Below are 70,753 nucleotides of genomic sequence, written 5' to 3'. Positions count from 1 at the left end.
TTATTGAATAGTTAAACTAAAATTTTAACATAAGTAGTCTAAAGTGGCTATATTCCTAGTTCTCCTTTTATTTTTGCGCAAATAGTTTTTGAGTTTTTTTTTTATTAAATTATTTATCATAGTAAACTTATAATTAAATTATTGATTTGTAATATGTTATCTTTAGAAGAAAATATATATATATATATATATATATATATATAATTCAACACTTGATGAAATAATTTAAAACATATAATAACTTAAAAAAATATATCTTTACAAAAATCACTATAATCAATTAGCCTAAAAATTTGACATTGCTTATCTTTTGTTCAATAGTTTTGGATAACAAATTTTAATTTAATTAGTTTCTTTTTCAAAACAATATCAAACTGCTACAAAATCAATAGTATGAGAACTATTTTACTCCCGTACAAAATAACTAATGACCAAAACGTCACACTCAAGATGAATATTCATGGACTAGCTATACATTGGCGCCAAAAAAAAAAAACAATCAATTATTACTATACATATTCACGTGAACTAATAATAATAATAATGTGGTTTACTATCAGGGGGACTATTAACCCGCAGATCCCAAACATGGCGTTTGTGGGGTACATAGAGAGCGTTTCGAACCTCCACACGGCGGAGCTCCGGTGCAAATGGCTGTCAAGGCTCGCGGACGGAAAGTTCAAGCTTCCCAGCCTCGCAAACATGGCGGCCCAAATAACTGAGGAGCTGAGAGTGATGAAGAGAGCCACTCGTTTCTACCACAGGCATTGCATTTCCACTTTCAGCATAGACCACAGCGACCAGATTTGCCGCGAAATGGGTGTGATTCCTTGGCGGAAAAGCAACTGGCTCTGTGAAGCTTTTAGCCCTTACACTAGCCAAGACTACTACCATATTGAAAATTAATATATAGTTAATTAAACATGTGCTTTATTGATTATGTGGTTCTTATATGCACAATGTGTTTCAAGCTCCACCCGTGATTTGCGAGGTTATAAAATAATATATCCGTTATTTATGTCATGGAATTCAGCTCAAGAGTGATATAGTATATTATATATTTCTGTCAAGCTTTGCTCGGTGTTTTGTGATTATTAGATTATATATGTCTCAACTCTCAAGCTTTCTTTATAGCTTTGTTCCCTTGAGTTCTCTACGTGATGACAAATACTCAGCTAGCTCGATCGATCCGGGTCAAATCACAATCTACAAACTGAGGTGTTTGTCTCCTATTTTTGTAGTTTGTAAATGCGTTTGATACTTTTGTACACCTCAATTTTCACTACGGAGTTGCAAATTCATATATAACAAAAAGAAAGAAAAACACAACTTGGTATACAAACTATATTTTATTATATTTCTACGTTGGATGCCAATGAAACTGTGGGTGGACCAAAACCGCCAACAAAGTGCTATTTTCTTCTTGTTGTTTTATTTTATATATTATTTGGCTTTCAAGCTAAGGTAAAAAAATAAAAATAAAACAAGTATATATGCAACGACACTTGTGCAATTATGAGGGAGAAAAAACAAGGATAAAAGATGGTTGAAATGAAATACCGGAATTTTATATTTTCCTACAACTGTATTCAGATTTTTTTTTCTGTTTGTTCTCCCCTTTGGATTTCTCTACCAGACGTGAATCCAGCTAGAAATTTATAATTTTATTAATTAGAAAATAGCTCAAGGACTCTAGAGGTGATGAAAACGGTTAAAAAAAATATTCATATTATAATATTCATTCTATCTTATTTTTTTCTTTAGCTTAGTTTGGTTAACTTAAATTTACCATTTAGAATGACAATACAATTAATATCTTGTTTTCTTAGAAAATTTCGAGCTTGGAGTTTACTGAATCAATAAAGTTTCAGTTGCGATTATTTGAAAATAAAAAATTAGTTAAATTGACCAAGGTTAACCTAATAATAAGACTATTATAGCAATAAGCAATGAAAATGAGCTTATATTGCAGAGAAACAATGAGTTTATTATATATAATATATATATATATATATATATATATATATATATATATATCTCTTAAAGATAACTATAACATATATGAACTGATCAGAAAGGAGGGAATAAAAACGATATACTCCTTTCATTCGGTACATTATTGCCCTCTTCTACGGCTTTGCCTTGTTTGACACTATCTTATGCAAAGCCTATTATTATAATCTCAAAGATGAAAAAGACAAAAAAGCTTTTCCAAAACTTGCCAATTTTTGTAAATATTAAAAAATATATATAGTAAGAGAGTCCTCTACTAAGAGAGCCAACGATATTGATTCAACAAAACAAAGGAAAAGAAAAAGAAAAAAAACCAAAAAAAGAATCATCAATTCTTGGCGGGGCTTAGGCTAACCAGTCTCCATCCATGCCGTCAATTTCTCCAATGTCCATGCTGTGAGTCACAAAAAGAAAAAAAGGAATATAAACTGAATTAGATCATTTATTTACGCACGTTAAAAAAAAACTATATATAAAAATAAAATAAAAAAAGTTTTTGGACCATATATATCTTAGTTAATGTGGAGAATTGAATTCTTCGGTTTTAGTCAAAATCAAATTGATCCAAAGTGAAAGTACCGTGTGAATCTGACACAGTGACGAAGTCACCGAAGACGCCAACAAATTCAGTTTTGCCGAATCAAGCTTTCAAAACTTTGACATTAATGATGAAACTACTCAAATTAATCTTTGATAAAAAAAAATAAAAAAAAAAAAAAACTACTCAAATTAATCTCACACAAATAATGAAAACTAATAAATTAACATCATTGATTACCTGGACAAGGAAGGAGAGTTGTTGAAGTAATCGTCAGAGGAATAGGAGTCATCGAGATGGTGAGTCAACTCGCCGGCGCTGAGCCAGGAAGGAAACTGATCGTGGTAATGGTGGTCGAAGGGAAATTGATCCCGACGGTGATGATCTTCCTCCGGAGAGAGGAGGTTCGACCAGTAAGCAGAGGTGACCAGATTCATGGTGTCGCTCCACTCAATCTGGTGCTGCTCTCCCATGGATTTGATCTCCGCGATCGCCTCCTCGTCCATCGCCGCATGCAGCCCGGCGCCGCCGCCGGAGGACGACGAAGTCCCGGCGGAGATTGAGGAAGGCGACGCCGCGGAAATGACGATCGTCGGAGCAGCGGCGGCGATTGTGGCGGAAGAGAACTCGATGTTGTGGAAGTCCTGAAAATTGAGGTTCAATCCCAGGGCTTGGTTTGGGAGCGGGAAATTGGCGAGGGTTTGGTGATCCATAGCCAGGGGTAGATTCGTAATTGCGGTGTTTTGGTTGGGCCATAGGAATGGGCTCTGGTTATTATAATTATATTGAGCTTGGTAAGGACTGAAACTAGCTATGTTTGACGATGATGATGATGACGACGACGACGATGAGGAGGACGCAGGGTAGTTTCTGTGGTTTCGTCTACACTTGATCTTTACCGAGTCTTCCTGTTGTTGTTGATGGTCAAAGAGAATCGGAGGGTTTTGTGTTTGGCTTTGGTTTTGATTCTCTGTGGCTTGCTTCATGGAAGCTCTGTGGAACTTGAGAGCAGTGACGATCTCTCTTCTGGCCTCGGCCATGTTGAGAAGCCTCTCTTGGTAAGGCCGGCTTGTGTGGAGTCTCCTTCGGACTTGCTTCTTGTGTGGCTGCTGCTGAGCTGGCGGGGCTTGCTGCGGGGGCTTTGTGGTAATTTCGCTCATTCTTTCGGGGTGGTTATTGTTGGAAGAGGTGAGCTGTTTCACCAGGCTTCGGATATAGGCACCCGAGAGATGAGCCTCTTCTTTGAGCTTGCTATTGCTATTGCTATTGCTACTATTCAGTTTTTCGATTTCCATTTCTTTTATCTCCTCCTTTATTATACTGGATCGGCTTTGCCTCATTTCACTCTCTAAGGTGTTTTTTGTTGTTGACTATGGGTCGAAGAGGAAAGTGAAGGAAGACCAAGGAGAATAATTATTCATGGGTTTGGTTTGGAGGTCCTAAAATTGTCAAGGACAAAGTACAGAAATGCAGAGGAAGAGGCAGAGCTGATCCTTTTCAAAGTCCCTCATGGGCGTTATAAATAGGACAACCTAGGGTTTTTGTTTTTATTTTTATTTTTGTGTATATATATTTTGGAGTTATCCCTGATTTGGCAAACAACATTAGTTACTGTTTCATTATCTCTTTCCTAAACCGGGAGTTATGAACGTTGGCTTTTCTCACTAACTGCAATTTATTTCTCCCCCACTCTCATTTCATGTATACCACCTTTTTCGGTTTTGTCAAGTCAAGAATAGCAAATTCTTGAGTATCACAAGCGATATTTTTTCTAAAGAGAAATTCCTTAAACTAGACTTCATTGTTATTAGAGAAATATCACTAGACGTTTTATTTAAGAAATATTTAAAAATAAACTTTTACTTCCATTTCAAACAAAAAAATATCATTTAAACCATTTAAACTATAGTAATTAATTGGAATTTATTTAAATTAATTTGAATTAAAACCAACAACGACTCTTTTTTGTAGTTGATGTTGCAAAAAGAGTCGATGTTTCTTTAATTTTCTTAATTCCGATAATTTTCAATATTTTCTCCAATGATAGAGTTTAAAATTAAAAAATTAATTTCACGCATGTTTGTCAGAGATTATCGAAGATCGTCAGAGTTCGTTGGAATCTGTCAGAGTTTGTCCGAATCCGTCAATGTAGAGAGAGAGAGAGAGAGAGAGAGAGAGAGAGAGAGAGAGAAAATGAGGAAAAACAAGAAAAATTAAATTTAAATATTATGAGGGGTATTTTTGTCCAAAGTGAGAGCAAAAGTCCATTTTTTTAATATTTCTCAAATAAGAAGTCCATTAGTGATATTTCTCCAACTATTAAGTTTAGTTTAAGAAATTTACCTTTCTAAATATGATGCTAAGCATATAACATGCTAGTTTGGTACCGAAATACTTTTAAACAATGAAGTATCATTTACTGTGCCACACCTCTAATTTTTTATTAGTAATATATGTATCGCCTAGCATAATATTATTATCGCATGAGTAAACCGCAAAAAACAAAAAAAAAATCCACGATATTACAAATAAACATATTAGAATTACGATGAGAAAGGATTCATGAGTAAAATAATAACAATAAATAATATCGATTTTTTATTTACAGTAAATTTACAATTTTAAGATATATTTTTGTGGTAAATTTGAGATTTTGCGGTACTTGTGCAATTTTTTAATCATAGCGCGGGAGATGTTCAAACCGCTCTCACAGCTGAACATCGGGCATTATTTCAAATATCACTTTTTAGAATATCTAGAATTGCACAAATACCTCTTTAGAATATTGCAATCGTAGAAAAAATTCATATTCACTACTAGAAAAAACAGTCTTTCACGACGTTCATATAAAAACGATGTTAAAAAGCTTTTCCTATTTAAAAAAAAATAGTCCGCTCATAGAAAAACAATGTTAAAAGGTTTTCCCTATTTAAAATTAATTTTAGCTAATGATAGTTGACCACGTAAGCATTAAAATATAACACTCACTACTACAAATGTTGGATTCTACAACGCTTACGGCTAAGTGTTGTAGAAACTGGATATTTCTACAACGCTGGCTAATGTCGAGTCGCCTAGTGTCGAACGCGTGGAAGATAATCTGAACAAGAAGGTTGTTGATGATGAAGAGATGGCTAATGTTGAAGACCACGTCAATGAAACAGTCTCTTTAGTATCTTCATTCTTTTTTTTATCTACTTTATTAATAAAGCTAAATGTTTTGGTATTAAGTTATTGATATTGTTCGTGATTTGCGTGGAACACGACAGTGTTGGCGTGAATGTTGGTGATCGTCTGAAAATCGAACATATTATTGTTTGAAAATTCAATAGTGTTCGTGCTAGTTGATCATTGAATCCAACCACGCCGGTGACACCGAGTTCGGATGAAGCGCCGAGTGTCTTCTTCTCATTGATGATATTGTGAAAGAAGGCACGATTCATGTTGCGAATGGGAGAGCGTACATGAATGAGAGCGTAGTTCACTTCTCACCTTTGGAGGAAGAAAATGTACGTGTGATCGTTTTGGAGGTTTTGATTGAAAAAGTCAAATTGTCAATTCCCACCGAAGAAGCTCAAACCATTGAAGATGCCATTGGAGGGTTTGTCCCGTGGCCAAAGAGATTGATAGAAATGGACACGAGAAAAGAGAGTCGCGATCCGGTTGTCAAACAACTCTCAAAGCTCGATTTTGAGAGTGAGCTTAGTATCGACGATGGTAGGAAGATTCCATACAAGGTGATTAATCTCAAGTTTCGATTGCTCGCTCAATATGCCAACAAAGTAATATTACCACAAGGGGATGTGATTACAGTCAAGGTTAGTGCAAGTCTCGCCGCTATCCTGATTCCGGTGTCATTTGAAGATGTTTCCGATTTTTGCAATACGCGAAAATTGGCGCGGGGTGCATAACGGTTTATGTAGAGTAAGTGTTTTCTTTATATGCTCTTTGTAATATCAATATTCAATATTTAGTGTTTTGATCAATTTAATACTTGTTTGTCGTAGTTATCTACGCTCAAGGCTAGAAAATGGGAAGAAGAGTTAAGACTATTGTTTTATAGATCCGAGCTTAAGTTCTCACATCATAAACAACGACGAGGATGCTTATTTGTCAAAACGAGTCAAGGACGTTGAAAACGTGTACGAAAATGCGAAGTTGGTAAACTAACTTTGATGTTGTACAATAAAAATGAGCATTGGATGCTCGTTATCCTCGATCTTTGGAGAAATAACACTATGTTCTTCGACCCGTTGAGAAATAAATTGCCAAATATTTAACTCGATTGATAAAAAGGTAATATTTTGTTTTCTTGAACTATCTCTATTATAAATCATTCTAGTGTTCTTTTTCTCTTATGGCTTCCGTGTTATAGGGTTTTTTTGGATTTCAAGCTCGAGCATCAAGACGCCCACAGTAACAGCCAATCAACCTACATCAAGGCTTGCAATGTTCCGAGACAATCCGGAAACACGGAATGTGCGTATTTTATGATATCTTATATGCGCGATATAGTTGTAGGAAGTGTAGCAATATTAGAAGCCAATAAATCTTATACACAGGAGGATTTAGATAGAATAAGAGAAGAATAGGTAACTTACTTGCATACGAACATTTATTGAATGCGATGATTAGTTAGTTTTTTGTGAATTTTGGATGTAAATATTTGTTTTTCAATGTTTGTAGATGTAGAAAATTGCTTTTAGATTTGAAGTTTATTTTCAGGTACTAGTTTTTACAACGGGTTTCAGTACTGTGTAAAAAAACTGAATTTAGATTAAAAAAATGCTGATTCTCGCCGCGACATGTTACACGTGTCGCGGCGAAAAATAGGCTTCACCGCGGCGAGAAAACTACTGAGACCAAAATTTTTTGAAAACTTACATTCGCCGCGGCGACGTTTTTTTTCTGGCCGCGACATGTTAATACAACCGCGGAGAAATTTAGACGTCGCTGCGGCGAGATTTAAAAAAAAAAATCCTAAAACTTCATACAACAGATCTAGATCCGTTGTAGAACCTTCTCGCCGCGGCACCTAATATACGTCTCTGCGGCGAGGTTCAACCAAAGTCCTAACTGCAGCTATGCATAGTTTTCGCTGCGGTGCGAAACTTCTATATCGGTTTCAATATCCGTTGTAGAATAACTCGCCGCTGCGAGAATTTATTCATAAAATATAAAATCTCGCCGCGGCGATGTATATTTGTCACCGTGACGAGAAACTTCTACAACGGTTATAACATCTCTTGTAGAATATCTCGCCGCCGCTAAAATTATACATCGCCGCGGCGATGATTTTTATAATAATTGCAAATTGTACAATGGAATCATACCGTTGTAGAAGCTTCTACAACGCTGGATTCTACAACTGCTTTTAAGCGTTGTGAGATCTCAATTTTGTAGTAGTGATCGCCTATGATTTTTGTTACTCTCTCGCTAATTACCATAGGTGGTTGACATGCTTTTAGAGTTGTGCGTGTTTCGCCCATAAGGTACCTCTAGAATCTTAGGAACTCAAAATACAAACTGAAATTTTTGGGGTTCATCGGCCTCAATTTTTTTTTAGCTCCCAACAACAACTTCTGCTTAATCAACCTATGTTAAACCTTGGAAGTTATGCGCTAGGTTTCTTGGCCTCAATTTATCAGTTAAAAAACGGTGGACTTTATTCAATGCATAGTACCCAAAAAAACTTTCCAAATTAAATTGTAAAACAAAAGAAAAACAAAAATTACCTCATTATTTTTATGATCCCAATTTATAACTAATATTAAATAAATAAATAAATAAACCTTTATATCGGTAGAAAATTTAAAAGTTAACCACCATAAAATAAGAAGAATTTATTGTAACTAGTCAATCCGCTAGTTTCTTTTAAGATTCTAGCTAAAACTTTATTTTAAAAAATAGATCACCATATCGAAGTAAATTAAATTAATTAAAACAGAGTTAATTGAATTTACTTCGGAATGTTAGGTTATTTTTTTAATAAAATGAAACTTAATTATTTTGTAAAAAAAAAGTGTGTTATCGAGTTACTGGCATAATTGTCCCATAAAATAAATCACAAAAATCTGAAATTATAAAGTACTACTTAAAATTTAAGTTGGAACAATAATCAATGCTAAGAACTATGATTAGTTCCAGAATTACGTTGTAAATTAAGATTATAACGTAATGTTTGTACTTTGTACCACAAAAGATATTTAGGCAAACAATAATTGATGGCTATTCTGGTTATCTTGTCTGCAAGTACAATGGGACCAGGCTCAAAATTAGACGTCAGCAAAAGCCTTGGAGGACTGACAGAAGAATCTACATTACTCTTGTAAAATAAAATAAAATAAATTTGTTTAGATTTTTATTATATTAAATAAATTTTATACAGATATTATTAAACTCATGTCATTATATTAAAATCAACTAAAATTAGCAATTTTGACAATTCGATTATTAAAATCAAGGGAGATAATTATTTTTTACAAAATTACTTGATATTTTTAAATTTTGTGACTGATATGTCGCAAAATTATGAAGGATATTACAGTCTTTACACTGTTCATTTAGTAATAAAAACTCTCAAATTTTAAGTTTGGGTTGATTTTAGTAAAGTTATATGATTTTATTAATATTTGGGTAAAAACGTACCAAAAATTATGGTTGTACAAAAATAAATCGAAAATCGGATAAAACCGATAATCTAACCGATTCATATAAAGAAATCGGTACCACACCATATAATTGAATTTGGATTCAAATAACCAATCTATTTTCAAAAACAGGACCAGATATCGATTTTTCAAAATAAAAAAAATAAGATATCAGATATTTAACCGATTATTTTTTAAGAAACTGGATAACCGATTTATTTAAACCGATTTTAAAATTGGATTCGGATTTGAAATAATCGGATAAGCCAATTTTGAAAAGCGGATACTAAAAGTGGATATTAGATTTAAGAAATTGGGTGATCGAGAATTCAGATAATTAACCAAATATAGTTTTTAGACTAAACTAGATCGATCATTTAACCAAAATTTTTAGAATTGAAAATTCATATTCGAATATGAGATTTGACTAAAATTGAATCGAACCGAACTAGTTTCAGTCATGCCAAAAACGAAAAACTAATAAAAGTAAGAGAGAGAGAGAGAGAGAGAGAGAGAGAGAGAGAGAGAGAGAGAGAGAGAGAGAGAGAGAGTATCCGATTTTTCTGTTATAAACAACTTGTTCAACATGATATGAGTCTGTTCGTCAAAACACAGAACTTGGACCTTTTTGCTTAGACATTTTCACAGTGTATGTTTATTTGTATATCCCATATAAATATAAAATATATAAAAGACAGAAACCCTCCATACTATCGTATTATTATCTATTTCTTTATTTTCTCTCTATATGTCATTGTCGTTCTCTATCCACATTATTTTTCACCTTCGCTCTCGATTCTAATTGGAGAAAGACAGAGGCATGGCTATTATGAATTACAGCAGAGATATTTCAGCCACTATATACAGTGTGAACAAACCAAAAGAAAAAAAAAACATGGCCAAAGTCATTACCTACGTATAAAATGTCAGGTCAAATTCACAAATTTCGAATTAGTCTATGACATAAAGAAAATTTGAACATGGATATCAGCTTGGGTAAGAAATTTGAAAGTAAACGAAAAGTGTGAACAACATTTGACCGTCGTTCAATGAAATATAGATATTGTATATCAGCCTGGTTAATAGTTATAACTTTTAACGCACTATCAATTATTGATTGACGGAGAAAGACGATTTTGCCCTTTAACCAAATCAATTTAAAAATACAAAATATTAACCAAATAAGCCACCGAAAAATCTAAAAATTACTAAATAGTCAACCTTTTGTAAATAGCCACATCAACTTATTTACGACACTAAAAAAAATAAAAAATACCCAAAAACATTCCCTTCTATTTTGAGTTTTTTTTGTCTTTTTAATTGCCGTAAATAAGTTGAAGTGATTATTTACAGAAAATTTACAAAAGGTTGACTATTATACAAAACGCTATAAGTCAAATGGCTATATAGCTAAAAGACCATAAAAAATAATATAAAAATATCAATTAGATGAAAGTTTAATTTAAAAATAAAATTTAATTTAATTTCTTTATTTTCTCCCGTTTTATCTCTCAAGAAGTTAATTAAAGATAAAAATATTTTATTTATTTTACATGATTTTTCTCCGTTTCTCTCTTTCACACTCTATTTTCTTTCATTTAATCATAGCACACATATTAATTTATAATTGTTAATAATGGTTGATTTCTTTTCCAAAATAAAAAATAATCGTTTATTTCATAAGAGTTTATATTAGAAATAAATTCAATTAATATTATTTATTTCATCTCTTTATTTTTCTTTCATTCTCTCTCTCTCCAGTTAACCAAGGGTGATACATTGACTTTATTTTATTATTTTGTATGAGTTATGCTATTTGTCCCGATACACGAGTGAGAACGATCCACTCGTGAGTTGACACGTGGCAGTTAGTGGTCACGTGTCAACTCACGAGTGGATCGTTCCCCACTCGTGAATCGGGACAAAAATCATTTCCCATTTTGTATACATCTCTCTGTCTCACTCTATTTGGTTTCCTCAATTTGTAGCTCACATATTGGTTCATAATTGTTTACAATAGTTAATATTAATCTCATTATTATTAGATATATGTTCTTAATTGTTTATTGTAGTTAATATAACTGTTATTCTCATGTCTATAACTGTTTATCTTTATTGATCAATTAACACAAACCCAGAAGAACGAAAACAAACATATTCAAATAAATCCAATAAAATTTGCAGACATAATTAAAAAGAAATACCTAATGCAATTGTTTAAGTACTCGTCTACAAAATATTTTTTTAAAAAAAAGTTGAACATTCAACCCTCAATATCAACTAGCTCTTCAAACTCAGCCACTACCTCATGAGCCGAAAACTCGGCAACAATCCATAAGGGATGAGAAAAAAAAAATGAGAAACTAACATTAAAATGTTTTGAACAAGCTTAGGTCTTGTAAGGTGACCTCTGCGAGAGGGCGAGAGTTCAATCCAAAGGAAACGCAATATTGACATTTGAAGATTATATCTCGTAATTTGTGTTTAAATGTTCAATGTAATTGATGATATGAAATATGATGTAAAAATTGAATTATTTAATTTTTTTTAACAATCGTTAATCGTTAATAAATCTATATATATTAGTTTTTTTTTTGGGAAATATATATTAGTTACTTCTATAAAATCGTGAATATGGGAGAGTCTGCAAATTCAAAATGTTTTAATAAAATTAATGTTTTAGAAAAAAGTGAACAATAGTTTAAAGGACTGGTTAGGTATCTAGCCCAAATTGGCTACCTCTTTTAAAATTCTAGCCAAACTATTACTTAAATTAGGTAACTAGCTCAATCCACTACCAAACAATATTATATTCCTATCTTACCCCTCATAAAATACACACCATAATTTTCGCATCCGACTCCAAATCCTTCAATCCTCCGATATTGCCTCCGAACTCTCCGTCGATATCGAATCCTTCAATCCTTTGATATTGCGTCCGACCTTATTTTCCGTCACCAATTTTCTGATTTCGCCACTTCCAAAGCCGACGAAGCGTCTCCGTTCTCAAACTTGGAAAAAATGGTAAGTAAATATGATTTCCAATTCGATTAACTCATAGAACACCATAATCGAAACCCTACCCCGCATCTCCGATCAATTCTCTGTTAGATTAACTATAAAATATGGTAAATATTATTTCCAATTCGATTAACCCATAGAACACCATAACCAAAACTCTAGAACTTTAATGGTAAATAATATTTACAGTCGGACCATTCGATAGTAAATATTATTTACCATTCGAAAAAGAAAAATACTTGTCTCCGATTTGGCGAACGATTCCATGATTCAAATCTGATGATGAATAACTGGAAAAAATTTGGAATTGACAAACGAATAAGAACGAAGTTTTAAGAAACCAAAGAACCTAAACACCTACACTAGACAAACATAAACTAAGAAGGATTAAATGACTAACCTAGACGAACAAATAATACAAGAACAATAGAAGAACATCTACGAAATCGACGATCCTAAGCATCTATTCCAAATGAGTCGTCGAATATCCTGGTTGCAAATCTAGTAAATATTATTTACCATTCGATAAAACAAAATACATGTCTCCGATTTGGCGAACGATTCCATGATTCAAATCCGATGATGAATAACTGGAAAAAATCTGGAATTAACAAACACATAAGAACGAAATTTTATGAAACCAATGGCAATTTTGGAAGTATGAGAAATATGGGCTATTTCTCTAAATAAATAGATAGTTAAGCTATAATTTAAAAGTCTCCTCTATAAGTAGGCTAGTTGTTTATAAATATCTAGTTTATATGATATTACGAAAAATAATGACATAAACATATCGACCTTTACCTAATTCAAAAGAATGAAGATGAAGAATTCAAGTCTTTGAATTAAGAAAAAAAAAAGTTTATAATCATGAATATGAAAACAAAGATAACTAAGAAATTTGGAAAAATTGATCAAACCTCAATTTTTTTTCAAAAGATGCCGAATCAATGAATACTGCTCAAAATAAATCAAAATTAGATAAGAAATTATGTTAACAATGTTGTTTATTATTTATGCTTTCTTTCCAATCAACCGATCTCTGCTGCCGAAGCAATTGTAACCTAGGCATTTTTTCAGTTGTTTGCGTCCATAATTGTGAGAGAGAGAGAGAGAGAGAGAGAGAGAGAGAGAGAGAGAGAGAGAGAGAGAGAGATGTTGAAAGTTAAAATTAAATGTGAAAACAATCAAACAAAAAATAATCTTAGATGCATATTATTTAACGTTTTTTTTATTAATTCAAATCAGATTAACTAATAAGGATAGGTAAGATTCATTACCATGCCACTTGACTATTTGATTATAAAAAAAATCTTCAAACGTTAGCTAGAATTAGATTTCAATGTTTCATACAACTTACTTGGTTATATGTTTTATTTTATTTATTTATTATTATCATGATCTGAACTTCCATGTTTTGTCAAGCGATTTTGACCGGGTTTTAATAAATTAATCTTTTTGGGTTAAATTTAATCAGTTTATTTGCGGTGAACTGGCGGTAAAATTTTTGTTTAACTTCTTAATTATTATTGTTTAAAACTCGCTGATTATTTATAGGCTATTTTCCTCTGATGATTAGCCACGACCTGTGGTCATTGGTTAACGATTAGTTTCATCTTCATTAAGAAGCTAGAGAAAGGTTTTAGAATAATTAAGAAAATACGATCGAGTCCATGAGTAGAAATTTATCTCTTTTCGTTCTTAACACTGCATGAAATAAAGAAATTGGACTAATTCAAAAGCAATTCCCGATATTTCAAGTTCTAATTACAACGGGAGCAATCAAAGCACATTGGATTAATGATTAAAATGTTGGGTGACAGATGATTATTGATTTTGTAAAAAATATTAGCCAATTTCCAAAAAAAATTATACAAATTTAAAATATTGATTTGGAATTTTACAAGAATATTATAATTTTACCAAATTTTCACTATAATATCGAATTTTAAATTGTTGCATTTCTATGTTAGGTACTATCGAAAAAAAATTTAAGTAACATTTTTTAGGAGGACATTATTAGGCAAGGATACAAGAGCAGATATGTACGAATATTGGGGACTGGAAAAATATAACCATCTATTATGGTACTATACAAATAGATCTCATAATTTAATAAAATGTGAACAATGCTATCTGTGATATTCGATCCTTCGTCCTATTCATAAAAGAAGAAGTGACTGTCCCAAAAAAACTTTGGATAATTTAAGCAGCAATTTTAATAACAAGCAGCCACATTTTAGACACAGCTAAATGTAGAAAATTAAAAGTCACATTCAACTTTTCCCTCTTCTACTTGTCATCTTCTTTTTGGGATTAACTTTGACTTCCTGGTTTTTAAGAATAAATACAAACAAGTACCCTATCCAAGACAACATTACGTTCAATATTTCACGCTCGACTCAACTATTTCTCTAGTAATCACGTACGTCATCTTGATTATTATTATGAAAAATATATCTTATCTCGCTCAATGAAGCATACATACTATGACTCTCTGAGTCTAAAATACAATACTGAATAATTGAATTACATATACATATATATATATATATATATAGAGAGAGAGAGAGAGAGAGAGAGAGAGAGAGGACGTTACGTATCATAAAAGCAAATATAATGAAAAATGAAAATCTACTTAGAACAACACTGTATCTTAATAACAAAATCTTCCGTTTCGTATTTATGATATTTAAAAAACCCTTAAGTGCACGTTTTTAATAAAACAAAAAATCTCAAAGGGTAAAATTTTATCGACTTTTATCCCAAAAAATCTTAATTAGATGATTATTGGTACGTGTCTAAAAAAAAAATAGATGCTTGATACTTATAATGTATATAGCTATATACCTAACATATTCGATTTCTATAGAATGCATAACATAACAAAAACAAGGTGATAGTAAAAAAATAAAAATAAAAATAAAAAAACATCACGTGTCAATTAAGAGGAGGGATAAGGATAGTATTATTAATAGTGGTAGTTAGTTTGGTCTAGCATTAACATTTATTAATAAATAAATAAAAATCAGAGAGAAAGAGAAACAGGCCTTTTCATCTCTGCGGTAATGCAAGTGGATAACACCCAAAGTAGAATCTGGATTGATGATGGACGGCTTGGCTGTGCTGCTCTGCAGATGGATCATATACATCTTTAATTTGCCCTATTAATTTCTTTTCACTTTTTTATTTATTAAAATACAAATTATGTAAATAAATAAAAGGAAAAGGAAAAGGAAAAGGAAAAGGAAAGGGAAAGGGAAACAGAGAGGCAAATCCAAAAGGAAAGAGGCAAGTTGGGGAAGGAGAGACAGAGTTGGAACCAATGGTTTGGAGGCACCGCGATGAACGCATTGCAGATAAGAAGGGCAGGCATGTAATTTTACGAATATTTTCCAGTCATTCTAATCCCCTTTTTCACCAATCCCATTCCCATCCCTAACCCTAACTAAATCTATTTTCACAGTTACATGTTTTGCGTACACGTGTGTTTGTGTGTGAGAGAGAGAGAGAGAGAGAGAGAGAGAGAGAGGGAGAAATTCCAATCTTTACAGAGAGAGAGAGAGCTTTTCTTTTACGACGAACACTTACCCAATTGATTCACTCATATTCATTTCTTTCTCTCTCTCTCTCTGTGTGTCTGTTTATTTGCAGGAATTGGCTTTCACAGATCACACGCACTCACCTCTCTGCCTCATGCTCTGCTCTCTTCTCTATCTCTTTCTCTCGTAGGTTTACTTTTACGGTTTTACCCTATGTCTTGTGTATTTTTTAGTAAAATTATACTCTTTTATTTATATATTATTTGTTAATAGTGTACCTTAAATTAATCGCGACAACAATTTACGTTGATCAACCCGAAAAAATACTTAGGGGGCGGAACGTTGTAAAATTATTTAGCGGATGACATTTATTCGTGTATTTGATTTTCTTATCATATCAAGATTCAAGACAGATCGACTATTACTACTTTTCTAGTGACATATCATGTTATGACCTTAAAGTAATTTCAATGAGTATTACTATTACTATTACTACTTTTCTCTTTTATTTGCATGATTTCCATCGTAAAAAAAACTGTTACGCATGTGACTTTCGTTTTCCTATGATCTAATATTAGCAAGCATGGTTTGTGTAATTTCATCATCCAAATCAACTGTAGAAACAACTGGTGGGGCCGGGACGAGATGTGATGGGTCATAATAATCAAACGGCTGAATTTGGTCTAAAGGAGGCTGACATTTTTATGGTGCCACGTGGGCTGGTGTTTGAGGCTCCAATCAGATTGAGGCTGCCACGTGGGATTCATTGTGGAGGACAGTATATTCACCCCACTGCCAAAGAGCCTTCTTCTCTCTTCCTTTCTCTCTCTCTCTTGAAATTCATGTTATTTTCAAATACTCGACACAAACAATTACGGCAAATGATCATAACATAAACAAGCGTATGTGACTATATGAATCATATTTGTCTTGTCTCAAGCCTCAACTGAAGTTTTTTTTTTAATACATAAGATGTCATAGTTAATTTAAGGTGGTAAAATAAGATTTACTCATTTGTATTGCTCAAAAGTATTGGAAAATAATAACGTTGAAGGGTATCGATATATTCATGAGTGTGAAAAGAGTGTTTTTTTTTTGTGGGAGTGAAAAGAGTGTTATTAGGGCAGAGAAAAAAGAATAGGCGATTATTTAAATCCCCAAAAATGTGTGGTCACTTTCCGCTTTAAGTGGGGGTGGCTGTGGGACCACCCTCGTTTTAATCTGCCACCAACATCAACACTCTCTCTTGCATGAATTATGAGAAAGCGATAACCTTCTAGAAGCATTTTAGCATTATACAATATGTGCGTGTATGGTATATCCTTTTTCTAACTTTGGCTATGGTTTTGAACGACAACTTGCAACCAATAAAAACCAAGGACGTACTTACCCCAATCCTTTCCCTTCTTCTGAGAGAGAAGAACAAAGTGATTTTGGCCTCCTTTTCCTTCTCTCTCTCTCTGCCTAAAACAATGACCATACCATATATATCCCATCCTTGTTGTCTCGTCTCCAAATGTGTGTTGTCAAGTACAAATACTACCATGCATCTATCGTTTTATGCTATGTTAGTAACTTTTTCTTTGGTTTCTCTCTCTCAATATAACATTTTACCAAAGAGATAATAATAATATATTAATATTAATGTGTGTGTATAGTAGTATGAAATAAGGTTGGTCCCAAGTGATTAAGAAGGAGATGAAAATGAGAGGGGGAGAGAGTAAAAGGTGTATTTTTAATGCAAGCACATGATAGGGTTTGGTGGTGGCATGCATGCCACAATTAGTAAACATACAGAAGAAAAAGAAGATGGTGCATTGCATTAAAACAACAATTCCACCTTTATTTTCATTTTTTTATATATATATATGTATATTCCTCTTGGCCTACTATTTACTTTTATCTTATAAATATCATACAATATAGTAATATACTATACGCCAAAAATAAAATCTCCAAATTGAATGAATGATATATAGTTTCTTTTGTACTCTTTGTTTATTTTATTTTATTTTATTTTTTTTCCAATTATTACCATGTATAGTATAGGTAAACGGTAGAATATTCAAAAGGAATAAGTTTTTAGGTTGTCCCTATGTCTTTTTTAACAGATTCCATTACGAAAAGGTCATCTTCATAGCGTTATGTGTCATCACATTCACACTCGCATTAAAACGAAAATGCCATATGGCTCTCTCTCTTGTCACCTTAAAAATCCTAAAATAAAAGTTGGTGGGGCTCTGAAATCGGGTATAAAAATTAATTAAGGGGCTATTTCTTTACCCTTCCATTTCAAGCCTTGTGAGTATTGCAGTGGAGAAGTTGAATCTTTCATTTACGTGACATTTATGATTGTTAGTAGTTCTTTTTACTAATACATCAGTTAAAATTCAGGGTTAGGACCAGTTGAACTCTTTCATTTACGTGACATTTATGATTGTTAGTAGTTCTTCTGATAATACATCAGTTAAAATTCAGGGTTAGGACCAGTTGAACTCTTTCATTTACGTGACATTTATGATTGTTAGTAGTTCTTCTGATAATACATCAGTTAAAATTCAGGGTTAGGACCAGTTGGACAGTTATCAGTAAATAAATAAAATATTAGGTCTAACTACAGAAGAAAAGTTATGGATTAATATCCAAGAATAGGATAAGTTCAAACATTCATTGTTCATACTTATACAAAGAAAGAGGAGAACAAAAAAAATCAGACGCTATAAAGTCTCCACTAGTGTAATGTTACACACTTACACTTGCTTAAATATAGAAAATAGCTAGTAGCTGGATTTACTGTGCTATATGTCAGCTTGGTAAGAACAGTGGTCACAGCATTACAGAAGTCAATACCTCTTCCTATCACTGCCTGAAACAACTACAACATTTTTTTTATCCTGCCATTAAAATTTCTGCCCAAATAAGTACCACAACAAGATCCCCTGATTTTTTAATGGGTTCTGTTCTGCTAAATTCAGGCATATCTGGATTATAATAATTGCACCCATTTTTTACCATAACCTTTAGATAATAAACACGGGTAAGCATAAATTTTTATTTATGAATTCATATTCATCGTATGGTTTGGCAATGAGTCCATGGACATGAAAGCCTCTTTGTTTTTAGTCCAGTTTTATGTCCTCTGCCTAAATCTATACAAGCAATCCAGTCGATATATGGAGCGCCGTTGGTATTTTTATGTTCAATCTTCAAAACGCCTGAACCAATTGCTCACAGTTATTACCATGACTCGAACGTCGTTCAAAGAAAGGGTTTTGAGGACTTGAGCTATCGCGTCCGCTGGAGTATACACAGAGCCCACTTGCCACTTTGGTTCCTTTATTAAGACCCGGGAAAAAAATAAAAAAATAAAAATAAAAATCTTGTCAACACTAATTTCAAAGCTATTAACTTATAGCCATTTAGAGGGTGATTCAGTTACCTGTGTGCATGGTGTGATATGAGTACCACTTAGTTCAACTTTTTCAAGTGTTCCGCCAATGGACTCGACGCGAGGCCTCAAAGTCTCTTCGATGAGATCAGTCTCGTCGATCGCATCGGAGTTGAACTTTACCTATATGCGCAATAATTACACTCTTGAGCCTGACGGCAAAATGGTAATTTACTAATCTTATAAACACTGTTCCAAAAAACAAGGGCGAAGTAAAACGTACTAGTAGTGTGTGTTTGATATTGTATGAACTCTTGCACCGGTTGCGATTCTCTGCTGGGGTAGGCTTGAACTCTGATATCCCTTGACTGACCTGAAACAAAATAAACATAACAGAGTTCATAGTAGTGACCAATCCACAGTTCTATAAATAAACATATAATAGCAAATTACCTCACCAAACACCGATGGCAACTGATCAACGAATTTCGTGAGTGATGTTAGAGTCTCCTGACCAGTGTTTGGAATTACTGACTCAGCCACATTAAGTAGCATCCTCAGCGCATCTCCTGCGTGTATATCATCAGGAATGAATTCCATTCCATTAACAATTCCCTAAGCAATCTTTTTTTAGGGGCTGAGATTTCAATTTGCCACAAAAACCGAGTTTCTGTGACACGCGAGTTTCGAAAGTTGATTCATAGAACAAGATCGAGCAAACCTGAGGCGCTTGTAGCCATGGAATAAACTGGAGACGCTTCTACAATCGGCATAAGCTGCCTGGCGATAGGTCCCAACTGCGGTCAAACACCAAAGTAATACATCTGAAAGCTGCCGATTCATAAAAGATATTAAATATCATTTTTTCGCTGCTAGTAACTTCTATTTACAGTCCTTTCCGTGTTGAAAGTCGGTACATACTCCTAGAACTGTTGCACATGTGTAATCATCACCCAACACTTTCTCATTTTCATTATCGAAATCGCTGGAGTGAAATTCAGTTTTAAATTATCTCTGATTCTGAGCTACTAGAGGCGTTATACAATTGATTTCAACCAAAGCATTAAACGAACACGAGAGCCTAGAAACCCTGCCCTTTCCAAAAGTAATGGGAGACCAAAACTTCGATAAATTAGGTCAACAAAGAAAGTGAAACTCGTTTCTTCGCCTAGCTTGACACCAAACATCCCTAAGCATTACGAAGATATAGAAGTTTACACTAACTGGTTCTCAACCGAGGTATCAATGTTATCTAAATGCGTACTAACCTGCTCGAAATAAGGCACCGCCTCAGTCGCTGGACGGTTGTTATACGATATAATGGCATTAGCCTGAACCAACGATGGAAATCAAACTCAGTGGATTCTACAAAGTTATAAACGGAGTGTTCTTCGCAAAGAGGCAAAAGCCTAAAACCTTTGGTATCCTTTCACAGAAATAGCTTCCCGTGAGCACTTGTAAAAGAGCGCCATTACTATCATACATAAATACAAGACAACCATAATACAATATCAAAGTCTGAGACGAGAGTCAAAATGAAAACCAAAGCTAAAAGCTTCAGAGTTTTGATCGTACCTATGACCAACGGAGAAAAGAGGAAGCTCGGCGAGTTGTGTGAGAGTGAGACTGGAATTGGGGATTCCAGTGGCCAAGAGTGAATCCAAACAGCGATTGAACCTCTCGTAAACCTGTTTGGCTGCGTCGGAATGGTTGAACGTCACGCTGTACGGCACAGATATGACCACGAACCCTTCTTTCGCCAACAGCTCAATCACGTAGCTGAACCAAACAAAACCTAATCACATCGGTCATTCACAGAGAGAGAGAGAGAGAGAGAGAGAGAGAGAGAGAGAGAGAGAGAGAGAGAAAGATTCTGATTTGAATTGCCTGTAAGTGAGCTCAGGAACGGCTCCGATAAAAGCGCCGCCCAAGAACTTGAGGATGGCGCGAGGGCGGGTCCCACTGGGCGGAGGAACGACGAGGCAAGATTCGATCGGCGTGTGAATTCTGGCGCCGCTGATTGGACTGAGATCGGGTGAGGCGTTAAAGGCAGCCGAGATTCTCGCGGCCGTGGCTCGATTGCGTCGACGGTTGGGCTGTGGATGAAAAAGAAACCTGTTGTTGTTTATGGCGGCGAGGTTGGGCCTGAGATTTGAGGCGTTGAAGACCATGGACGACGAAGGAGAAGCCAGTAACTCCATGGCTACTATTGGAATCGAGCTTCGTGTATTATAATAATTCCCTAATTATTAGTACTATATCATGTGTTGTTGTCTTGTGCTGTGTTATTAGTAAATGATTAAGCTCGGAGAATTCCCAATTAGTATTTTAATTTAATTTGTACGAATATTTGTCGGGTCTAAAACTGATTCGGAATTTGGTCAAGATTTCTTGAACGTAAGCTGGTGGTTTTGCCACGGTTTCAATGTCTTCGTGTAAAATAAGTTGTGGCTTGAGTTAGGGTGACTGAGTGAATGTAGCAAGGATTGAAATGTCGACGGCCGATTTCGTGCCGATGGCCTCAAAAAACAGAAATTGCGGTGACCGATGGGAATTGCGACGGAAAAAATGTGAAAATTTGCTTAAAAAAATGTCGATGGAAATTGCGGTGCCGACGGAAATTTCGATAAAACACGGAAATGCCGACGGAAATAATATTGCATAATTCTTAATATAACAAATAAATTATTTTCAAACACACACATAATAAGTTTAAACTCCAAATTCAAGTCTCTAACACACGTAATAATTTCACATATCATAAAAAACATAAACAAAATGTCTAAAACACTTAATAGGTTCAAAAACAAAGATAAGTTCAAAACACATACTAAGTTCAACATAGATAAAAAAAAAAACTCAATAGTAGGTTGACTCAATAGTAAGTTCAAGAGACATTCTAACTTTGAAATCTAAGTCTCAAATGTCAAATAAATTTGGATTCTATTAAAAAATAAATTGAGAAAAACATATGTGAACCACACAACATAAATACACATCTTTCATTCAGCAAGATTTTTCCAAAAAAATTAAAAAGATTCGATTTTATCACAAACTCAAACTGTCGGCACAAAATAGTGGAAATATTACGGGAATTTCGGCGACATTCCCAAGAAATGACGGAAATATTGTTGATTTTGCACAGAAGGCATGGAAAAAATGTGGGCACGGTCGAAATTCCTGGGAATGCCGACGAAAAAAATACGCGAAACGACAAATATTCATTTTTGTGCCGGAATCCCAAAAATAACGAAATTTCCACGCAATTTCCTCGAAATACCCCGAAATTTTAAACCTTGGAATGTAGTATAAATCATCTTTTAACGTCGTAGAAGTTTGACAAAAACGGTTTGTTTCGAACAACAACGTGTCATGCCATGTGACAAAAATTGGCAAATAAAAATACGGCGTGATTGATACAACCTCGCAACCTCGCAACCCATGGTATGGATATTGATACAACGTGTATTCGCTGCGGGCGTGAACCTGAGACTACCTTCCACGCTGTTTGGGCCTGCCCGGAGAGCAAGCCGATTTGGAAACTCACAGGCTAGTGGCCCTCGATCAAAAACACATACCGTGGAGACATGATAGGTTTTTTGGCGCGGACGCATGAGCTCCTCGGCAACAGCGACTTCGAGGCCTTCGTCATGACGGCCTGGTCTTCGTGGAATCGGCGTAACGCAGCAGCCCACGCCAACCGGATCAGCTCGCCAGAAGATACCGTCGCCAACGCCCGCTGCCTCCTGGACGAACACCGCGATCTCACCCGTGCTGCTCCCGCCGGGGAGCCTTCCCGCCCTCCGCCACGAGGGGTGGCCCCCGCCGAGACCGAGCGTCACAGCGCTCTCCACCGATGCCGCTTTCCCCTCCGACGGGCAGCTTTGCGGACTCAGCGGCATTTTCCGCACCTCCGACGGAACCGTCCGCGGCTCGTTCATCGCACCGTGCAATGCTGCGTTTGGCCCGACTCTCGCGGAAGCTCTCGCCATCAAATCCGGTGTGGAAGCAGCCCTCGCCCTCGGGATCCCGGACCTGCTGGTGCAGACCGATTGTGATATTCTTCAGAAGCTCCTCAACTCCGACTCACTGCCTTTGACCGAGATCGGCCGAGTGCTCTCCGACATCACTGCAGCGGCTCCCTCCTTCGACTCCTTCGGCGTTGTGCACATCCCTCGAACTTGTAATATGGCGGCCCATCGGCTTGCTAAATATGCTGTAACTTTTCAAGTCCACTGTATGTGGATTGACTTTGTTCCTCCCCCACTGTGGGATACAATTTTGGCTGATAAGCCTGTTATGAATTAGTCACAGCAGTGACTGCCTTTCAAAAAAAAAAAAAAAAAAAAAATTCCGGCGTGATTAAATTCCTACTTTTAGGAATGAAGATTGACTCGTTTTTCCATTGGTGTACGAATGAGAAAGAATCTGACTTTCATGTTATTTAAGAATGTAAAAAAAAGTGTCCAAATTTAGAAACCGCTTGAGTGGTGAAAGATGATTAAAAGAAATTATTACAGAAAAAAATTTGATCTTTTTTTTTTTTTTTTTTTTTTTTTTATCTTCACAAGATCTCAAGTTTTTTTTTTGTGGTAATGATGTGGAGTGTGTAGATCCGTGGCAGTCACATGCTCAACAACACTCCGATTAGAATCCTGGATGCGGAAACTATGGCGGTCTTGCGAGGTTTGAAGGAGGCGCTTTCTGGAGGAATCACTAAAGTTTTGGTGCAATCAGATTGCGAAGTGGTGCTGAAGCCTGCCAAGACGAAGAAAATCATGGCAACCGAAGTGATTATGTCATTGCAGATATTATTAGTAATACAGATGAATTTTTATGTTTTGATAAAGATGTTTTTTTCCTAGAGAACGTAATGTTGTAGCCCATAGATTAGCAAAAAAATAAAAATAAAAATAAAAACCGTACTTTATGAAGGGTGATGTATTTTGAAACTCTGATCTTCCTTTTGAATTAATGTATATGCCTATTTAAACACAGGCTGCACAGGTCTCTGATTTTTCCTTGAAAAAAAAAAAAAAAAAGTGTTTGCATCCTTCATGCTTTACTCAGATTTCTGTCGCCTCCCCAAAAATTGGCGTAGAAACGACATAAAAATTGCAAATCAACCAACGGCTAACCAAAAGAATTAGGGGCACATACAAATTTATTTTCTTTTATTCAATGGAACAAATATGAAAAGTCATATAATTTTGGGCAATAAATATAACTAAAAATAGTATGGAGAACAAAAAAACATTTAAAAGTTCGAGGGCATGTCCCGTGATCTCCATGCACCTCGGCCTCTGGTTGAGAGGCACGGCGAACACAAATATCGTGAGAAAATAAAATAAAGATAATTGTTATATATAAAAAGAAAAATGTTAGTACTTACGACAATCTCGGCGATGACGCGGGGTTGTCTCAAGGGACGGAAAAGGAAGGCAAGGATTCGGGTGAGAGCGACGACGATGACTCTTTGCAAGATGGCAAGAGGGAGGGCAAACTCGAGGGGATTGTCACAAACGTTACTGAACGAACGTTATTGCGGTTACATCAAAAGAAGAATGTGTTAAGAGCAAAGGAGACGATGGCCATGCTAGGTCACAAAGATGAGACAAAATGAGAGATAAACAATCAGCCATGAGGGGAGGCAGAATAGAAGCAAGAATGTGTAAATAAAGTGAAGAAAGGAGGGGAGAAAATGAACTAAAAGTAAGTTGAAAAAGAATCTAATTGAAGTGTATATAATTTTGGCTTTTTTTTTTCTTGAACGATTCTTTACGGCGTTGCAGTTTTTAAAGATATAGAAGTGAAGGAAAAAAGACGCGAACTATAAAACAGTTAAAGTGTTGCAATTGACAGAAACTTAAAATCGGAAGCAGAAACTCTCCCATCCTTGATATCCTCTTCTAGAACTTTACAACACATCCAACCACGAATTCAGACATAAGACTCTGATCAATAAATTCAAAATGAAATGAACCACCATACAGTTCCTCAATATGGAATCAAATAGTATATTTAAGATGTTGTCGATAAATACGGATGGGAATTTCATACAGATATAAAGATATATGTATTCACCTTCGCCAACAGCGTTTGCAGCGCCTTTCCTCACCTCTTCGGCCTCCTTCTCTCTCTCCTTCCCTTGCAGTTTACCATAGAGCGACCATAAGAGTAAAATATGACCTCAATACGAAGTAAAACATATGTAGAGAACTTGACCTCTAAATCAAATCACAAATCAAAATCCAAATCGATCAACATTCATCTGGCATGACCACATTTAGACATTTTCAGTCATCATCACAAGTCAGCGTATACACAAATGTCATAAAAAAAATTGAACAAAAACATATACTATTTTAAAACCCATTAAACCAAGGCACTTCAAATGGTAGCACAACATATCAAATTGATAGAATAAACATTCAAGTCAATATCTGTAACCTTTCACACTAACAAATGGTCAAATAGACACATCTGACATGACCACATTTAGACATTTTCAGTCATCATCACAAGTCAGCATATACACAAATGTCGTAGGAAAAAAAAAAAAAAAAAACTATTTTGAAGCCCATTAAACCAAGGCGATTCAAATGGTAGCACAACATATCAAATTGATAGATAAACATTCAAGTCATATCTGTAACCTGTCACACTAACAAATGGTCAAATTGACACATAAAATAAAATACATAAATCATATTCATGTCAGCAACATCACAATTTTTTTTTTTTTTTTTTTTAAATATGTAAAAAATATCACAGTAGAAAGAAAGTATTAAGATCATAAACTCAATGACACTGATACGAACATTGACACAAAGCCACAACCACCACCAACGACACATTAATACAAGAACGTAAGACCGCACGGCACAAAATCAGCAGAGAAAATGTTAAAGAACAAATAAATTAAACTAAAAATAGAGAGTAATGGGGTGGATAAAGTCAATGCTCAACAGATACATATAGTACAGAGAATCCACAAAATCTAATATACTCAACTGTAAAGGACCAAGTAAAACAACAGTAAAGTGAAAAGAGGTCAAAGGTTTTTTGCAAGCAAAAATTTATACTTAACCAGCTCCATGGAGACCGGGAATAGAAACCTCCCTCGGAATGATCGCTAATCTAGTAGTAGCCAAATGAACCAGTATGCTCAGAGAATCACAAATCTAGAACATTACAAAATCATACTATTGTCAAAAGAAAATCGAGAAAAAGCGAACCTTTCATTCTCGAGAACCTCGGCCCCTTCGTAGCCGGAAACCTTACTGACAAAAGCTCTCGTGGATTTAACCATTTCGCCTGGATTAATCTCGTCATCCACATTCATACCAGATGACGATTCACTACCGAATTCCTTGGATCTCTTCTTCATCTCCTTCTTTTCACATTCTACATCATAAAGATCAATCTTATTTTGCCTCTCTAAAAGCTCGGCATTCAGTTCAGACTCTCGATCATGGAGCCGAGAATCTCCGTCCGATGGAGGAACCTCCACAGCCTTGAATTCTTAGGCTGAGTAAGGCACAGCCAGAATCTCGTCGATGCGCTTCACCGAAACTCAACGGTAGATATTTTGGATGAATTACATTTTCTCCCTGACCGCATAACTTGTTTCAATTTGCCCCCTAGAGAAAGAAAACAAAAACATGACCGAATTAGTCCTTGAACTATATATCTGTTATACATTTTCTCCTTCCATCTATCAATGTTGAAAAACACATAATACATTTTTTTCTTAATTATCCATGTTTACAGTAATTTGAAGTTAACTGAGGGAAAAAAAGATTCATGTTACACCATTTTGCCCATTCGAGAAAAAAATACACGGAAAACTTTAGTTCTTTAACTATATGTTTGTTATACATTATCCCTTTCCAGCTATAAATGTTGAAACACAATAACATAAGTTTCTTAATTATTCATTTTAATGGAAATTTAAAGTTGATTGAATCCCATAATATGGTTGGACAGAAAAAGTATTACATGTTTTTTTAAATGAAATAGTAGAGACTTGAGTTTTTTTTAAGTCAAGCATGACGCCATTGGCAACAAAGTTCAGTAAAATCGTCTTTCAAATCAGAAAATGGAAAGCTTAAGCCTAATCGAGAAATTCAAGTTCATCAAAAATCTCATGATTTTGGTTTTTAATCATTAATCTTGCGAGGGAGTAGATACTTACAGTTTAGTAGCGTAGCCGCCGACAGCTAAATATCGGCGCTCGAGCCTCAAGAATTCTCTCCCGTGTTCATCGTCGCTCTATTCATTTCTTTGACAGAACACTGCAATATGGGCTCTGCTATTTTAATGGGGATACGTATTTTGGCAATGTAGGTCTGGCAGAAAGTCAAGCTCAACGTAATGCATCCCAGAATCATCAGCTCTATGAAATCGAAACACACAACATAATACTCTCAGAATTCACACAACTCAATATCAGCTCCGAAAAAAGAGAGCAGAATTCAGTAAAATCTACACGCTTTGACCTTTTCAAGAGCTTCAAACAAAGCTCTGTTGTTCATCTCAGTGAACCACTTAACTGAAATATTTTCATATAGTTTAACAATCAACTCAAGAAATGATAACAAAACTAAAGTATAACCAATACTCATCATCCAGTTCAATTTTATAGGCCTATATAATAAAACCTTGTAACTTGAGACAGCTAAGTGAGATCAACTAAATCAGACTTACTCATTTTTTTTAAGTAGTGTAAAAAAAGAGAACTATGCTCTTTGTAAGAATATTGAACACACAAAACAAACCAACTTTCATTTCAAAACGGTCAAAAAGACAGACCAAATAATCACTGTCCCTCATCAGAAGAAACATAGTAAGCATATATAGCTCCGAGCTTGGAAGGACTTTCTCCGGAGAACGCCCAAACAAGTTCATGAGGCCATGCTTCAGTGTCACCTGAGATGGCAACGGGGTCGGCGATGACAACGATCAGCCATAGGACAGCATCACGGGCTCAGATGCCGTAACGACAAACAAAAAGGGAATAAACGATTGTTGAAAGAGAGGTTGGAAACATGTGAAACATTATATACCATGACTCATTTGTTCATCGACTTTCTTGTCTGATGTTGCATACCACATTGACGGAGATAATAAATGTGTATCCTTTTTTTAAATGCATATCATCATGGAACACGTGACGAGTAAAAGAGATCACTGAACTACTTAGATGGCTATAGTTAGTGGAGAAGAATATAAAGCCAAAAGTCAGCAAGCTCGGAATCAACTCAGGAAACTATATGACCTGATTCTCCTGAACAGGATGAAAAAACACCACCAAAGAACGAACACAGGTAAATACTCACCTCAGAGACGGCTCAGCAAGCCGAGACAGGAACCAGAATCAGCAGTCGGAACGAGGTCGTCCTATGGAAGCAATTTAACTAGGTCTTGGGATGACTTCATCAAGGATGCGATGCTTATTTTCTTCGGACAACATGGAACTGAAAAAGATTTCTCCAATCACAAACCTATTGTAAAAGCTATCTTCGATCGAACCCTAATGGAATACTACTGACAAGTGAAATGGCTGCTTGTTGCAGCAGCGTGAGCGCGGTAGGCAAGAAGCCCCAAATGCTTGCTATCGTAAATCGTTTGATAAAACCGTGTTACTGCTTACAGTCTATATGTTCTCCGGATGATTAAAAATAGTTGATTCTTTGCATTCCTGGTTACAGAATGTGATTTTAATTATGTTAAATGCTCCGTAGAGAGCAAGTGATAAGCCTAGTATCGATTAACAAAATCAAATTCAAATTGAAAACGGAAGGGCACAGTTTTTATGGATTATTTTAAAATTAGTTGGTCTGGAATAATAATAATAGCTTACCACCGAGTCACCGGAAACAAGCGTCTTACTAATAGCCTTTTGCCTGCAATAAACACGCAACAATATTTAATCGAACGAAATGGTTAAACAGTCATTTCTGTTGAAAAAAAAAATAATAAAAAATCACCGGTAACAAACATTATTGTTGCCTTAAAAGTCTTCCAGTAAGTTGATTTCCATAAATCTGTGATCTTTCGTTGTTAAAATATCAAGGCAGGAAAGTCTTCCAGTAAGTTGCTTCCGTAATTTGTGATATTGCGTAAAGAAAATTTGTAAGCATGAAAGTCTTCACGTTCTATATATCTTTCAATGATTTGAGCGAAAAATCAAAATGATCTCCCCAAGAAAATACGCAAAAATACCCACCACAAAAAGATGTCTTAATTTCCATTCATTGTCAAAAGCGCTCCCCTTGTGTCCCATATTTTTATTATTGCATGGGCAATATTCTTGGTATAACTGACAGATAGTAGATAAAGAAACACAAATAAAATGAAAGGAAATCCCAAACGAAGAGAAACTTACCCTCCATGAGTGCAATGCTCGTTGTCAACTTCTTACAGAAATAAGGTATCGGCTGTTTGCTCGGATTTCCCAATTCTTCTGGAAGTTACGCCTTCTTTTGCTCTTCCTATATAGTTCGAGGACATATACGGTTGACACTGGTCCCATACTATGCATAGGTACACTTATATCTGATCAAAAGAGAACACTAATTGATCCTTCTTACACAGCTAGTTGGCGGCGGAGAATATATAACGTTACAAAGGCAGCAAACTCTGAACCAGCGGCCACTGTGTACAAACGAATTTCCCTGAACCGAATAAAACAGAAAATATCAACAAAAGAGCCTAGAGAAATAGTGGATAACCTGATTTCACCAAAGACATGGCGATCGAAACTAAACATTGACCTCAGAGACAGGTCAGGGGTGGTGAGAGACGCGGCCGGGTTCTATACCTTTTCACATCATGGATACCAGCCCATCAAAACGTCACATACCGAGCTTCCAACTTGCAGCTTCACAAACAAAATGAAATACTTCTCAAAAGATTTAGGGAGAAACACACTCAGAACTATGTATAAAATTCAGTTTAATATATTTTTTTAATATATTCCAAATAGATTATTTACCAGTGGTTTGGGTGCTTTGAAAACAGAAATATGGCACAGGGCTTGTCGTTAGTGGTCAGAAGTTCTGGTTAAAAAGCTTGAAGCGAGAACTACGGTATTGGACCTTCTTCGCCACAGATAATACTGACCCTCGGAGATGGCCCAGAGAATGGATGTAATGTGGAAATGGACTGCGCTGAGATAGTGAATTTAAATTACTGAAATGACCCTAAGTAAGATCCCAAACAAGCAACAAAAAATTAAAAGTAATAAACATCTCAGGCAACCACAAAACCAGTTAAGAGAAAAAGGAACATAAAAAGTAGAGCCCCCGAGGAGCAAAAAAATGTGCAGTAACTCACATACACAGCTTGATGATAGCAAGTCCTCAAGTGTGAAGACACAATTGCAGAAAACAGAAGCCGCCGTAAGACTCGATTCTCCTAAACCAAAAAACACAAATTTATAAACAAGGAACAAAATTATGAGGTATCTAAAGCAAAAACCCAACAAAAAGCAACAGAACGTAAACTGACATATCACCAAACACATGGTGATCAGAATGGAGCAATAATCCTCTGATACGGCTCGGGCGGCAGAAACGACCGGATTCAGCAAACTGAACCCAGCAACGCAAACAACTCACACGTACTCAACATTTAAGGAAGCCATTGATTAGGGTTTGTCTTCAATCATTTGCTTCTCTGCTTCTTTTTTTCCAAAAAAACATGAAACTGCCACTGTAAAGGCTTTCTCGAATCTATAACGCAAGAAAATGGTTAAAAGAGGGAGGAATAAAAAAATTGGTGGTTTAGTATATCTACAACTTAACAGAGGAGAGATCGGATAACCCACTGACCTTGGAAATAATTCTGCAATCAATCTTTTGCAACGCCAGCTAAGGAAGAACATGGACGAGAAGAGAAGAGACGAATTCGCGTTATCCAGTCTTCTCATGCACTGTTAATTTGGATACTACATGCGCCAAAAGGAACCTCAATTTCCAATGATAGAAGCAGAACAATAAATTGATTTGTTTTTCCAAATTATCCAATCACTGATCAAAGGAACTATCCTAAGCACACACACCTGGACAAATATCGCGCATTAATCAACACAACATACTGGATAGAAGCAGAACAATAAAATGATTTGTTTTTGTAAAATATCCAATCACTGATCAAAAGAACTATTCTAAGTACACACTCTTGGACAAAAATCGTAGCATTAATCAACACAGCATACTGGTGCCTTTAACGTAGCATATACTATCAACATATATTCATAGCACTTCTAGAGATGATACTAACTAGTAATGCACAAACCTGAAGTGATATAGACCTTTTTTTTTTTATGGAAAAAGTGATATAGACCTTTAGATACAAGAAAATAGTCATAACTATGAAATAAAAAGAGCGCAGCAAATATGGAAATGTTCAATAACCCATTAAACATAAAAAATTATTGAAGAAGAAAAAGTAGGGAAAACTCCATTTAATTTCCCCAATTTTTTTTAACCAAAAGCAAGTTAAAGAGTTACATAACTCTCATGCACACACATATTACGATACATTAAATTCAATAACTTTCATGCACATATATATCATATGGATGGATGTGATGCAATCAATGAATTCCAAGATATTAATCAAAACGAGAATTCTCTATTCCTCCATTTGACCTTCCCGGATGGCATTGAAGATACAGCCACAGACCAGGATCTCCCAAGCCACAACATAGCATAAATTAACATGAATAAAGAAGTATTTCAGGGGAGAACGAACAATACACAAAAAGGGCTGACAAAAAGAGAATAAGAAAGATAGAGAAGAAATAGGCTACACCATAGTTGGTGCTTAACACACCCACTATTCCAGTGAGTCTCCCACGACAGCCATTGCCAACCATCCCCTCACGGTGAAAAAATAAACAATGTCATTTTAAAATTCCAAAGCGCGTCGTAAAATAAATAAAGCCGAAACCTTGATATCTGATCCTCCATCATTATGTCTCTTGAAACCGTGTTGTGTTCCCCATTTTTTTACCAGCTGAAAATTTTATATTTATGTAAGTCCTAAACCATGACTCGGGCTGGCTGAAATGAGACCCCTAACATTAACTACACTCAAATTCAGCTTGACAGAATGTTCATACAAGGAAGGAAGGTAGATGATCTTTAACCCAGACTCTGAGAGTACATTACCTTCATCTATGTGTTTGTCAAATTCAGAAGAAAAGCCAATGAACTCTGTACCCTGCAAAGTTGTATAAGGTGTTAGCAAAACAGTAAATTGAACCTTCGAAAATACTTGCAAGTTTATGCCAGACATAAAAAATAAAAAATTACACACTCTCGATTCCATGGCATTTTTTAAACCTTTGTTTTTGCTCTCTGGTGTAAGGCCACAAGGTTCCTAAAAACTATACTTTACTCCACCACGCGGATGAGGATCTACGGCATGCTCGAGAATTAGTAAGCCGACCGGCCCCCAGGAGAGGGAAAAACAGCAGAGAGATTTGACTTGCTGACCTGAGAAGGAGATTTACTTTGTTCCAACTTGTTATGCTTCACTGATACCATTTCATAATAGAAAGGAATCACATAAATTTTGAAAACAACCTACCTTCTCAATGAATGATCAAACCATATTCTCGATGTCCTGGACAATGCTATCCCACTGACCATATAAATTCAATAAAATTGAACATAAGATTCTTTAGTTTTGAAAACATTACTGCCAAACTAAAATTTCAAAGGTTTTGAGATTGCACACATCAATGGCTACTTTTGTAAGTCCAGGAAAATCAACAATGTCAAGTTTACAACGACAAAGGTCAAAAACAATAATTAGACGTGACATCTATAAATACAATAAGTCTTAAATAACAGGGTAAATAATTGGAAGAGAACATATTGTGTACCATTAGGAGCCCAAATACTGAGATTGATCGGAATCCTAGAGATTCAGTTTCATCGGCTATTCCTTCTCCACAGCACCTTCATGAAAATAAAATCCCGAAATACAAAAATAAATATTGGTTAATTTGGCATAAACATCACTTTCACAAATTTATTAAAAACAGTTTCAGAATTATACCAAATTGGTCAAAATATTTTCCTATTAGTTGCTGTTAGTTTCAGAATTTTACCAAAATGGGTCAACTTAGTTGGTGTCAGTTTCATACGAGATACACAGGAAGCATCCGAATGATTTCCTCTGTCCCATCATCTCTGCACCAAAACTTTCACGAAGCACTACACCTCCTCCAACAATCTGTAAATATTCAACACCATTAATGGATGAACTAATCAAACTGCCAAAGAGGGGATAACAAAGAGAATAGGAGATGAAACCAGTTTGACTTGTCCTCATGGACAACGCCGCTGATCGACACCACCCAATTCCAGACGCTGCAGGAGATCAAAGTACCCGCTATCTGAACATCAAGGACCGCTGAGCTTAGGGGTTGGGCCACGAAGAAATTTCATTAACGTCCAAACCCTAAACCAAAGATCAACAATTAAAACCTATTTCACATATTTAATTAGCAAAAACGTGGAAAGAAGAAGGAAAATCTTCCTTACCATTGCTAAGCTCCATTGGGCGTGATCGTCTCCAGTCTCTCTTCTCCACCCGAGCGTTGTTCCCCACCCAAATCGATGCCATGGTGCTCTTGGCTTCACCGCCACCGATCCCAAGCAGAGGCTCTACGGACGGGTAACACATACCCGACCCGAACTAGCGCGAGCTTCTGAGAAGGACGGCGCAGACGATCGGCCGCGAGATTCCGGCGATGGAGCGGATTGGGGTTTGCAACGGCGGGCCGACGGTGGAGCCGAAAAGAAACCGGTTTGGCTATCTAGGGTTTATACTGAAATTGGGACGGGATTTTGAGACCTGCCTAGTCTCTTGCTGTCTAGGGTTTATACTGAAATTGGGACGGGATTTTGAGACCTGTCTAGTCTCTTCTCTCCACCCGAGCGTCGTTCTTGCCCTCGCCGGAAGACCACTAGGCCGGCGTTAGTCTCTCGAGCGTCACGGCCACCGATCCCAAACAGCGGCTCTACGGACGAGTAAACCCGCAACCCTGGCTTTTGAGAGGGATCGGCGCAGACTGGCCGTCGAGGATTCCCGGCGGGAGGGAGCGACGGCGGGCCGACGGTAGAGAGTCAGAGAAACCAAGATGATTTTTTTTCCCCCACGAAACCCTAAAACCCGCGATTAGAGAGAGATTGAGAAGAGAAACGCGGCTTTAATGTGTGAATGAGTCTAGTCTTGTTACGAATCTCACTTTGGAAACGATTTCAGAAGAAAATGATACCAGTCTAGTCTCTTCTCTCCACCCGAGCGTCGTTCTCCAGCCTTGTCCTCGCCGGAAGACCGCTATTCGCGGCGCGGTTCTCTCGGGAGTCACCGCCAAAACGATCCCAAACATTGGCTCTACGGACGAGTAACCTCGCAACCCTGGCGCTCAGAGGGATCGGCTTGGAAGATCGGCCGCGAGATACTGACGACGGAGTCCAGGCTTCCTGGCGGGCGGCTGGTGAGTGCGACGGCGGGCCGACGGTGGAGACGAAGCCCTAGATCAGAAGGATTCTGGTGGAAACCCTAAAAATTGGAATTAGAGAGAGGCTGAGAAGAAAGGCGGGTGAGTTATGCGCTAAAGCTCTCCGGTTCTTGTTTATAAATGATGTGATGTTCGAAATATTACCGTTGCACTCTAAATCTAGAGTGTGCTTGGCCGTTGGATTAAATTTGGTGTTCTTGATCGAACGAATCAGGAACAATCATAATATCTTCGAATGATTTCCTTAAATACTACTTCTTGGAGAGCAAGTTTTATGATATATTAAGAAAGTTATCAATGAGGTATTGACAATTCATTATTAGCTGGCATTGAATGGTGTAATTAACTTTCCAAATTTACTTTAATTTTTTTTTATAATTAGCTCGTATTCTTTGAGTTCTTATTGTTAAAATAAAATATGTATTTTTATCCCATTCCAAAAACAATTTACATATAGTAAACAATTTTTTTAACTTTAGTACTTGAAATATTGTGTTAATCAATTAAATTCCAAGAATATCATTTTATATATTTTTTTTTCTACGCATATTTTGTCTAATAGAGCTTAAAGAAACAAAGTCCGTGGTTTCGGAAAAGATAGCGTAAAAAGGAGTGGAACTTTTCAGACATGTTGTTCTCAATCTATAACTGTTCATCTTTATAAAAATAACACAAACCCGGAAGAATGAAAACAAACACATTCAAATAAATCCATTAAAATTTGCAGACATAATTAAATAGAAATACCTAAAACAATTGTATATTAAGTTCCCGTCTACAAACAGTATTTAAAAAAGGAACTAACATTAAAAAGTTTTGTACAATCGTTAATAAATGTATATATTAGTTACTTCTGTAAAATCATGAATGGTCTGCAAAACAAATTATTTTGATGAAATTAAAATTTTTTTAAAAAAAGTGGCAGCAGTTTATATGAAATTACTAAAAGTAACAACATAAATGTATCAGCTTTACCTAATTCAAACGAATGAAGATGAAGGATTTAACCGACTTTGAATTAAGAAAAAAATTATAATCATTAATATGAAGGAAAAAAAAAAAACAAAGATAATCAAGAAATATAGAAAAAAAATGATCAAATCTCAATTTTTCTTCAAAGGATGCCGGATCAATGAATGATGCTCGAAATAATTCAAAGATAAGAATTTATTTGAGCAATATTGTTTATTTATGATTTCTCTCCAATCGATTGATCTATGTCGCCGAGCAATCGTAACCAAGGTATTTTTTCAGTTTTTCGCGTCCATAACGAGAGAGAGAGAGAGAGAGAGAGAGAGAGAGAGAGGTTAAAATCTGAAATTAAATGTGGAAATAATCAAACAAATAAATCAAATGCAAATTATTTAACATTTTTTTTGTAAAAATTAATTCAAGTCGGATTAATTAATAAGGATAGAACCGGTAAAACAAATTTCGGATTCATTACCACGTCATTTGACTATTTGATAATAATAATAAAAAAATCTTCAAACATTGACTAATGAAATTTCAAGTTTCATGTAATTTACTTGGTTATATATTTTCTATTTTTATTTATTATTATTATTATTATTATTATCGGAACTTCTGTGTTTTGTCAAACGATTTTGACGAGCTTTTAACGGTCAATTTTAAGCAAGCAATTAAATTAACTGTTTTGGGTTGAATTCAATCACTTTATATGCGATTAACCGACAACTACCCAAATTTATAAAAAGAATACTAATTCAAAAATATTTTTGTTTAAAACTCGCCGGCTACCCGGGTCATTGGTTAACGCTTAGTTTCATCTTCATTAAGAAGCTAGAGATAGTTGTTAGAATAATTAAGAAAATACAATCGAGTCCATGAGTAGAAATTATCTCTTTACGTCCATAACACTACATAAAATAAAGTCATTGAACAAACTCAAAAGCAATTCTCTATATTTCAAGTTATAGTCAAAATGGGGGTATGATATACCGTTACAAATGTCGTACTGAGACTCAATTTTGCTTATTTATCGGGATATACCAACGGTTTATCGGGGGTAAAATGTATCAATGAGTACCGTTATCGAAGGGGTAAACTGGCAAATACCGGATTTATATCGAAGGATTTTCAGTGAATAAATATATACAAACATGCATTTATATATATAAATTAATAATAACATTAATATAAACAAAACAAAAATTATTAATATATTATTGTGATGATAATATTATATTATATATGTTATGATCACTTGCTTTCAGTACATTATTTGAAGTTATGACTGACTAAAATAATATTATTTGCTTTGCATTGTATCGTCTAACTAGAGAGAATAAATGACAAAACAGACCCATGTAGTAAGACTTGAAGATTGTTCAGCTCGGCGACGGGAAAAAGGATAAGGAGTTTTCGATCTGATGTTGAAAAAAAATGAGGCCGAGATTTGGCCAAATACCACGACTTTTTATTATTATTTTATACACGCATGTGAACCGGCAATCGGACCGCTTCCCATCAAGTTTACCACGGTTTACAGGGAAAAGTCCGGTTTAGTTGGAACCGATATCAGGACTTGTCCAAATTTTGGTTTCCGACCGGTTCTCCCAGCATTTCAAACTTTGGTGTTTTCTTGTGTTGTGTTATTAATAATTGATTGAGCTCAGGGAAACTAGTATATTAATCTAATTGGTACAAATATTTGTTGGGTCTAAAACTGATGCGGAGTTTGGTTAAGATTTTTTGAACGTAAGGCAAAACTAGTAGCTTACTGCCGCGGTTTCAATGTTTTCATGTAAGTTGTGGCGTGAGTGACCATGAGAGTGAGTGACTGAGCAGATATAGTATAATCCTTTTTTTTTGTTATTGTTTTTTATTTATAGGAACATTTTTTTTAAAAAAAATTATCGGAAGGAAAACTATAATCCTGATTATGAAAAAAAGCATCCTTCATCCCATTGCTTAGATTTCTGCCACGTCACCGAAAATTGGTGGAACGATAAAGCAATCATCGACTAACCAAATCAGCAGTTGTAATTTGTAAACGACACTATAGATTGCATTCAATTATATTAGGAAGTTTGATGACTAATATTTTCCTCTCGTCCTTTCATCTCTCTTTATCACGTTCTTTCTACACCATGTTCTTCGGCATAATCTAAAACTCCTTTTTCTTCTAGTTTTGTGACAGTTTCGCTGTCAATAACCTGGTTGTGGTTTCATCAAAAGAAGAATATGATGATGGCGATGCTAAGCCACACAGATTATAACAGACAGACGAGACATGATGAGACGTGGACAATCAGCCATGAGGGGAGGTAAAAATTGAAGCGAAAGTAATGGAGGAGAATGAACTAAAAATTGAGGCTTCGCAACAATGGGATTTAGCTAAAATGAAGGGATCCCTAAAATGAATAACTATGTACTTGCACATTAAATTCCTATTTTCTTTTGACTAACTATGTACTTGCACATAGTTTGGCAAAAGCAATACTAAGCAGACAAAGAGTCTAATTGAAGTGAATATAATTTTGGATTTTTTTTTAGCACTTCTTTATGGCGTTTTAGTCTTGTGAAGATGAAAAATAAAAAAAATAAAAAAAATAAACAGTTACTGTGTTGTTCAATTGACAACCGACCGATACTTGAAAACTGAAGCAAAAGAAAGACAAGCAATACCAATAAACTATCCAACCATCCCCTGATACCCTCTTCCAGTTCACAACACATCCAACAATGAAATTCAGACACAAGACTCTGATCAATAAATTCAATATGAAATGAACCACCATACAATTTCTAAATATGGAATCAACAGTACACTCAATAGGTTGTCACTAAATCCAGCTGGGAATTTCACACACACACACACACACACACATATATATATATATAGGACTAAACATACATGTATTCGCCTTCGCGAACAGCGTTGGCGGCGCCTTTCCTCTCCTCTTCGGCCTCCTTCTCTCTCTCCTTCCAGCTCTCGTACTCGTGATCGTCCGTCTGCAATTCGTGCCGGCATATCGGGCAAGAGTTGTGCTCATCCTGAAACACACACACACACACACGCCATAATCAGCATCACCAACACAACGACACAAACCCGAATCCGAAAAAAATGAAGAACGCGGACCAGCCAGGGCTTGAGGCAAGGAGGGTGAAACGTGTGCTTGCAAGGCATCTCTTGCATCTCGTCTTTCACTCCCAGATTCTCTTTACAGATAGCGCACTCTGCGTCTTTCCCAAGCTTCTCAAGGCTCTCCTCCGTGATCGTCATCACCGGAAGCTTTGCCACCACCGCTTTGCTCGCCGGAGGTACTCTCCGCGCAGTTGACTCGTTATCCATCATCTACAACAGTCACAAAATTCCACATTCTGTACCAAAAAAACAACAATCAAGTATAGGATGACCTAAGTGCAAGAGTAATGACCGGAATGAAAACGTCGTCGAGGTTCTCCATCAGCGACTGCATTAGAGTGGCGGCGGTCTCCTCCGACGGCTGAGAGGATGAATCCGCCGCCGCCATCACGGCGGCGGCGTTCAGGAGGTTTGACTGGACCAGCCAGTGCGGCTGCGGCGGCTCCGGATCCACCGTCAAGTGTCCCTCAAACAGATATCCTGAAAAAGAAAACAGGAATAGAGTCTTGAGTCTAACGCAGTCTGAAACTGAGCAAGGAAAACAAGCAATACGATAACAACGGACCTGTACTTGGCGGCCGGGATTGGCGAGAAGGATCGTCGGCGTGGTTCAGAAACTCCTTGGCCTGAGCGATGCAAGACTGCAAGTGAGACTTCTCCGAGCCATCGGAGACGAGGCCGTGTGCCTCTTCGAAGAGGCTCAGTCCGGCGAGCCAGAACCCCGGCGAGGTGTACCGAGTCTTCAACACCGTCGCGGCTCGACAAACCACCGTGTAGAACTGAAAAAAAAAAAAAAGGAACATTGAATCGGAGGACAATGGAAGTTTACGAGAAGAAGAAAAAGAAAGAGAAGGATACCGATTTGCGGATGGACGATGAGGCGGAGGGGTAACGGAGGAGGAGTAGGGATTTGACGGCGGCGATGGCGTCTTCGAATTTCTGCTTCTTCGAGAGATCTCTTTGCAATTCTTCCAGTTTGGTCTTCAATTCAGCTTCTGATTCTGATGAGCCCATTTCTTTCAGCTGTGTTTCTTGATATATGATGTGAGTTGAATTGTGAGAATTTATAATGAATTTGGGGATTTTTGGGAGTCTCGTGTTTTCTTGTCAAGGGGGGCACCGCGGGGGAAACGTCGGCCAGGGTGGTACGATCGGCTGTGATGCGCTACATAATTACACGCCTACTGCTTTTATCTACGACACGCTTCGTATACGACATGTCGTCTATTTCCAAAGAAAAAAAAGTTCAGTGTCGTTTTTCAAGAATGAAACGACAACCATTGCAGTATTGTGGCAGCTCTCGTGAAACAGAAGATAATTGAAATAGGAGAATAGAAGAGTGAGAACTAGAAGAAGATCATGATGAAGACTAAAAGAAATCTAGAGAATCATGCGACCTTCTTGGTTGCTGGTATTTTCAAAAGAAACTCATTCACGGTGCGGAAATCAGTTTTGGTATTTTCAAAAAGGGTTTCATATTGGATTTGGGAAATAAATTGGAGGTCTAAATTAATCCACTCTTGTTTTTCATGGCGTTTCTCCGCAGAATCAATACGCCAACCGAATCGTAATACAAGAATTCTAACAAAGAAATTCGATATAAATAAAATAAATAATAATACAATGAATAGTTGGTCAAACGCAAACTAAACCACCAAACAATACATCGGAAATTTCAATCGGTCAATGATATATCTTCAAACGAATCCAACAAACAATTAAAAAAAACAAAGCAACAGTGTTAGTAAATAGTAATAATGGCAGGTATATCAAGCAAGAGAGGCTTCAATCCTGGGCTCGAAGGCGAAAGGCGAGACGAAACCAGCGGTGGGCAACTCCGTCCAGCGATTCCCGTCCAAGTCGCAGACGACGCATCCGAACCCGTCGCCGGAGCTGAGGCACACCACGATCCTGCCCCCGGCGGCGGCGCAGTTCACGTCGGCCCTCCGGCCGTACCACTCGTGCGACATGGCGGCCGGCATCGCCGCCGCCTGGCGCCACTCGCCGGCGGCGTCGTCGAAGCCCCACACCCTGAGGCCGGCGCTCTCGCAGAACTCCGTCAGAAGCACCACCAGCGGCCTCCCGCCGCACTCCACCACGTCCACCGAGCACTCCCGCAGCGCCGGCAGCAGCCGCGGGTACTCCCACCACCGCCCGCGCGTGAGGTTGCACGCGCACACCCTCCCCGACGCGCTCAGGAAGTACACGTGGTCCTCCCCGTCCCTCTCCGCCGCCGCGCACGAGTACTCCTTCCACGCGCTCCTCTCCGTCCCCGCCGTCACGGACACCACGTTCCCCGCCGTGCTCAGCAAGTAAACCGACCTCTCCTCCTCCTCCTCCTCCGATTCCGATTCCGCCTTCTCGAATTGAAGAGGAATGTCGTGCTCCCACGCGCCGGTCTTCGGATCGTAGAGCTTGAAGAAGAGGCTCGGCTTCTCGCCGAAGACGACGGCGAGCTTCCTCGACGGCCTGATCATCGCCACGGCTTGGATCCTCCTCGCGGTGTCCGGAGCCAGCGGCGGGACTGCGGCGGAGGCTCCGGTGAGGGGGTTGGAGATGGAGAAGTTTCCGAGCGGGTCTCGGCGGCAGATGAGGCCGGCGGAGGAGGCGACCGGGACGGAGGCGTCGGCGGGGAGAGTGAGCCACGTGTTGTGGGAGGCGTCGAAGGCGAGGGAGCGGTGGTCGGAGAGCATGAGGAACCAGGGGTCGCGTGAGGGCACGGCGGCGCAGGCGCGTAGGAAGGAGGCGGAGGCGGCGGCGGAGCGCCAGCGTTTGGAGACGGCGGAGGAGAGGCGGAGGAACGACGACGTCGGGAGGCGAGACAGGACGGCTTCAAGGACGTCTTGGTTCAGGTCGTCCATGGATGTCCTCTTCCTTTTCTTTCTTGTCGTTTTCAACGCGCGTTTGTCGTTTGATATCTTATCCATTACTCACTCGCTCGCTTGATTGCAGACACAACTTGGAAATATAAAGCGCTCTCTAATCTCTATCTCACACACATACACACACCTGATGAGACAGAGAAGAGAAGACGGGACAGAGCAGAAAAATGAAGTCAAAACTCTGAGGTTTTATAAATTGACAAACGGAAAGAGAGAGAGAGAGAGAGAGAGAGAGAGAGAACTTCACTGGGAAGCTTCCTCGCAAACCTCTTTTTGTAGTTGGCGTTGACACTTTTTTTTTTGTGTGCGTGTCTTTAGAAGCCAAACGAGTGACAATGCACGCACGAGGGGGTTCTATTTTTTCTTTTATTATATAAATTGTTTATTCATCCGACAATTTAGACCGTCTAAATCTCCTTATTCTTACTTTAATTTGGTCGTAAACGCTGATTTTGTAGTAGATTGTGATATGATTATTAGTCAACAATGACAATTGTGCTCCGGTTGCAAATGCAAAGGTTGGGCTAATGAGTACCGTAAAAATTAGTATCGAAAAATTTCGGAACGATTTTTCACAGTATCGGGAATTTCCGATACCATATTTCGCGGTTTCGAAATTTCTATATTTCTCATATTATTTTTTTTCTTTTATTTCAATCATGAATATGAATGCAATTAAAAAAATTCTCATATTTTTAATTAAAAAATACTACTTAAAAAAATAATACTAAATGATGTTAAACAGTGATCTTAGTTGCCCCTCATTACTCGGATGGTTTCGAAACAAAAATCTTAGTAGCATATTTCATAATATGATTTTTTTCTCATTTTCTACTTTTCATATGACATCAATAATAGAAAAATGGTTTGGAGCGGAATCTCATATAACCCAGCTTGGGCATATATGTGTTGCTTTTAATATACTCTACTAATTGATAATATATTGTAAAGAATATATATATATATATATATATATATATATATATATATATATATATATTCAAAGTGAAAGTAAAGTAGTTGACTATTGTAGTTGCGAGTCGTAATATTGACATATCTTGAGTTCACACACAGCAGCTAGTAGCGATAGGCTTTGGATTCCAAAGCTACGACTCTGTAATGAAACCACTTTAGTTGTCTTTTTGTAACATCAAAGAAAGAGAAAGGCACGAATTGGGTTTCACTTTTGTAACATGTCAAATGGGGTTTCTGTTTGGCATTTTTCCCAGCTTCCCTTCCAATAAAGCAAAAAAAGAAAACATAAAAATCCTTTCTTCTTTCTCTATCTCTAATGTGTGCCTCGTTAAGGAATCTCATTCTCTATCTTCACCAACAAAAGTCAATGCCCACAATCTGGGCTCTCCCGTGAAAGCAATTAAATAGTTTTACACAAAGCCGCTAACTACGCTCTCTTTTGCATATTTTATGTATTATTTTTACTGTGCTAGTTTTTCAAAGTACTTTCATTTTCATGTATCTCGAGTCTAGTCAGTTTAGACACGAGTGCACTGCATAGATCTCAATGCCATGCAAAAATAATAATTTTTTTTTAATAACTTTTGCTCAGGCTCGGGTCTCCATGACTTTCCTTATATCTTTCTCTCTCTCCTTCGGACAAATGAACTCGTCTCTCTCGGCCGTGTGAATGGGCTGTGTTCTCACTTTCCAAGAACCAAAAATAAAAACAACAAATATGTAGATTCACATGATTGTCTAATAATTTCTCCGTTGCATTGAAAGTACAACTTGAAGAATAAACTGTTGGTGAGAGATCTATGGGTGGCTTAATGTCTAGTTACAATGTGATATAATATAGTAAGATTATTATACAACTATACTAGTTGGTTGTTCCAACAGAAATCACTAAGACCCTTGATTGCTTGAACTACATTCTGTCATTTCAATAATAACATGAAGCCTTGGAAACAATAAAATCATGCTACAGTTGTTGAATCTGAGATTTCTGCAAATAATGAAATCACAGACAAAAATTCCCGACCCAACCTCTCTTTCAATCTATCTCTCTTTCCCCTCCGATGATGATGTAATGATGACGACGAGGATGGGAGTGTCAAAAAATTTATAGACAAAATCATTAGTCAGAGGCATATCCCTAAAATAATAATATTTCTATCAACTGTCATTCCGCTACTACGTCTAAACTACTATCAATTCTATTACCGTTCTCAATCTGCAAGCCAGCCCACTTTTGGCTACTACCGATTTCGGCGCCGGATTTCACACTCGGCGTCGAACACAAACCATCTTCTTCGACTTGCATTGCACTTTCCTCCGCCTCTTCAACGTGGCCGTTGCTATATATTTCCATGTCCGTTGACTCAACCAAACATGTATTGTTTCTGTGCTGCCAATCTGGACCCGGAAAACCGTTCTCGGCGTAGGGCTTCTCTTCGACGGCAGCCTCGAAACGGGTCACTTCCATGCATTCTCGGTCGCTACTCACATCAGCGGAAACTCGGTCAAAGCCATTTGAAGAAGAAGAAGAAGATGAAGAGGAAGACGAAGAAGAAGATAAGCTACTGATACTCCTTTCCTCTTCTTCGCCACAAGGCGTCGTCGAGCCGAGGATCGGAGGAGTGTTGTTGAGATTTTCAGCTTTGGAATCGGAGTCAGCATCGACAGGTGTCTCGCTCCTACTGGTCAGAAAATTCCCGTTCGAAGGCGAGGTAACAACATCGACAGAAGAGCAGCTATTGACGAGAAGACGATATTCATCCTTCGGGCTAAGATCCTCCGCTTCGACGACGTTGGTCATGATGCGCTGCACCTCCTTCGGAGGCCTAAGGCATGACGGCCGTGCCTTCAACCTGACACCATACCAATACAGATCAATTTTGGGTCTTTAGCTAAATTGTAAAAAGGTTTGTCTAAAATTAGTGAAATAGCCAAAAATTACAAGAATGTCAAAAATTACAGATCAATAATTTTTTTCGACTCTGTCAATAAATTTTTTTTATAGAGGTAGATAACCTAATATAGTGTGTCAAAAATTTTAGGGACTGTCAAAATTTAACCACATTGCTAAATACTTTTTTTTAAGAAACCGAAAAAGTTTATAAAAAGAGGGGAAGCTTCATCTAGAACAAAGCAAAATACAAACTAGATCGCACTCGGACTGTCTCGAGATAAAACAGAAAGGCTAAAGCTAGAAAAATCATAATTAAGAATCGAAATCCAAAACTCAATGCTCCTAAAAATATTGTCCCAGAGATCTTCGAGGTGTAAAGTGACATCTTCAAAAATACATCTATTCCTTTGATTCCAGAAATGGTTAAATACTAAAAACCTCCTCGGCTATTTTGCTAATCAATTATATTCAAAATGGTTAAATTGTATCATTTTTTTCGTTACTTTTATCATTTGATTCTCTATCATAACCTGAAAAAGGTAGAAGAGATTGACTACTAGGAACATACCGGCTGTAGAAAAGCATATACGCTCCCTGAGAAAGCACCTCTTCCAATTCAACTTTGGCGACCTAAAACACACACACAAAAGTATATATTCGTCAAAAATAGATTTGATCAAGGGCCAATCATAAGATCTGGCAGAGAGATGAGAGATAGTTTGTGGTGGTTACCTTGCAATCGTCGAGCCTATACCAGTTTCCGGAGAAGTCCTTCACATAGCAGATATAGTGGCCGAAGAACGATGCATTAAGCATGTCCACGTGGACAACAACTGCATAGAGCTTGTACACATCATCATCGTCCCCACTCTCTCCTCCCTCGTTCGTATAAGCACTAAGATCCAAACTCTCTGGGAAAGTCACTCTTTTGTTCAGCTTCCCAAACCTCCCGCTCTGCAAACATCACTCTCTTAGTTATATTATATTTTATGATACAATGCAAGATGTTATGACTGTGTAATTTAAAAAGTGAAGCTTGAACCTGAAATCGTTTCAATGCAATGGTAAGAATATTTGGAGGCTGTTTAATTGTAAGACGTTTCCAAGCTTTGACGTAGTCATTGCACCTGAGAACAGTACAATTAAAGCAAACGATATAATATTTTAAGCTTTTGACATTCTTCGATATAACATTTGGAATTACAAGATAAACAGGCCAATCCATTTTCATGACCAATTTTTTTATTCTAACTATTCTAAAACCACCCTTTAGTCAACTGCTAATTATTAACAAGTACTCTCATCCGTAAGATATCTTAACACAGTAGCATTAAGGGGTCATAAAACGATTAAAAGCACTCGATGCAATAAAATTATTGGAAATAGGCGTAAAATATATATAAAAAAAAAAAACAAAAAAACAAACATACCCGTCACACTTGTACATGTTATCTCCCTGGAGACACTCTTCTGTTGTAAATTGGTCCAGACACTCTTCCAGTGACGAGGCCTCCCCGTGAATTTCAACAGTTAAATCCATCATATTTTCATACTGATTTGATACGTTGTTGCACTTTGTACAGATCACCTAGAAAAAAAAATGACAGAAATTATATATGATATAGAAAGAACAGTCAAAGAAAAATATGAATCGCCACCTAAAATTAAAAGATAAAATAAATTATATATATATTGTCCCATCCACAAAGACTATTAAATTCCCAAAAATGGAGACCCTCATTCGTTCATTTCCAAGCATGAATTAGGATTAAAACAGAATGTATGAAATTAATTGTGACAATTTTGGCGAGGATCCAAACCTGGGATTGAAGGTGACCGCCAAATATATGTTGTATGACTGTTGTTTCTTGCAAGGTAGGAGGGACAGCTTTCTCACCCCCGAATTCATCAAGGCAGACCGATTGCATCGTATCAATGGCGAACCTACAAGGAATAAAAATTGAATCCTTGCAATATTGAACTGGCAGAAGGAATGAAAGTACATTATTTAAATTCATCGAAACATGAACCGATTGATGAGCTAATAAAACCTACCTCATAAACTCGTGAGCATCTTCTTGACGTCCATAACCCAGGTTACCTCCAATATTAGGCAACCTAGAGATAATATTAGTTGGAGAAAAGGCTTGTGGGCGGTGACTAGCTCTTTCGATATGAGTCTGAAGTTCACAAAGGAAACACCAATCACTACGAATGCCTGAAAACAAAAGGAAAGACCAGAAGCTTAAGGAACTTCAGAGACACGCAACTATAGAAAGGGAAAAACAGGGGAGAGTTATTATGACTACATTCGCTTCGATGGCCTTTCTCTAACAAATATGCGACAAGTGGACGCGTAGATGCCAGACATTGTAGAACCACGTTAACAAAACAACTGCACACGAATAAACAAAAAGGGAAAGAAAAAAAAATCAGAAGTTGGACCAAATCGAATCCTCGTGACAAAGCATAGAATAGTAATCAAGTTACCTATTTCCACAATTCAAGAGTCCACAAGGAAGGTACCCTGGCTTGTCCCAATTGAAAAGTCTCACAAATTCATCGTATGGAAAGAGAACCTGAACATCACAAAAAAAAGTAAAAAAAATATACATCTAATGTTTATGAGTTTTGTGTTAGGCAAAATATGGTTTCACTTAAACTACACAGAACAGAAAAAAAAAACACCTCTTTGAGTTGCTTAGTGTTGATGGGTTTGGAAAATCCACGAGCTGGAACCAATGCAATTCCATTATATGATTTACTTCCACCATTCGAGTTCTGATAATGGGAACCGTTCGATCCATTTTGAGCCGAACTGAGACTCTGAGATTGTTGGAAAACCTTGCAATCGCTCTTGTGCCCGGTATTCCAGTGCTTCTGCTGGCACTCTGGTGAGCTGGTAAAAAATAACATAGGATACGGATTGAACTTTCACATAACAGACCTCAAAAACAAAAACTACCACAATATAAAAAATAAAATAAAAAATCAGAGAAAACAAGCAACGAATGAAAACAAGGTTCACAAGTTGTAATACATTCATCAAACCAATCCCACCCCCCACAAACCTAAATCCAACAGAAGAAACGTTAACCGTGTCAATAAACAGAGGAACTAACGAATTCTAATACGAACGAAAAAAAGAAATATACAAAGAAATTCCCAAACTTCGCGATCACTCATTGCACACAATAAAAGACCAACTCAAACACCAATGTGGCCCTCTGAAACAAAATTCTAGAACCCAATTTCGCAGCAAAAGAATATCAATCAAACAAAGCAGAAATTCGAGGCACACAATCGAGAAACAAAAATTAAATATATATACATATACACTTGAAGTTTGAATAAGAGGAATTTACCAGTAGCGAACCCTCTTGCAACGAGAACACTTCTTGGAACCGGGATCGCCGCAGACGAAGCAAGACGAGTCGACGACGAGAACGCCCGGCATTGAGCTCCGACGAGAAACAGCCTGGTCTCCCTCGAAACTCGCGTCGACCTCAAAGTACTTCGAGGCCGTTTTCTTCACTACGAAGAGCAGCCCAACCACAACCACGAAAGCGGTCGTTATAAGCTGAAGGAACAGGCTCAGATCCAAATTCACTCCTACCACATGCATCTACGCCGACTTGATCGCCGATTCTTCAACGATCAGGCCCGTTTTCATCGATCGATACTTCCAAGAAGTTAGGGTTTTCGATTTTGGGGGCAAATTTATAAACTAGGGGTTTAAATAATCAATGGTTTTGAGACTGGAATTGGAATCGAACAGAACGATTTAAGCTTATGTGCGTGCCTTGTTTATTATATTTATAGAAACGAATTGGCTTGGATCGAGAAACAACCAAGCTTGTACATGTGGGAGTAATAAATTTTATAATAATAATAGAAACTATCGAAAGAAAGTCCTGATATTTTTTCTCGCTAGTTTCCTTCTTTCTTTCTGTCTTCGTTTCCTTAATTTTGTTTAGTTAGAACAAATATGGACAAGGAATTAAAAATATTTATTTTTTAATTAATTTTTCTTCGTCTTGAAGTTGTTTCTCACCGGAACAGTCCTACATTATAATGCAATTTAATAATACTTCTACTTCTTGATTGGCTTTGGCTCGGTATCCTTCATTCCTTTCCATTTTGCAATTATGGTTTCTAATTTATTTTTATTATACTTACTATCAAAGGAAACTGACAGAGATAACTGATAACTGTGAAAATAAAAATAATAATTGCTGGTTACACTTTTATTGATCAGTATTTTTCCGAAGTTGTTGTCTTTGTCTTCGGGTCTACTTTCCTTTTGGATTTAGGAAAGAAATTTTTATATGTCTTTTCGCTTTCTCTTTTTTATTTTAATTTTCTCCCCTATATTGGAAGGCTTCGATTTATTCGTCATGCGACTCATGCCCGTGTGAAATTCCCACGTCGTGCTGCTCATTAAGGGGAAACAAAGGGAAAGAGCTGGCTCACTAATAAGTCCTTAATCTAGTCAAAGAAATATATTCATTCTGATTTGGACTCGAATAATAAATCAATAATAACTAGTGAGTTTGAGTTAGTACTATAATATTCATGTTCTCTTAGTCTTAATACGATTCACATAAATTTCATTTATTATGTAATTATTTGGTGTTATAGTACATCTTGACAATATGACTCGTATTGAAGAAAACGAGTTCGAGTGTCTAGATGTATAGAGTGGTGATCGAAACACGATCTTCTTCTACAGGAAATGGTTTAGATAGAAGGGGTACATATTGAAGCATTTAGAGACTCGGTAGCAAATTACGATATGAGCAAGGTGTATTTTATTGATGACAAATTTACATGAAAGCGCGCAATGATCTTATATAAGAACGATTCGATCGGTGTTTTGATAAATAATTATTTGTGGGATCTATTTCCCAACGCTATATAGTCAAACATCTCAATTTTTGGTGATTAGACAACAAACCCTTTTTCGTTATTCACTAAGGACATTCTATTGACCAAACGAACACATATTTTTTTTTAAGAAGACAACATTTTATTCACAGGAGACGTATGTAAACAAATATGAGTGCAAACGATGATTACGACGAATATGTAGGTTATAAAACATGAGTCCAATAATATTTGTAAGAAGAAATTAAGTTCTTCTGGAGAGAGACAAATTTAACTCATCGACCAAAATCCCTGATCAATGACAAATATTAATGACGAACCTAAAATTCCATATCAATAAAGACAACATGGAGGGAGTCTTATTTGAGTAAAGGAAATCGAACGTGGCTCTTGACAGAAAGAATAGTATTGGAGACAACGAAGTCAAGTGTCTTGTTGCAAGTGGTGATTGAAACACAAGTACACGACCTTCTTCTACCAGAAGTCGAGGTGAAACACAACATTTTCAAATTCAACTATGGGAATTACTCTTCCAAATCCAATCATTCATGGTGTTAGCTATATTGCTAATAATAGGCGGGAATAATAAGACAAATTGCATAACTCAATTAAATAAATAATCATGAACGAAACTAATAAAAATACATACATAGACATGAAAACCAAAAATAAATAAATTAAAATAACTAAACCGGATATCACCAAGAAACCGATATAGAAAGGGAAATGGAGAACACGTCGAGGCTTGTTTGACAATTTCCTTATAGCGTTATTGCTCTCCCACCGGGTGTTGGAATAACGTGAGCAACCGCCTCCCAGGATACAACGACGTACGAGAAGAACAAAACACCAACTTGTTCATCTCCGGCGAACTTGAACGCATGCCAGAATACTACCACCTACATCGAGAGAATTGAGAGGAAAGAATGAAATATTTTTGTGTGTGTAAACTCTAGTGTTAGCCATTGGCTTAGCTCATTTCTCTACTGCATAAGTTAAGGAGAAACTCTCATATTTCTCCTCTTTTTCTCTCTATCTCTTGAATGAGAAACCATTCAGCCTTTTATAGGCTTAGACCATAACTTATAGACGTTTTGGTTAATATGCTCATTCAAACTCATTACTACATGGTAATAATGGGCATAGGTTACAATATCAAAATAACCATTTGAGCATTGAACAACCCAAGGAACCAAAAAGGTTACATATCATCAAAACAGTAGCAATTTAATGGCCCATAATGCACAACAACATAAATGTTATTTATTAATGAGCATAAAAGCCAAAACCGTTAGCCAACCATAGCCTTCAAAAGCCATTGTAATCACAAAATTAAATACTCTTTAATTTCATTCAACCACACTTTATTCCAAAAATCCCCCACATGAATGAAATTGAGTAACGTCCACACTAGACATGACTCGTCTCGATATGGTGATAACTTCTACGGTCAATATCTGCATATGATAGGTAGGCATGACCTTTGAACCTTCCCACGTGAAAATATGTCATGTTTACTGACTACTCAGTAGACACGATGTCCTTGAACTGTTAGTCGTTTGTGTATAAACGATAAACATATTTCACACAGATATCTTCCTGACACAAGATTCAGTTCTCATGGTTATGTTCATTTAGGCCCTGAAACATGCGCCTGGTTCTGCAAGAGTTTCTAAAGAATTAAGCCCAATTAATTCTCTTTCAAAGCGGCCTCACTTCTCTCTCACATAGGTGATTCTTTACCAAAAGTAATCCCGCATTACTTCATTAAAATCGCAAAAGATTTGATATCATAGAATCATTAAAAGCTCAACGCTTAACCTCGTACGAGTGTCACTGTTTTTATCATAGGAATAGGACCAGGGGTCTTCCCCCACAGTGATCTCATTTCATCTTGACAATTAGGTTGTCCCTTTGAACCAAGATCTTGGGATCTCCAGTCAACATGGTTGGGTTTCCTTTGCCCTACTCCTTTAGATGTCTTCTCTAAATGGTCCATCCATAACCCTTAGGTTAGCGGATCCTCAATATTCTATGTGGACCTAATATAGTCAAATCCATTGACTCCATATAAGAGAAATTAACTCATGGTTTTTTTTATGTCGTTGACAAAATGTCTAGACATACCATGGTTCATCACGTTATGTGCTCTACTAATAAATTGGTTATAACAATATAATCATATTGTAGGTACAACTCAAGAATATCATCTACAAAATAAAATGACATTCAGCCTCTTCAACATCTTTATTAGTGTAACAAACTCGGATTCCAACGTGGATCGAGTTATCACTTATTTTATGGAGGATTTCCAAAGCTCAATTTTTATCTCCCAAAATGAATACCAATCCACAAAAGGATTTAAGATATCCAACTCGCATCAGTGAATCATTCAATGACTTTTGGAATATCTCTTATTAAGTAGAAAATAGTTACGAGTAAATTGTAGATACCTCAGTACCCTCACGATCACTATGCATAATTTTCAACTTGGAGTACTCGTATAGCTATCCAATCTACTTATAGTGTTGGCCAAATCAAATTAAGACTGCCTAACACTTTCACATATTCAATTTTGAGAGTTATTTTCTACAATTCTTAGACAAGCATCGTCTAACTCCAATATAACATCTAGAATCGTCATTTCCAAGCTTGTCAAGAATTCCAGCGACTTGTGACCGTTTCAAGATAATCCCATTGGACTTTCATGTAAATAGACCCTCAATATTACATTGACAAGTCCAATATAGTTTATATCAAAGTCACGGTTTGATATATTATATGTGTATTTGACCATGCAATTATTATTACTCATAATAAGCATGTCAGCAACATATAAACACAGAATCATATACTTATGGTCAGTGTATGCTTATTTGTCACACTCGTGGATCTAAAAAATGATTGACATTTTAATGGTGTCAAAATTTCTTAAGCCATTATCATAGCCTTTCGTTAAGATCATAAAACAATATGACCAGTTACATATTTTCCTTTCTTGCTTAGGCGCAATACAACTCTTGAGTTGTTCTACATAGATTTCTTCATCAAGATATCTATTTAAGGAAAGTAATTTTACATCGTTATGATGAATTTCAAGATTACGCAACAAGGTGATTGAAATTATCATTTTAATGGATGTTATTCTCGTGACGATAGAATACGTAACAAAGTGGTCAACATTCTCTAGATGTCTTATGACCTTTTATTACAAGTCTCGTCTTGTAATTAACGAGTTAGGTCATCCACTTTCATCTTTCTCATGAACTAGACTTCGAGCCAAGTGTTTTACTACCAAGAAGAAGATTAACCAACTTCGCAAAGTGGTTTAGCATAATAGAGTCTCTATCACTTCTTATGGTATAAGTCCATAATTGACTCTCAAAAGAGTTCATGGGCTCTTAGTATGTTAGAGGTCAACACTCTAGCACATAATTAAGAAATTCATACCAAATGACATTTCTACCAATACTTATGTTCTACGTCTCATTGGGACTTTATCTCTTCTTCGGGTTCTTCACCAAGTTCTTGAGTTACTTTCTCAATAACCTCTATACTTTAAATAAAGAAGCTCGGTTCATCTTCCTTAGACTTGTAAGGAAATATATGCTCGAAGAACAAATTATTTTTGGTTATATAAAATAATCTTTGTATTTATTAAGGTTTTTCGAACCATACAATACACATATCTAAAATGTGTATATTAATAAAGATGCAACCAAAGCTCTTGGTTCACTCTTTTAATCCATTTGAGCAGTTTCCATCACTCCGGTAGAGTACCCCCCACATTCGAAAGTATTTGTAGGAAACCGTCCTTCCTTTAAATAACTCAAATAAAGATCCAAAATCTTTCTTTTGACATACCTTATTCAAAAGGTAAAATACCAGCATGATGATGACCCCCCACATGTCTAATGGTAAGTTAAGCAACATCACATTAAAAAATGTGATTCAATTCTTTGGAAACACCATACAATATAAGATACTATGATGGAGTGACATTCTGAATAAATCCATGTTATGCACATAAGCATCAAATGGTTTTAACATATTCGCCTCAACGGTCACCTTGCACCATATTAAACTTTTACAAAGTTGACTCTCAACCTTCAACTTTAAATAATGCAAATTACTCAATTGCCACAAAATTGCTTATAAGCAAATAAACTATTTTGTACATTCCTCAATGAATGTCACAAAATAATTATTTACACATTTCGTTGGTCCATAAACCATTATTGAAAATTTAAATCTTTCAACACTATGAAAGAATTTCCTCAATTTTTTATTCAACACAAATTTCACTTATGTGTTTGAAATCATAATTTTGTTATCCAAATAAATTATTATTTGCATTGTGTCAATACCCTCATGACAAAATCTTTCTATATACAAGAAGACATATATGCAAAAATAATAATTATTGGACACACGTCCATATTCAAACCACTGATGGTAAGAATTAAAATCTAGGTCTCATAAACCAATTCAAACAAATGGTTAAACAATTTCCCATAAATAAGATTCTCTCTTATTTCGGGCATATGGGAAAAAATTAAAGCCATTTTATCTCGGGATAGCGGAGCTCATCCCATGACCAAATCAAGCATATTCCACCGTGACTTATTCAAGTACATGTCATAAAGATATTCATGTACGATAAAATGTGGTAGAAAGCCACAATCATATGGATTTTAAAAAAACTCCATGTTACATCGGAGTCCGTGGAAACAAGGAGGTAAAAAAACAACCTCCACCGTATTGGTTTCCATATTACGGTTATCAACACTTGTAATCCAGCGACATCTAACATCGGTGATAAAATCATTACCAAGGGACCTTGGATAATATTTTATTTAGAATGTCTCACACTCACCTCAAGCTCGGTTGAGGTTTTACATATCTTTGACATTTACCAATGTAGTAAGATTTCCTAAGTGGTCCTGCCTCTTTTCGGAGCCATTGTTGATCTCTTTGAACCAAAGAAGAACAATATCATCTCAAAGCATAGCACTTCTCACAAGTGTTAAAATTGTTTTGATTACCTTCCAAATCCGAAGGCACAATCTCGATTATCAAGACCACGTCTTTAAATAATTTTTCAATTATATTCTATCCATGAATCCCATGAATGATCAATTGCAAATCTTGCTCTTGATCTTCCACATTTATAGTCTACCAAATTATACATATAAAATGGCCCATGCAATTTATATATAAAACTCACATCATAAGTTTATATAATAACCAATAAATTTAAAATTTATTATCCATGATACACATGTGTAACGAGTCACCAAGACTCTTCAACGTATAATCTTGACAAACATAGTTAGATTATTTTAACACACACCAAAATGCCCTATGCACTTTGTGTATCAAACATGAATATGCAATTCAATTGCAATATTATGAAGTTCAAAACTCATGAACTTCTTTGGCCATTTAGCAAAAATCAACACGGCGGACACTAGTGCCACACAATCGATTCAAACAAACCCATGAGTTCATTCCCAACCTTAGTTACCATTTAGTGAACGAGACCCGCGGGTCCGTTCTATGCCGTAGCCATATAAATTGGATTAGTAAAATTAAAATCCTTCGGTGTAAATTTCGTGGAAGATTACAAATCTAACACATAATTTACCACCATCTTTGAATTCACCAAAGACAACATCAGAATGTGACTCAAACCCAAAATTTAGAGCTCACATTCATAGTTATGGATTTCTCATCCAATTAAACACAACACTCCATTAATGAGCGTTTCGAGCTATAAACAATATATAGCATGTCAACAAAGACTTGTCAACAAAAATTCCAACACGAGAAGTCAGAATTTTAATTCTTGTCCCTAAGGGCCATTAGCACCTTTTAGATACATTTCGACCCCTCGGGGTTCGGACCCTACGGCCAAGAACCTCATTAGACCGTCATGGTCATAAAACAATATATATATATATATATATATATATATATATATATATATTTTAATTTAATGGGTTTCAGCCCATTTCATATCTCGGGCTCTACGGCCAACATCATCATGGCGGGCACTCGTGCCACGAACCCACTTGGAATAAGACCCTCGGGTCTAATTTCGGCCGCAGCCACCAACACACCTTTTACCCAAAAAAATGGGATTTAAATAACCCAACGGTTATATCACGAGGAGGTGGTACACAAGCCAAATCCGGAGGCGCCATGGGATCAACCAAAATTAAATTGTAGCGTTCCATATCTACAAAATAAAATTAATAAACTTAGTTTCGTGAATATTTCAAGCTCGGAAAATATATAAACCGACTCCTACAACCGAGTATGCAACCTGTCTAGAACAAAAATAACGCTTTAAGATTGTTAGCTATATTGCTAATATTAGGCGGGAATAATAAGACAAATTGCATAACTCAATTAAATAAATAATCATGAACGAAACTAATAAAAATACATACATAGACATGAAAACCAAAAATAAATAAATTAAAATAACTAAACCGGATATCACCAAGAAACCGGTATAGAAAGGGAAATGGAGAACACGTCGAGGCTTGTTTGACAATTTCCTTAAAGCGTTATTGCTCTCCCACCGGGTGTTGGAATAACGTGAGCAATCGCCTCCCAGGATACAACGACGTACGAGAAGAACAAAACACCAACTTGTTCATCTCCGGCGAACTTGAACGCATGCCAGAATACTACCACCTACATCGAGAGAATTGAGAGGAAAGAATAAAATATTTTTGTGTGTGTAAACTCTAGTGTTAGCCATTGGCTTGGCTCATTTCTCTACTGCATAAGTTAAGGAGAAACTCTCATATTTCTCCTCTTTTTCTCTCTATCTCTTGAATGAGAAACCATTCAGCCTTTTATAGGCTTAGACCATAACTTATAGACGTTTTGGTTAATATGCTCATTCAAACTCATTACTACTGGTAATAATGGGCATAGATTACAATATCAAAATAACCATTTGAGCATTGAACAACCCAAGGAACCAAAAAGGTTACATATCATCAAAACAGTAGCAATTTAATGGCCCATAATGCACAACAACATAAATGTTATTTTTTAATGAGCATAAAAGCCAAAACCGTTAGCCAAACCATAGCCTTCAAAAGCCATTGTAGTCACAAAATTAAATACTCTTTAATTTCATTCAACCACACTTTATTCCAACACATGGTTTGGTTCCTTTTATTTAATATTGTATCTTTTGTAATTTTAGTCCTAGATATGCTTTCAAATGCACTCATCAGTTGGATAGATACGCATTGATTTAACATGTTTGTATGGGAATAACTAGTGCCTCCTTCCTTGTGCTACTTCTATTGTCATGAGGGACAAATATTATATAGTTTTGGTCTAGTTTCAATCAAATTTGTTTTTATATATAATTGAAAAACAACTACATGATCTATTTTAGCGGTTATTTTTTACTATGACAAATCAAATTGTAAATTTATATCGAAATAATATGTAGCAAAATGACAATTTATAAACTTATTAAGATTTTTAAACTAGTCAGCCAACTTTGCGTTGATGTTAGTAAATATCCATTAACTAATATAAATATGGTGCACAAAGGACGAATATATTATATACCAACCCTTATGATCAATAATAGTCCATATTTTCTAGAAACCGATATAAACAAATAAAAAATAATTATTTACACTTTTGCTCCCTCAACTATAACGCATGTAACGACATGCCCCCCGAAATTCAAAATAGAATTATGCATTGGTAAAATTGTACTCCTTCTGTGAACATTTTTTAACGGCCGTCTAATTATATATCACGTTTTGGTCACTTGACTATTTTATTTTTAAGATATTACTTAAATACTCTCTCTCTACCATAGCCACGAACCTGTAAAAATTATACAAAAAAAACAGATTAACTAAGAAATATTGGCGATTGACAATCAGATCATTTCATGAAGAATAAATAAAGAATACCTTGTTGATCATTGATCATTTGTTACTATTGTATATAGCTTCCTTCATATATTTTATGTCAAATGGCAAGTACATAAATTGTACCAAATCATATCCTAGGAGAGGATAAGTAGAGATTCCGGCGGAGTAATCGACGGTGAGGATAAGGCTTCGGAGCAGCAGTTCCTCTAAAGATTCTTTTTTTTTTTAATCAAGAAATCGTCCTTCCCTCTATCGGTCCTTGACCCCTCTCGCATGTGTTGATCCGTGGTGGACCTCAAAAACGCCGACCCAAATAGCCGATAAAGTCGCCTTAAAATCATTGTATGAATGTGTCTATTTAGTATTTACCATGTATTTCCAGATAATTTTAATAATTCATAAACAAATAAAAACTGTTTAAAAACACAATTTAATTCAGTTAATTTTTTAGTGAATGTGTAATAATTTTTGTCCAACTTGTTTGTAAAGTGTTTTGTTTTATGATACTAAAAAATATCTCATTTAAATAGTATCTACTATAGCCAATCGGTTGACCATAGTACAACACCAGAATTGGTTTGGGTTTGGACAGGTGAAAGCATTAAAAAGGAAGATACTCGACGCAACCAAATTTGTTGACATTTGAGAAAATAAAATATGCAATTATGAGATAGATGTTACGACTTCAGACTGTTTTGGCCATGTATATTGATCGTACAAAAAATTGCATTCAAGTGCCCACGTGGCCTGCCCTAACTATAAATAATTATAACTCAATTTTCAGATGGTTTTATGTTAGGTTTTGGACACACTTTGGCTTTTTATTGTGGTGCAATTTTAATTTACCGTAGTGTGTTATCAAATCAATATCTAAATTTAACATAAATCAAAATAGCATGAAAGTCTATTGAGATTATTCCTAAATGATGATATTCTCATTATTTTTGGACCAAAATTTAATATGTCAAAATTAATCTAAAAGTATGACTTCATTATATTTGTTTGTACAAAACTACCATCAATGAAATATCTTTTTATTTTTATTTTATATTTAATTTGTCTAATTTATTTGCATGATCGGCAATAATCTATCTGATTTATTGATATTGTCGACATTACGATTTTTTTTAGAACTTGAAAAATCTAGAAAAAAAATCGTTTGGAACTTCTGAAAATTCTAAAAATCCAAAATCAATATCGTTTCGAGCATCTCTCCAATTACCGGCGCGAGAATTTAGGTTTATTGGTCATGGCTTTAACTTTAGGGTTTGGGTTTGAATTTTGCTGTTTCTTTGTCGTTTTCGGTGGAGAAGAAAGAAGAAGAAGAATCGGCATGGAGGCGAAGAGAGAGAGAGAGAGAGAGAGAGAGAGAGAGAGAGAGCGTTTTATGTCCATATCAACGTGCTTCATGATTACACTCCCTCCAAAATCTCGTATATACCTAATATTTTGAAAAATCAAGAAAAAAATTTGGTTCGAAGAATCTTGAAATTCGTTTGAAGATTTATTGACATTTTGTTTTTTTATTGACATAATTGTCAATAAATTTTCAAACGACTCAAGAAAATTATTTGAAGATTTAATGACATCGATGTATATAAATTTTCTGGATGTCAATAAATGTTCAAAGAATTTGGCTTGTTGAAAATTTATTGACATCCAAAAAATTTATTGGCAACGATGTCAATAAATCTTCAAAGAATTTTCCAGAATCGTTCGAAGATTTATTGACATTCATGTCAATGAAAAGACAAAATTTCAATAAAATTCAAACGAATTTCCAATTTCTTCAATTTTTTTTTTTTTTTCAGATTTCCTAAATTTTCTATTTTTTTAACTTCATAGACCAAACGAAAAATGATCATTAACTTTGTTTTTGTAACCATTAACTAAATAAATAAAAAAGTAAATACAAAAGAAAATAAAAAAAATATTTTATGAAGGATATTTTTGTAGCAACACATATAAAAAAGTCATATTTTTGAATTAATTTTGACTTATTAAATTTTGGTCCTAAAATAATGAGAAGTTCCTAATTTAATAATCTCAAGTTTATTGAAACGTTGTTTGCTCAGCTCCAGTATCGTTAGCCTTATTAACGACTGAATTTGAGCTACGCCTGGTCTATCTTAGAAGGATAAGTTTTTTATTATCACGTTTAAGCTTATAGAAAGTACAAGACGTGTGTGTGTGCGTGCGTGCGTGCGTGCGTGTGTGTGTGGCGCGATGCCACACCTCGCGCGCGCGTAAATTTGAATGTTCGCGCGGCTGATGACATGGCAAGACTTTTAATGGCGTTTAAAAAATGAAGGCCATTAAATGTCCTGCCATCCACGTCCTCACATTTAATGGCGTTTTTTTCATTCAAATGGCGTTTTTCATTCAAACGCTATCATAGACTTTTAATGGCGCTTATAAAGGGCCATTAAATCTATTTGATGGCGCATTTTGAACGCCAATAAAGGCCTTTTTTCTACTAGTGGTGTGTGTGTGTGTGTGTGAGAGAGAGAGTGAGAGAGAGAGAGAGAGAGAGAGAGAGAGAGAGAGAGAGTCCAAATTTCATTAAACTCAATTTAGTCTAATTTTAGATGCTAAAATCTCCAATAATAATTCAGGATGATTGACGACACCTATATAGAAATTAGAATCCATAATAGTAGTCTATATATAGTATATGAGGGTCTGAATTTGAATAATGTTAGCAAGTGGGGGGCCGTAATTTACGATTCACAGTGGCATAATAAATTTTTTTTTTTTTGAAGCAGTGTGATTTACATATATGTATATATATTTATATTTATATATATGTATATTGAAAAGATTGAAAATTTAATAATAAAAAGTAATGTACTTTCGAGGGTAAGATTATAAGTCATTATTACTCAATACCTACTTATCTTCTTGTTACCCGGACTAAACGGATCGGGTGATACTCATTTGAAACAGGTAAATTGGTAATATCCGTTTACATGTACATGAAATGATAGCTCAACCTGTTAGCCCGACTCATCATAATTTTTATTAACCTTCTAATCCTTTAAATTTGTTATGTTGTAACTATAAATTTTAATTTGCTTTAGTATTCTCACTTTAAATTGTATTTTAAATATAAATTTGTAGTTTTTAATATATATTTAAACTTATTGAGTGGATTTTTTTTATCTTTTTTATTTGTGAATCGGGTTATGGGTAACAAGGATTCAATTTTTACATACATTACTCGGTAGATAAACCCGTTACCCGACCCATTTGAGAAAACAAATTAATGAGTATTTTTCTAACGGGTTAGTATCAGAATAGGCGCATACGTTCACATCCATACCATTTCCATTCCTATTAGGAATTGTATCTTTAAAAAGTATACCATTTTTAGGAGCATCGGACATCCCTCCCAAACTCCTCACAACAACCTCCAAAAAACTCACTTCGGTTGCTAGAAAAATCTCATCGGAGAATAGATAGCCTTGAGAAAATTATATTCCAAAATGTCATCAGATTCAAGGTAAAAGTCTTTATCCATAAACTTTTATTCCCAGGTCGTTTCGTCACAATATAAGACACAAAATTATCGACTCAAGTCCACTACTACAAGTTACCTTATATGTGCTTCACCTGCAGTATGTAGTTGGGACATGGAAGCAAACATTGGAGCGAACCTCTAGCCACCATTCTCCAATCGTCCTATCATGACAGAGATCGGTCATTCTTCTCAGTCACATCAAACCCATGAGTCAATCAACGTGCTACCTGCTACGGATCACCACAACACTATTGCAACCCTAAAAAATTGTTGCCCTACAACCGTGATTCCCCTGCTCACCGTGCCCATTTCCAAAGTCAAACATTAATCCCATTTTCCATTTCTCCAAACAATAATTTTCTCTCTCTCTCTCTCTCTGATAAATACTGAACCTTGACCTTACTTTGCCGCTTCCGTGACTTCTTTGAAGCTCAATGACATATAGCCTCCCACTAATGACACCGTTGATCGCAAGAGAAAAAAATTATTCTAATCTTGTGTGTCCTTTTTGAAGATCTTCCCCTTAGTCTATCGTCCACACAATTTGGACGTGTCTCGATGCTCATGCTCTTTGGAAAAGTTGCAACCTCGAGCATGCCATCGATCCACGCTTTGCCTCTAACTAAATCAACCTCCTGGACAACACGACAATCATCCTCAAAGCTCACTTGTTTCGTTTCTTCGTTGCTCTCTCGTGGTCAAGATAAATCTATCGCAACCAAGTGCTAAATGGGAAGTCCAGCCTCGACCCCCGATTTTTCCACGAGTGGACCTTCTATCTTTTAAAATATCTCAAAAGCCAAGAGTAGCCCCTAAAAGCTTCCGCTCGCCCTACCCTTACCGCAACAAACTCCTTCCAAGGTGCATCCTACGACAAATCCACAATGATCATCAACTCGATGCAACAACAGCCCCATCACCAACGGAGCGATCTCGAAGTTCTGTTGCGCAGTATTAATGGCCTCATCACGACCTCTCACATTGCTATGGGCTCCACTTTCTTCACACTATTCATTGTCAAAGCCTCTGCCATCCTCAAGGACATCCACCTCGTTCATGCTCGAAACGTCAACCGCGTAGTCATCCTCTCATATTATCTCTCGGTCGTCCAACTCATCATTGGCTCAACGATCCCAAAAACTGTTGGTCATCCTCATCGACAAAATCCGCTTCTCCTTAACATTCTCGGCATGGTGCACTGCCCCCAGGACTTCCAATGTTCCAGTCCTGTTAAATTTGCTTTACAATTTTATGAAGTTATAACTTGGAATCAATATGTTTCCCCTCATGTTCTGCATATATACATTGCTTTAGGCTCCGTTTGGAACCCAGAAAATAGGAGGGAAAGGAAAATGAAAATCCCTCATATATTAGGTTGTTTGGATTGAGGAAACTAAGATGGAAAAAAAAATATGATGGAAAATACAAGGGAAAGTGTATAACTAAAATGAGGATTTCATTTTCCTTCGAAAATCAAATGGAAAATGAAAATCTCTCCAAATTTGTCTATGATGGGATCACATTTTTGTGTCTCGTCCAGGGACCGAGCCAAAAAAACTCAATAGGGGGGATTATTTGAAAAAAAATATGTATAGGGGCTAGTTAAAAAAAAATTCATGGTAAAAATAATTAAAAAAAAAGAGTCAAAAGTGTAAATTTTTAGGGTAAAAGATGTAAAACTTTTTTAAAATGGGCAAAAAATGTAAATAAAAAATATTTGAGGGGGGCTAATTAAAAAAATTCATGGTAAAAATGAATTTTTTTAAAAAAAAATGGGTCAAAAGTGTAAATTTTTTAGGGTAAAAATGTAAAACTTTTTAAAAATTGGAAAAAAATATAAATAAAAAAAATTGAGGGAGGGCTGGAGCCCACCCTGTACCTGAGTTAGCTCCGTCCCTGGTCTCATCGTTACTTTCCCGTCAATTTTCTCTCATATTTTTCATGACTTCCAAACACAATTAGAATTTTGATTTTTTCGATTATTTTTTCTCACATTTTCATTTTCTCTATTATTTTCACTTTCTCTCTTATTTTTCGGGTTCCAAACGGAGGCTTAAAGTTTGAATAAACCTGCTCTTTTTTCTTCTTCAAAAAAAAAACCCCCATTGTGTTATTATTTTTCTTGTAAATAAAAGTTAAATAGAGCTGAAAACAGTGAATAAATTTTTTAAATTTTTTTGTAAACATCAAGAGAATTATAATTTAGAACTTAAAAAACACTACTTACGTAATACAGAATTTATATATCCTATTCTTATAATTAGTTTAAAAAAACCCTGAGCAATTCACTAATTTTATTTGGAGCCTTTGTTTTCAAGCGACCAAACGGCCCATACTGAAGGCTAACATTGCCCACGAATCTTTTGGGCTCTAGTAAACAGTACAAGGCCTTGAATTTATATCTCTCTCCTTAATAATTATTTAACTGTTTGCTGTTAGTATGCTAATAATCAAAATTTATGAATTGTAGATATTCACACATTATATATAAATAGAATGATTAGTTTTCCAATTTTGAAACATAGTAAGTACGTGTTCTACATAAAGATTAAAACGAATAATTAGCCTTACATATAATTATATATATTGTAATAAGCTTAATTTGTTCTTCCTTAAGATTGTCAAAATTTGTGATTGGAGGCCATTATGTCTCGCCTCTTAATATATTATCACCTATTTGCAAATTCAAGGAATCAAGAAGAGTATAAACGCTGATTGACTATTTATTCAGCACAAAAGTTTGGTTACGATTTAATCAATCATCCACATGTATACAATGAACGACATATAAAAGTAAAATTCTAGAACAAGTAACGTATATTTTTATCGTACCTGAAACTTTGGAGCTCTTTTAGATGACCGCAAAATCATAACATTTAAAATATATATTTTTCTTATGCTAAATTAGAAGTAAACAAATACATACAACTTTTTATTAATGATAAGAAGTTAGAAGTAACGTCGATAGTTCTCTCTTCACTTCAATAATATTTTATTATCGCAATTAATATTCTTCTAGTGTATGTATTATGTAAATGGATACTTAAAAACTTGATTATTATAAACAGCTAAGCTCAATTCCCTTAAGCACGTGACACCCCAAAATGTCCTCTTTTTTTCGCACTATGAAATGAATGTTGTCTGAAACAGCGCTTGGCACATAAAAAAAACAGCTTGAAGGAACATAATATTTTATTATCTTAAAGTATATATACTTTAAGATAATGGTTATGATGAATCATTATTATTATATTATAATTCTAAGAGAGCGCCTTAGTTTAGGGTAATATTAATTGGCTTTGGAAAACACAAAGTTACTGGGGATTGAATTGACATGCAATATTTTTCCAAATTTTGTACTTACATAAGCGAGTAGATTTGCTTTAGAGTTTGTGGGGTACGTATAGCGCAAGAAAACCCGGAGTGGTGCTTTCCACTCACTAATTCTACGTGCTTCTTAGCCCTAACTTGCTCTCGGAATTTTCTGCTCGAAAAGCCTATCAATCAACTATAAGAACCACACGTTTTGATTAGCTGATATATAAGACACAAACTCTGGATTTTCAATCTTAGATTTGTTCTTACATGATAGAATCATCTACACGACCCTATCTGGAAGATTCTACAAAATAAATTAACATTTTTTTTTGGGTACAATTAAGCTCCCCTTTTTTTTTCCTGTTAAACTACTACTGGAACAAAATATCTTCTTACTACTTCAGATCTCATGTGTTAAGTCTTACCACCGCACCTTTTTTTCAAATAAGAATAAATTAATGTAATATTAGCGATATTTAAATTTTCTTTTGTCGCCCATATAAAATATCATGAAATCTCTCTGAGCCCTGTCCAATTTATTACGTGGTCTTAAGCAAAAGTAAAGAAATTAGGTTTTTTTTTTAAATAAATGTTAAAAATATTGTGTATAATAACTTATTTTCCCAAAAATTTAATGTCTTTTTCCCTAAAATTTGAGACTTTTTTTTAGCTTTTTCTCCACAAAATTTTTGGAGCTTTATGTCATTGCTTCAGTGGTTTAAACTTCGGGTCGACCCTCAACGTAGCGAATTAAACCCTGATCGAGATACATGCTATATTTCTAGTACAGAAATTCTTAAATAATATCGAGTAAATATAATGTTTTGAAGGAAAATAAATTGCAATAAAACGTTTAATATTATCACAACATATATATCTACAAGGTTTGGGTTCGGGAATAGGTAGTTAAATATCCTCCGCTGTTTAATGGATTATGTTTTTCTATATAATTATGATAGATTATTATAAACCTAAGTGTACCGAGAAAAAAATTATATTAGTATGCCAAATTTTAGGAGGTCCCATAATTGATTTGGTTATATTTACTTTTTGAGTTGGTGAATATACGGATATCTATGATTACTTTCTGTGTTCCTCGTCGTGAAATCATCATCTCCCAAATTTAAGATTAATCATCCCAACAAGACCATATTCTCAATATAAAAATACAAACAACAGGACTTTTTTTTTTGCATGATTGTATATACATTTATAGCTGCCCATTTTTGTTCTATTCTCCTAAATAAATATCGTTCAGAATGTGAAACTGTCCCCCTAAACAAATTAGTAGCACTTTTTATAATATATACATGTACAACTTGACAATATGGAGACAAATACCTTTCATCAACAGATTTGTTCATTTTTTTCCCTTTTTGTGTAACATTTTGTTTTGAGGAAAAAGCTTGGTGAGCATTCTATTAAAAAATAGGTAAAATACCCACAAGTATAAATTTAAAACCACTTAAAACAAGATAGAACAACAATCCAAATTGGAAAAGATCTAACTCCTAATACAATTTATCGCCTATTATGTGCACACTTCCATGACGTGGAAGAACAAAAAGCACATGAAACTTCTAACACATATCCGACTCTATTAATAAACCTGTCGTTGTTGGCGGAGAGAACCAATTGTTGTTCTCCGACCATGATGAAGAAATTTATTTTGTCTGTATTGACAAAAATCTAATAGAATTTCTCAAGCTGAAAGGTGGATAACAACTAATCTGTCTCCAATACAAATTAAAACAAACATGATGTAAAAACAACTAAGAGAATTGATAACCAACTAACAAATTTAAATGATTGTATTAATACCTAAATCATATAGGCCATAATCGAACCCCAACTTCGCACCAACAAATACCAATATGCGACTCTCAAGTTCAATCAGTACTGGTGACTCAAAGCCAGACAATGGAAGAAAAAAGTAGCGCTAAACCATATTACATTAACTTGAGAGAGAGTTGTTGGTCGCTCTGAATATATAAGGCCCACCAAAGTCCGAATCCAAGATCGAGGATGAGCTTATTTGTCAGAGAGTTTCATCGAGGAGCTTGAAGATTTGCGACCACATTGTTGATGAGTTAGAGATCAAGGATGGCTGGATCTGAGGGAACGCTAAAGATCACCCATGGGTGGGGCAACACCAAGCAACACTAGGCCACCCTGATGGAACCCACAAACATAATGAAATACCAAGTCCAAGAGAAAGATGGTGAATTTACAAAAGTACAGCTCGACGTCGAGGTAGACCGTCAGAGAAGGACTTTGTCGGAAGTGGAGATTGGGAAGTAGGGGGACAAAATAAAGAAAATAATGGAAAAAATAAGAAAATAGAGCAAATCAATTAAAGATAAAAACAATTTGCCTCTCCTTAGGTCTTAGTCTTGTCACCATTGGGGGTGGGGTGGTCTATAAAAAAGAGAGATGCTTAAAAAACCCTAATTTCAAAGATATATTTTACTATTTTTCTCTTAAATATTTAGATATATTTAATGTATCATCCTTGATAAATGAGAATAATTCAATATCTAATGCAGCACCCTTTATAATCAACTTCCTTTTAATTTCAAATGAATCATTAATGTTTATAAAAATAAACAATTAGACCAGTAGTACATGTGTTCATCCTTCTTTTGAAAAGTAAAAATTTCATTTTAGTAAAAGAAAATAGCCCACCAGCCACAATAAATTAAATTAACTCTTTAGTTGGTTATTTTACTGCGAGCCGATGTGTTATTTTTTTAAAAAATAAATAGAAACTTGTGCTAGAATCTTAGGAGTCAATGGAATAACTAGTTGCAACAAATTATGGATACAAAAAATCCTGACCAATATTAAGTTACTATTCCTGAATACTAATAATTCATTTTAAAGCAAATGAGTTACACTTATTTCCACGAATAAATTTTAACAATTTCATTAATTTTAGAGAATTTTTTTAAGGGCATTGTAGCGAAATAGCCAAAATGAAACTATGAAATTTGTTTCTAGCCTATGTTTCACAACTTTTAGGGAAATAGCCAACATGATTATGTGACAATAATTAAGGTCTTATTTACCCTTATTTATTAATAAATTTGTCATTTTCTCTCTCCTATTTTTTTCCTACACTTTTTTTTACATAAAAACTTAAAAAAACCATATCTATCTCATATGAACTCGAAATTGAGTGATTCCAAATCCTACGGATTTGTGACGCCGAGATCTTCAAAAATAGATCCATTGTGTTTGATGAAAAATAATGTTTAATACCATAGATATAGAAAAATCTACCTTAAATATGGAAATAACGGAAATTTTTTGAAATTATAAAAAAAAGGAAATGTAAATATGATGCATTAAACATAATTTTTCATCAAACACATTGGGTCTATTTTTGAAGATCTCGACGCCACGAATTTGTAGGATTTGAAATCACTCAATTTCGAGTTCTTATGAGAAAGATACGAATTTTTGAAGTTTTGATGAAAAAAAAATTATTTGAAAAAAAAATAGGAGAGAGAAAGTGACGAATTTATTAATAAATAGGGGCAAATCAGACCTTAATTATTGCCACATAAGTCATTTGGCTATATTCCTAAAAATTGTCAAACATAGGCTAAATCCAAAATCACATGTTTAAAGTGGCCTAGTTAGTTACAAATCTCTTTTTTTAATTATTTTAAAAATTCATTGACTTTAATTCGATATTTAACTATACCACCTTTTTTTTCCCTTCAAATGATAAGAACTTCTCCAATGCACAACTTCAAAATTCTATAAATAGAGTTAAACTTCTCCAACGGTGAAAACTCTAGAACTCTATAACTTCATTTTCGGTGTAATTTTTATACCAAAATGAATAGTGTGCACTAAATTTGGTGTAACACTATTTATTTAGTGTAAAAACTACATTAAATTTAAATATTTTTTAATCTAATTAATTCATAATTTATAATTAAAAGTACATATTTTAATTAGCTAAGCATAATCAACATGTTTTTAACTGCTCGAAGATTTATTCATAATCCAAATTAATTTCTTCAATACCACTTAAATAAAACCAATAATTAAAAAAAAAAGTTTAGAGATATCAAACCAAATTAAGCCGACAATTAAAAGATATTACTGCAAATACTATTATTATAAATTTTTTATCTATGTTGGTAATATGTAATTTTCATGTTTGTATTTTTTTTTCATAGTAAACGATTTAATTAGTAATATGTGATTTTCATATTTTTTTTTAATAGTGTATTATTTATTTCCTAAAAAAATTGTTTTTATCTATGTAATGAAGTTTATTAATTTTTCACCTTTATTAATTATATTTTTTATTTTTAAATAATTTAAACATGATTTATAAATAAAAATACAATTATATTTTATGTATGTAATTAGACATAAGTAATAACTAATAAAATTAAAACGCTTAATCAAAAAGCATATTAATTTAAAAAAATCTAATAAAAAAGCATATTATTGTAAGATATATGATAATACTATTGGAGCAAAATGGAGATTTGGTGTAAGAGTTTCAGGTGTTAAAATTACATCAAAATATAATGTTAGCATTGTAGATGCTCTAAAAAGCTCCATATTCTTTTTTTCAATTTTATCGATATCTACCTACATTATAATAGACCATCTCCAACTCAAACAAAATTAGTGCAAGAAGTGACATATTTTGTGTGATGAATAGTTTCACACCAAATTTGGTATGGAACCATTCATCTACACCAAATTGGTGTAGCAATTTTTTTTTATTGCAAATGCATAAAAAAAATAATTTATAATTTTGAACCTAATTTAAATAAATAATAAAAATAAATTACAGATAATTAATTAAAAAAGAGAGTAAATAAGATAACATTAATCAAGTACATAACATTAATAAAACACAATACATACTAAATAAAATATCACACCAATTATACTAATAAAAATACAAATACAATCCCATAGAAATTAAATTTAATACACACGACATTATAGAGAAAACAAAATACAAGTGCATATATAATAAAATAAGAACACAAAGTTAAATTATTTGAACAAAATCAGTATTTATGTTTTGCTTTAATTTATTTTTAGTGTTTAACTTTACCCATAAAATGAAATGTTTATGTAATCTTTAATCCGTGAATGTAATTTCAAAATATATTTATTTTTTTCAATGTGATTTTTTTTATTAATTGTGATATTAATATAATATTATAAATTAATTTGATATTGTTGATACTGAAAAATAATATAATATTTATAAGATTATTATTAAAATAATAAATTAATAGAAAAATTGATATGCTATTGATACACAATAATGTTAAAAAGTATAAATAGATAATTTTTTTTTTTTTTTTTTTTTTTTTTTGAATTAGTAGCGTGGGTGGGAGATATAAACATAATTGGGGTAGTGTTTTTGGAAGCTTTGACCTCCGTTGAAAATGGACTTCTAAATTCTGATCACTCTGCCATATCGAAACACGTGGGGTCCAAGATTAGACTTATAGAAAACAGAACCCCAAAAAGAAAGAAAATCAGTTCAGGAAAAAAATGAAAAGGACAGTTTATGTAGCGGGGAGATTTGTGTTGCCTTGCCAATTTTGTTTTGCATCATCATCATTCATCAGATGAATTTGAGACTGTATTTAAAGTTTTAAACCAAGTGATTTAAACTAATATATATTCAATTATGTAGCTGTCCAAAAAAAGTGTGAGACTCTAAACGAAGCACGTGGGCTTCAAAGCCAATAGAAATGGGACAAGATGAAAACAAATAAATTATTCTTAGGAAAATAAACAAATAATTTTAATTCTTCCGATCAAAAAAATAAATTATAATTCTATTTCACCACTTATCATAAAATCTAACTCATTTCGACTCATATTTCTTATAAATTTATGCTATACTACATATGCTAAAAAAAGACTTGGTTAAATAGTTTTGCTCAAATTTTGTTAGCCGGATAATTACGTTAAAATCTATTTATCAAGTACCTAAAATAATATAATTAATTATATTTTCATTATTATATGATTTACTAACAGTAATAGTGGTTCAAAAACGGGGACGGAACTACGGTTGGTCAAGAGAAACTTTTACACTTTTTGCTTATTTTAAAAAATTTACATTTTTTTACTTTGAAAATTTATACTTTTAGTTTATTTTTAAATATATTTACATTTTTTATCTTGAAAATTTATAAATTAATTTTTAATTTTTTTCAAATTAGCAAGCTTTTCTGCTCTACCCCTGTTCAAAAATATAGATCAATAATCACAATTTTAAATACTTATATATAACCGCAAAAAGAATGTATGATTAATTAACCGCCCTCAAATTTAATAATAATAATAATAGACCAATATGTAGTGGCTAGCAGCCGGCGTGTCTCTGTGTACTTCTGCCAGCACAACAAACCAAACAGCTCTATTTTATTTAATAATTAAAATATATATTATTTGTTTATTTGCATGCAAAAATAGGTGTTATGATGTGTATGGGTGGTACTGTACTGTTTGTGTCTGCATGGGACTGCAATAACAAACTC

The 70,753-nt window shown here is 35.3% G+C and overlaps 7 protein-coding genes and 1 long non-coding RNA gene across 10 annotated transcripts in view; 1 reads left to right on the top strand and 7 right to left on the bottom strand.

The window, feature by feature from the left end:
- The window catches only part of LOC149391756 (putative flavin-containing monooxygenase 1), a 6,270-nt gene extending 5,364 nt beyond the window's left edge, over positions 1–906 (top strand). The window contains exon 5 of the mRNA XM_089620981.1: positions 561–906. Coding sequence (XP_089477107.1) covers positions 561–906 — 346 coding nt within the window. The remainder of the gene's footprint in view (positions 1–560) is intronic.
- Positions 907–2,080: 1,174 nt separating this feature from the next.
- LOC149391755 (hydroxyproline-rich glycoprotein family protein) lies at positions 2,081–4,039 on the bottom strand. 2 transcript variants are annotated; one of them, XM_089620498.1, is made up of 3 exons: positions 2,792–4,039; positions 2,593–2,667; positions 2,081–2,407 (listed from the first exon to the last, which is right to left on the bottom strand). In XM_089620498.1, exons 1-2 carry the CDS (start codon positions 3,889–3,891, stop codon positions 2,640–2,642), a joined length of 1,128 nt encoding a protein of 375 aa, XP_089476624.1. In that variant the 5' UTR covers positions 3,892–4,039; the 3' UTR covers positions 2,081–2,407; positions 2,593–2,639. The 2 variants fall into 2 exon arrangements, with proteins under 2 accessions (XP_089476624.1, XP_089476623.1); XM_089620497.1 differs by lacking the exon at positions 2,593–2,667.
- A 14,336-nt stretch (positions 4,040–18,375) lies between these two features.
- LOC149391754 (initiation factor 4F subunit (DUF1350)) lies at positions 18,376–21,605 on the bottom strand. Its single transcript, XM_089621250.1, has 9 exons — positions 21,040–21,605; positions 20,728–20,931; positions 20,569–20,626; positions 20,421–20,483; positions 19,874–19,949; positions 19,606–19,721; positions 19,436–19,525; positions 19,204–19,335; positions 18,376–19,098 (listed from the first exon to the last, which is right to left on the bottom strand). Exons 1-9 carry the CDS (start codon positions 21,351–21,353, stop codon positions 18,964–18,966), a joined length of 1,188 nt encoding a protein of 395 aa, XP_089477376.1. The 5' UTR covers positions 21,354–21,605; the 3' UTR covers positions 18,376–18,963.
- A 1,901-nt stretch (positions 21,606–23,506) lies between these two features.
- On the bottom strand, positions 23,507–31,659 carry LOC149391753 (uncharacterized). The gene is made up of 15 exons (XM_089620238.1): positions 31,220–31,659; positions 30,990–31,105; positions 30,667–30,890; positions 30,493–30,573; positions 30,152–30,321; positions 29,978–30,037; positions 29,748–29,831; positions 29,543–29,648; positions 29,018–29,060; positions 28,494–28,631; positions 27,350–28,083; positions 26,391–26,795; positions 25,237–25,299; positions 24,545–24,680; positions 23,507–23,910 (listed from the first exon to the last, which is right to left on the bottom strand). Exons 12-15 carry the CDS (start codon positions 26,540–26,542, stop codon positions 23,869–23,871), a joined length of 393 nt encoding a protein of 130 aa, XP_089476364.1. The 5' UTR covers positions 26,543–26,795; positions 27,350–28,083; positions 28,494–28,631; positions 29,018–29,060; positions 29,543–29,648; positions 29,748–29,831; positions 29,978–30,037; positions 30,152–30,321; positions 30,493–30,573; positions 30,667–30,890; positions 30,990–31,105; positions 31,220–31,659; the 3' UTR covers positions 23,507–23,868.
- Positions 31,660–31,805: 146 nt separating this feature from the next.
- Positions 31,806–32,538, bottom strand: LOC149391752 (uncharacterized). Its single transcript, XR_016300048.1, has 3 exons — positions 32,508–32,538; positions 32,334–32,385; positions 31,806–32,178 (listed from the first exon to the last, which is right to left on the bottom strand). It is a non-coding gene; the product is annotated as an uncharacterized LOC149391752 (long non-coding RNA).
- Positions 32,539–38,335: 5,797 nt separating this feature from the next.
- AIP2 (RING/U-box superfamily protein) lies at positions 38,336–40,001 on the bottom strand. Its single transcript, XM_089619174.1, has 5 exons — positions 39,672–40,001; positions 39,379–39,592; positions 39,106–39,293; positions 38,808–39,023; positions 38,336–38,719 (listed from the first exon to the last, which is right to left on the bottom strand). The coding sequence occupies exons 1-5, from the start codon at positions 39,825–39,827 to the stop codon at positions 38,570–38,572; spliced, it is 924 nt and encodes a 307-aa protein (XP_089475300.1). The 5' UTR covers positions 39,828–40,001; the 3' UTR covers positions 38,336–38,569.
- Positions 40,002–40,482: 481 nt separating this feature from the next.
- On the bottom strand, positions 40,483–41,924 carry LOC149391750 (F-box family protein). Its single transcript, XM_089618715.1, has one exon. It carries the CDS (start codon positions 41,738–41,740, stop codon positions 40,583–40,585), a length of 1,158 nt encoding a protein of 385 aa, XP_089474841.1. The 5' UTR covers positions 41,741–41,924; the 3' UTR covers positions 40,483–40,582.
- Positions 41,925–43,375: 1,451 nt separating this feature from the next.
- On the bottom strand, positions 43,376–48,565 carry LOC149391749 (ubiquitin carboxyl-terminal hydrolase 18-like). Of its 2 annotated transcripts, XM_089619173.1 has the most exons (12): positions 47,930–48,565; positions 47,253–47,463; positions 47,055–47,143; positions 46,874–46,959; positions 46,620–46,782; positions 46,385–46,508; positions 45,995–46,152; positions 45,607–45,691; positions 45,297–45,518; positions 45,133–45,194; positions 44,447–44,523; positions 43,376–44,365 (listed from the first exon to the last, which is right to left on the bottom strand). In XM_089619173.1, the coding sequence occupies exons 1-12, from the start codon at positions 48,187–48,189 to the stop codon at positions 43,836–43,838; spliced, it is 2,067 nt and encodes a 688-aa protein (XP_089475299.1). In that variant the 5' UTR covers positions 48,190–48,565; the 3' UTR covers positions 43,376–43,835. The 2 variants fall into 2 exon arrangements, with proteins under 2 accessions (XP_089475299.1, XP_089475298.1); XM_089619172.1 differs by having other exon boundaries at positions 43,376–44,523; positions 47,930–48,563.
- Positions 48,566–70,753: the final 22,188 nt, after the last annotated feature.

This window comes from Urtica dioica, chromosome 7 (assembly GCF_054948205.1).
Source record: "Urtica dioica subsp. dioica isolate 48M chromosome 7, U.dioica_male_clone48M_v1_H2, whole genome shotgun sequence".
Taxonomy (NCBI): Eukaryota; Viridiplantae; Streptophyta; class Magnoliopsida; order Rosales; family Urticaceae; genus Urtica; species Urtica dioica.
This window is presented reverse-complemented; position numbering and strand designations above follow the sequence as displayed.

What these genes read in the sequence shown, in the direction of transcription:
- LOC149391755 (XM_089620497.1), bottom strand. Translation starts at nt 3,891, where the DNA reads ATGAGGCAAAGCCGATCCAGTATAATAAAGGAGGAGATAAAAGAAATG. An exon ending in AACTCTCCTTCCTTGTCCAG is followed by an intron (nt 2,408 to 2,791) that starts GTAATCAATGAT and finishes TGTGACTCACAG; the next exon opens with CATGGACATTGGAGAAATTG.
- LOC149391754 (XM_089621250.1), bottom strand. Translation starts at nt 21,353, where the DNA reads ATGGAGTTACTGGCTTCTCCTTCGTCGTCCATGGTCTTCAACGCCTCA. An exon ending in GTTCCTGAGCTCACTTACAG is followed by an intron (nt 20,932 to 21,039) that starts GCAATTCAAATC and finishes TGTTTGGTTCAG; the next exon opens with CTACGTGATTGAGCTGTTGG. An exon ending in ATATCACACCATGCACACAG is followed by an intron (nt 19,099 to 19,203) that starts GTAACTGAATCA and finishes GTCTTAATAAAG; the next exon opens with GAACCAAAGTGGCAAGTGGG.
- LOC149391753 (XM_089620238.1), bottom strand. Translation starts at nt 26,542, where the DNA reads ATGAAGAAGAGATCCAAGGAATTCGGTAGTGAATCGTCATCTGGTATG. An exon ending in GAGGTTCTCGAGAATGAAAG is followed by an intron (nt 25,300 to 26,390) that starts GTTCGCTTTTTC and finishes GTAAACTGCAAG; the next exon opens with GGAAGGAGAGAGAGAAGGAG. An exon ending in GCGTCATCGCCGAGATTGTC is followed by an intron (nt 23,911 to 24,544) that starts GTAAGTACTAAC and finishes TCGTCTTGGCAG; the next exon opens with GCTTCAGCACCACTTCGCAA.
- AIP2 (XM_089619174.1), bottom strand. Translation starts at nt 39,827, where the DNA reads ATGGGCTCATCAGAATCAGAAGCTGAATTGAAGACCAAACTGGAAGAA. An exon ending in CATCGTCCATCCGCAAATCG is followed by an intron (nt 39,593 to 39,671) that starts GTATCCTTCTCT and finishes TTTTTTTTTCAG; the next exon opens with TTCTACACGGTGGTTTGTCG. An exon ending in CTTGCCTCAAGCCCTGGCTG is followed by an intron (nt 38,720 to 38,807) that starts GTCCGCGTTCTT and finishes TGTGTGTTTCAG; the next exon opens with GATGAGCACAACTCTTGCCC.
- LOC149391750 (XM_089618715.1), bottom strand. Translation starts at nt 41,740, where the DNA reads ATGGATAAGATATCAAACGACAAACGCGCGTTGAAAACGACAAGAAAG.
- LOC149391749 (XM_089619172.1), bottom strand. Translation starts at nt 48,189, where the DNA reads ATGCATGTGGTAGGAGTGAATTTGGATCTGAGCCTGTTCCTTCAGCTT. An exon ending in GCGGTCACCTTCAATCCCAG is followed by an intron (nt 46,153 to 46,384) that starts GTTTGGATCCTC and finishes TTTTTTTTCTAG; the next exon opens with GTGATCTGTACAAAGTGCAA. An exon ending in TATATGCTTTTCTACAGCCG is followed by an intron (nt 44,524 to 45,132) that starts GTATGTTCCTAG and finishes GTATGGTGTCAG; the next exon opens with GTTGAAGGCACGGCCGTCAT.